Below are 55,902 nucleotides of genomic sequence, written 5' to 3' on the forward strand. Positions count from 1 at the left end.
GACAACTGAGAATAAAAATATTAAAAATATATTATTTAATATAACAATTTTGAAATGTTACTAATATTCAGATTTTAAAAGATGTAAATTACATACTAAGAAAAATAAATTTTAATATACAGGGTACAGGGTGGTCCGAATTGTATTCCAGGTTTAATATGTTTAAAGCTTTGGTTTTTGAGATAATTAAATATATTTAAAAATGGGCAAGCTATAATAAAAAAGTTTATCAACACCCTGTACATTACTTTTCAGAATTAATTATTGTGCTGACTTTTAAGCCAGAAAAATAAACTTTACTAAAAAATTTGATTGCTTCCTTAAAAAAATTGCTGGTCTATTTTAAATATTTATTTAACATAAAAACTTCGTTATTTCAAATACAACCCTCTGTATTTTTTATAATAACTCGAAGCACATTTAAATGCTCTTTAAAACTATATTTTCCTATACCTATAAAGCGATTTTTCAATAAAATGGCAATGAAGATGGCTAGTGTCGTCATGGCAATTTTATAGTGACAGTTAGTCGCTATTTTCAAAATCGACATTAGTTTATGGAGTTTATTTAAATTTATAACAGTTTACTTTTATTTAATCTACCTACAATAGTTTAATAAGTAAGTATTTATTATTTTATCAAGAAACACAAAGAAGTATTCTTTGATGACTTGCGATGACTTGTAGATATATTGGATTTTCTATAAAAGAACCTATTAAGGCAAATTTATTTTCTTCACTTCCAAATACAGATTTCTGCCTAATAGGTTCTGCAAAATAGGAATAGTAGTTTTTCAAATCAACGCTTGTCAAGAAAATTTCTATTTGAACATCTTTGAGCATAAATCCTTCGGCCAACAAGCAATTTTACTCACAAAATAAAATCACTAGTACCATATCCATTCCTTCTGTTAGCAAATACTGTTTATTATTAATATTATCATTTTACCGTTTAATTCTGTAAAAAAATGTGAAATTTTTAACTACTAATTTCAAATGTATTTAATTGTATATTGGATACCTTCTAACACACAGTTTGAGAATAATACTACTTGATATCTTAATATGCATTTTATTATTACAAACTTATATTTCTTAATACACTTAAGCCTTCACATTAAATCCATCGAATTCTCATCTCGTTCTGATTAGCCTCGCATTATTTTGGAAAACGAATTTAAGCAGTAAAAATTAATAATATTATTTTATTTTTGGTTTGTTGTGACACTAGTGATAATATCGGCTCAACTTTCGTTTAGCTGAAATCTGTTATATAAAAAATGACTTTATATATGCGGTCTAGAAGGCGTTAGGAGTACAAAAATATGATGGAAATGTGTCAATGTCATTTTGTGCACTTTGTTTTTCATACATTTTTCAGTTTAGAAGCTTACGGGACCCGGGAGCGAATAGAGGTGCTGGGTGGGGTAAAATTATCTTTCGGGGGAATAACAATTCTTGTAGAATAGATAATATAGGTTCTTGTAAACTATAAGTACCTCGGAATGTTGCACTTATTCTTGTTTTTATTAAAGCTTTACGTAAATAGGGCTGATTTAAAACAAAAAATCATTGGATCATGCAGTTTTCTTTTATATTTTAATAATTAACTGTGATTTTACAAAAATATTAGATTGGTTAGCATTTGGGTTGCTTTGGTTAGCTTTTCTTTGTGGAGGGTGTTAAGCTGTGGTTTTTATATTTTAATAATTAACTGTGATTTTGCAATAATATTATTAGATTGGTTAGGATTTGGGTTGCTTTGGTTAGATTTTCTTTGTGGAGGGTGTTAAGCTGTGCTTTTCATATTTTAATAATTAACTGTGATTTTGTAAAAATATTATTAGATTGGTTAGCATTTTAGACAAAAGTGCTTCATCCAAGGATTTTTTTCTTTTAAACTGTTCTATAAGCATAGGACTTTCTGCCAAAAAAAAATCACTAAATTCGTGGGTACTTATACTTTACAAGACCCGATCATATAATAAGAAACAAATGGAAAATGAAAATCAAGCATTTCCGCAGGAAATTTTTAATTTTCCTGAGTTTGTAAACGCTTCTAAAAGGCAAAAATATATTTATTTTTTATATAACTGATTTCAGCTATTCTAAAGTCTATTAAATTTCCTCAGAAAATGGATACAGTTCACTTCCGCAGGAAAATTTTTATTTTCCTCAATTCGTGAATGCTTCTAAAAGGCAAAAATATATTTATTTGTTATATAACCGATTTCAGCTATTTTAAAGTCTAAAAAATTTCCTTAGAAAATGACAACAGCTTATTTCCGCAGGAAAATTTTTGTGTTTATATGCCCAGAAAAGTATTAAAAACAAAACGCAAAATGTATTTTTCTTATAGCAGATTTCAATTATTCTAGAGCGCGAAATTTGGAAATTACGCATTTCCGTAGGAGAATTTGTGTTTTCCGTGGTTCACAGTAGCTTTTAAAAGACAATTTTTTTTTTCTAATAACTGATTTCAGCTAAACGAAAGTTGACCCATAATATCTAATAATAACCTAACCTAACCAAACGAGCAAAATCAGGATAGCCAACTATTTCAATTATTGTTGATCGCTCCTACTCATGAATATCCGCAAAGAAAAATGTATCACATCGCAACGTTACTTGCAAATTTCAAACTGAAAAAAAACAATGTGAATAATTTATATCCAAGACCTTGTATATTTTATCTTTAGTAGCATTACTTGAAGTTACTATTATTATAGGTGCATTAAGCGTTGCACTTTACACTTAGGTATTTATAACAATTACGAATAATTGTATGGCACACAAATTAATTAGGAATTACACTTGTAATTTAATTTAGATATTAAAAAAACTTCGTCTTAGCAGAACCGAAACTAACCATAAAAAACCAAACCTATACTTGACCGATTAACATTTTATTTCGACGAGTTTTTTAAACTTTTATTGTTTCATCATATTCGTTTTTACTCCTTAACCGCAGATAATCAAAGATGGTTCGCGCGCTAACAAGTGTTGTTTTCTGTGTCATTTTGAGCAGTTTTAATGTATATGCTATTCAGTTACGTAAGTTAAATGAAATAACCATCCTTCTATTTTTAATTTAAAATTTAATTAAAAACAAAAATTAGAGATTTACATACTTTTTTGTGATTTGAAAATAATTATTCCAACAATATATAATTTAACAATTTTAGCAGTTACAGAATAACCCCAGGTGAGTCTTAAATAGGTGCAAATATTTTTAGGGGTAATATATTTCGACTACAGAGACACGCCTATGAGTTTTTTTTCGCCAAAAAAAAATACAAAATTTGGAGTTTTTTGAAAAAAAAATAGATTGTTTTTTAGTTATTACTTTAGAAACATAATTTCTTGAAAATATTGGCTACATAGATTGTGGATTAAATTTACAAAAAAAACAGAAAAAGTTCTCAAAACTTGCGAAAAAAAAATATTTTACGACCATACCAACAGGTATGGTAGGCTATTAAGATCGGCATAAAAAAATTTTTTTTAATGTCTGTCTGTCTGTCTGTCTGTCTGTCTGTCTGTCTGTCTGTCTGTCTGTCTGTCTGTCTGTCTGTCTGTCTGTCTGTCTGTCTGTCTGTCTGTCTGTCTGTCTGTCTGTCTGTCTGTCTGTCTGTCTGTCTGTCTGTCTGTCTGTCTGTCTGTCTGTCTGTCTGTCTGTCTGTCTGTCTGTCTGTCTGTCTGTCTGTCTGTCTGTCTGTCTGTCTGTCTGTCTGTCTGTCTGTCTGTCTGTCTGTCTGTCTGTCTGTCTGTCTGTCTGTCTGTCTGTCTGTCTGTCTGTCTGTCTGTCTGTCTGTCTGTCTGTCTGTCTGTCTGTCTGTCTGTCTGTCTGTCTGTCTGTCTGTCTGTCTGTCTGTCTGTCTGTCTGTCTGTCTGTCTGTTCTGTCTGTCTGTCTGTCTGTCTGTTCTGTCTGTCTGTCTGTCTGTCTGTCTGTCTGTCTGTCTGTCTGTCTGTCTGTCTGTCTGTCTGTCTGTCTGTCTGTCTGTCTGTCTGTCTGTCTGTCTGTCTGTCTGTCTGTCTGTCTGTCTGTCTGTCTGTCTGTCTGTCTGTCTGTCTGTCTGTCTGTCTGTCTGTCTGTCTGTCTGTCTGTCTGTCTGTCTGTCTGTCTGTCTGTCTGTCTGTCTGTCTGTCTGTCTGTCTGTCTGTCTGTCTGTCTGTCTGTCTGTCTGTCTGTCTGTCTGTCTCTGTCTGTCTGTCTGTCTGTCTGTCTGTCTGTCTGTCTGTCTGTCTGTCTGTCTGTCTGTCTGTCTGTCTGTCTGTCTGTCTGTCTGTCTGTCTGTCTGTCTGTCTGTCTGTCTGTCTGTCTGTCTGTCTGTCTGTCTGTCTGTCTGTCTGTCTGTCTGTCTGTCTGTCTGTCTGTCTGTCTGTCTGTCTGTCTGTCTGTCTGTCTGTCTGTCTGTCTGTCTGTCTGTCTGTCTGTCTGTCTGTCTGTCTGTCTGTCTGTCTGTCTGTCTGTCTGTCTGTCTGTCTGTCTGTCTGTAAGTCGTTTAAGACTCGCCCTGTAGATATTACTTGTCTATGCCATACAGTATTGGGTGTTCTGATACACTTAATTTTTTTCATCTAAAAATATTTTTATATTTTTTAATTATCTCTCTCCTAATTACTGAGTGTAATGAACTACTGTATTAGTTGAGACTATTCTTGGTCAAATACTTCAATAGTCAAATATATTAAAAAAATACAAGTAGTATTTTCTATCTTTATTACTAAACAAAAATTCCAAGTAAAAAATACTTAAAGTAGGTACATAATATCTTGTATTTAGGTTATAGTATTTTTATACAGGGTGGGTCTTAAATAAGGGCTAATATTTTCAGAGCTGGTAGATATCCATAAAAGGAACATATTGTTTCTTTTGCACGATTATGAGGTTTTTTTTTCGCAAATTTTTTTTCTTTTGAAAATTTGGAATTTGTGGAATTTTTTTTAGTTTTTAGTTAAAAAACATAATTTCTTGAGAATATGACACATGGGTAGTAGATTAAATTTACAAGAAAGAAAATCCAGAAAATATTCAATAGTTCCCAAAATTTAAGCAAAAATATTTTTTTTTTAAATTTTCAGCAAAATTTTTTTTTTAATATATATTTTTAGTTCATCTAAAAATTTGAATTGTTTCTTTTCTGAATATATAGGGTGAGACAATAAATTTTAGCTAGCCAGGAAATATTTTTTTGCCAAAATTCCTTGATTAAACTAAAGGTTTTAACACGCTCGTGGCACTCTAGATTGAAATTTAAAATGTTTTTTAACTGAATATTTCAAAAGTTAACATATTGCCACAGTTAACATATGCCACTCTACTTAGAATGTTATTTTCTATAAAATAAAGTAAAAAATATCGAGGGTGTCATTTAAAAATCAAATCTTGTAGTAATTTCCGATGGAACAGGAAGTAATTTTTATCTCAAAAAAAAAGTTATATATACGGGTGAGATACTTTTTAAAAACACCCTGTATACAGTATAAGGTTTTATCTTTAAAATACGATTTTTTTATTATTCTGAGGAGATACCAGAATTTAAAGAATCATCAGAAAATTTGTTGGGATAACTTGATAATAATTTCATTTTATGTTGAAATAAATACCTTGGTTTATATTTATACAGGGTGAGTCTTAAATAAGTGCAAATATTTTCAGGGCTGGTAGATCTCGATAAAAGAAACATATTTTCTCTACCATTTTTCAGATAAGTCCAAAATAACCGAGTTATTTAAGTTTGAAAATTAGAAAAAAATCATTTTTTTTTTAAATTTTAAGAGCCACCGGATTTTTTCTGTAATTGCATCCCTTTTAGTGCCTTAACCATAGAGTACGGAACTATAGTAAAAGCAGACATTAAGAAATTATACCGTGGGAAAATTTGCGGTGAACAGGCAGTTCTAAAAAGTTTTCGAAAAATATACAGGGAAATTTAAAAGAAAATGCACGATTTTCAACATCTTCTTTTTGCGAAAAAAACCTCATAGACGTGTTATTGGGGTCGAAATATACCAGCCCTGAAAATATTTATACTTATTTAAGACTCACCCTGTATAAAATTATGTACTTACTATATTTTCAACGATATTAATAATTAAAAGGTTTGTACGTTCAGCATAATTACAAGGATGCGTATTTATCCGTTTTCTACTACTGGCGTCATTAAATAGGACGATTAATAAAAAAATTAAAACCTTGGGTTACATATTTTTGTGGTCTTATTAAGGTTGTAGGTAGTAGTTATCTAGCTCTTGTCTTTTCATACACTTCTTCTCACTTCCACTACTCTACAAAATAAAAAAATATATTAAAATAATCTAAGTAGCGTATATTTAAAGCCAACTTTGCAAATTTGCTTTTCAAATCTGATATATTATATCTTTGAATTTGTTTATTATTATTATGCATGTCCACACTCTTTAAGTTATTTATTAGTCGTATCGTAAGACTTTCGGAATTTATAAAACAAAAATGTAAATTTATACACCTCTACGAATCATACTTATTTAAAAAAGTCGTGTTCTGAGGTTCAATAAGCGGTAGACCGCAGACGTCCGTAACAGAATGTTCTTCTATGAAAGAATACTTATATTAATGTCTCCTGGAATATCGTCAAAAAGGCTTATAATGAAGCAGGCTTTAGATGATAACAGACAAACAATTTTTATAAGATATTCCATTATAATTTGTTTTATTCTTGCCATTTAAAGTCCTTTTGATCATTAACTTCTATTTGTAATTCTAGTTTGATTTGCAAAAATAAAATTCTTGCATTTAAAAAAAAAACAGAAAAAAATGTTATTTATTGTTAGTGTAATACTAGATATATTAATTAATATTGTTGATTATTGGCCATTTCAATCAAGGTCAATTAATCATTGATGATGATGATAATACTGTTGGTTTGTAAATGAAAAAACATCTGTGTGTGTGTTATGTACTAAATAGTCCAAGAAAATGGGCCTTTAAATATGAAGTTTTGGTAAAAACAATTTTTTAAATTCACCCCTAAGATGGGGTGAAATAAATAGATAAAATTATTTATTCGAAATTTTCGGAGAAACGGTAAGAACTAGAAAAAAAAGTTCAAATAAAAGTTGTGGAGCATTCAAATTTACATAATTGACTCTATACTTTTTTGCTCAAATCAAAAATTAACCGAGATAGGGTACTTTTATTGGAACATTTTTTTCAAAGTCTTTACCGTTTCTCTAAAATGTGGAAAAAACACTTTATATTTATTGTTCCTTCTCGGGGTGAATATAAGTTACTTTGAAAGATCTAAAAACGAATTGTGAAAGATTTTTTTTTTAAATTCACCACTAAGATGGGGTGAAATAAATAGATAAAATTATTTATTCGAAATTTTCTAGAAAAAAAAGTTCAAATAAAAGTTGTGGAGCATTCAACTTTACATAAAAATTGGCTCTATACTTTTTTGCTCAAATCAAAAATTAACCGAGATAGGGTGGCTAGAAGCTAGGAGACAACTTTTATTGAAACATTTTTTTCAAAGGCTTTACCGTTTGTTTCTCTAAAATGTAGAGAAAAACACTTTATATTTTTTGTTCCTTCTCGGAGTGAATATAAGTTACTTTGAAAGATCTAAAAACGAATTGTGAAAGATTTTTTTAAATTCACCCCTAAGATGGGGTGAAATAAATAGATAAAATTATTTATTTGAAATTTTCGGAGAAACGATAAGAACTAGAAAAAAAAGTTCAAATAAAAGTTGTGGAGCATTCAACTTTACATAAAAATTGGCTCTATACTTTATTGCTCAAATCAAAAATTAACCGAGATAGGGTAGCTAGAAGGTGGAAGACAACTTTTATTGAAACATTTTTTTCAAAGCTTTACCGTCTTACCTAAAATGTGGAAATAAACACTTTATATTTTTTGTTCCTTCTCGGCGTGAATATAAGTTACTTTAAAAGATCTAAAAACGAATTGTGAAAGATTTTTTTTAAATTCACCCCTAAGATGGGGTGAAATAAATAGTTAAAATTATTTTTTCGAAATTTCGGAGAAACTGTAAGAACTAGAAAAAAAAAGTTCAAGTAAAAGTTGTGGAGCATTCAACTTTACATAAAAATTGGCTCTATACTTTTTTGCTTAAATCAAAAATTAACCGAGATAGGATGGCTAGAAGCTAGAGGATCATAGTAGAAATTTAAAAAAATATATAAGTTGCTGAAAAATTCATATATTTAACATTTTTATTCAATTTGTTTGGAAAGTTATAAATTTCAATTAAGATTTTTTTAAATTCACCCCGAGAAGGGACAAAAAATATAAATAGTGTTTTTTTCTAAATTTCAAAGAAACGGTAAAGACTTTGAAAGAAATGTTTCAATAAAAGTTATCCCCTAGCTTCTAACTACCCTAACTCGGTTAATTTTGATTTGAGCAAAAAAAGTATAATAATAATAGCTCCCGTATAATATAGCGTTTGACGCCTTGGGAGTAGCAAGGTACAGCTTGCCATGCTAGAGCCGTTCGGTATACAAGGAAGGTAATGTGGCTAGCACTACATTTCAGCCGCCTATTATTACCTCAGGATTGTGAATCCCAAGTACTCATTTAAGGCTGAGTCGACCTAGGTACCCAAACGGTATGAAACGGGTGTAGGATGCCGAGTGTAGGATTCGAACACACAACCTTGAGATGGGTAGACAAGAGCCTGTATCTCTACGCCACCGGGCCGGGAACCACAAAAAAAATAGAGACGGCAAAAAAAGAGCAAAAAAAGTATAGAGACAATTTTTATGTAAAGTTAAACGCTCTAGAGCTTTTATTTGACCTTTTTTTTCTAGTCCGTACCGTTTTTCCAAAATTTTCAAAAAATAATCTTATTTATTTATTTCACCCCTTCTCGGGGGTGAATTTAAAAAAATATATTTTACAATTTGTTTTTAGATCTTGCAAAGTAACTCATATCAAAAATTAAAGTTTTTACTAAAACTTCGTATTCGAAAGCCTATTTTCTCTGACTATAAAAGAGGATGTCAGAGAGGATTGTTAACACTAGATGTAATATTAATGTTTGATGATTTGTTTCATACAGCACCAGAAATCCACAAGTGCGACCGTACTGCACCTGATTTCAACGAATGTATGGTTAAAAGTATAGGAGAAGCGACTAGATATTTCAGTAAAGGTAATATCTCTTATATTTATTTTTATTAGATAGTATTAAAATTTATTAGTAATTTCAAAACTTCAATTTAGACCAACATGGGTTCATATCAAATTGGGAAAAATAATTTAAAATATAACTCCAATAAACCAATTTGATGTAGGCTCAAGGGATCAGTTACCTGCATGACGTCGACCCAGATATGTTTTTAAATAACATTAATAACAAATAAATACCGACCCATTAATCAAAAAAATATAACGATGTCAGGTCGACAACAAAGCGCAATTTTTTTGCTTGACACCAACAGCAAACATTATTTTAAAAGCAAGATAAAGGCAAAGGCTTTGGTGAGGGCAGCGAAAAACAAATATTTAGGCTTCTTGCCTTCACCGAGCAATCATAGGACGAAATTTCAAGGGCACCAGGTTTAAAAAAATAATTGCTTTATAGATCTTGTATAAGGTATAATTTTTTATGCTGGTTTCACATTTTTCCACCTTTTTAACAATATTTCAAACTTAAATGATACAAGGGGGATGTTGAAAATTGTTGCTCTATTTCGGAAAACCACCAAGGTTTTCCTGGTACCTAACTGCAACAAGCGACACTGCATGAAAAAATATTCTGATTAACTGTATTGTTTTTGAATTATTTTTTTACATTTTTGTTATCTAATCTATATCTAAACAGAAGTTAAGAATGTTTAACATAATGTGTAGTAATAAACATTACTACATATTATTTTAAACATAAATTGTTGTTTTTATTTCAGGTTCTAAGGATTTCGGTTACCCTGTCCTGTCGCCTTTTAGGATAGAACGTTTAGAAATTAATGGAGAACCTGGAAAATCTGTTACACTTAACCAAAAATACGATAATGTAGTTATGTATGGCATGACCGAATCAACAGTAAAATCATTTAGGTAAATTGTTCATTTAGATTACTAGTTTTTTTACAATTTAGTGATATTTCACCAATATTAGCCTAAATAAAGTTATTGTATATTAAACAGGTAATTAAAGTATTATACCGGGTGCGTCTCAAAAGTGGCTCACCCCTATAACTTTTTTATTTTTAAACGGTTTTATTTAGCTCGACCCGTACGGTATATATTTATTTGTTTGTTTATTTGGGTCAAAATTAGAAATTGAAATTTAAGTATCTTCCTGTTGTCAGATTTATCTGAAATTTGGTACACACCTTTAGTTCCGATGACAATACAATATAGTAATATCAATAACATTGTAAATCTTAGATGGCCGCCGGTACAAAATGGCGGATTTCATATTTTTCCACAACCCCCTCAATATGGGTATCAAATGAAAGGGCTACACTAGTAGAATACTGTGATTATGACAAAATTTAAAATCCAAGATAGACGTCGTTACAAAATGGCGTATTAGGTGAGGGCATGAGTAGTCGTGTCCAGAACAGTTGTGTCCAAGATTGTGTGACGTGAGAAGGACAGATAAAAAAAAATAGGTGATTAGATGTACATAGGTAGTTAGCGGTAGCTTTACCACCCAAGTTAAGGTAATAGGTTAAAACGTGCTGAGGACTGTATGGCATTAGAGTGGCTAAAAATGTAATGTCGCAAGCGTTTTCCCCTCAAGATTGGGCGCCTCTTGTTCTATATTATAGCCTTGCCCCTCTACTGAACCTCTGGGGGGGTCGACCGTTAAAATGTCCATTACTCGTGGGAACAACATGGACGAAATTTCAATGGTATCTTATCAAATGCTGTGTATGATTGACGCACGATTAAGACAACTTAAAAATCATGAAGACGAGTTCTTTGGAGGCATAAACGTTTTATTTTTGGAGATCTGTTACAACTGCCTCCAATCAAACGCTCCGGAGCTCCTGTTTTCAAACAGCCCGATCATCTCCAACCAGCCACACATATATGGCGTTTGTTCACGCTCTGTGAACTGACGGAGAATATGCGTCAGCAAGGGGACCATACTTTTATTGAAATATTAAATGCTTTGAGAATAGGTGAGCTAACCGCTAACCATTTTCGTATTTTGATGCAAAGAGTTATTCAAAACCCAAGTGATGAGTTTGCAACAGAGAAAGCGTTAAGGGTATACCCCACTAATCAGCAAGTAAACAATCACAACGCTGCTGTTTTAAATCTGTTCCGGAATAAGGGATCTCGAATTTACACCATTAAAGCACACGACCAACTAAATGACGCCACACGAAATACAGATAATTTAAACTTAGCAAATATAATACCAACAGATATAAATAAGATTGGAGGCTTACCATCAGTACTTGAAATATTTGTAGGAGCAAAAGTAATGTTGCGGTCCAACATTGACGTTTGATAAATTGACGGATTGGTAAATGGTGCTATAGGCCACATTACAGAAATTGTTTGGCCTCAGTTCCGTCGAACCGAAATGTACGACACAGATGTACCATCAGTTTGGATTGACTTTGGCAGAACGGCATACACGTTATACACCCGAAAGCCATACAGTTTCCAGCAAAATTCAATTATGGTACGGCTGAAAGAAGGATGCTACCCTTAATTTTGTCATGGGCATCCACCGTCCATAAAATGCAGGGCAGCACAGTCGACCATGCAGTAGTGTATTTGGGCTCAAAATTGTTTGAGGAAGGGCAAGCATACGTGGCTCTAACTCGAGTCAAGTCTCTGGAAGGGCTATGTATTGAGGAATTAGATTGTAATAAATTATCAGGTAAAAAACCATGTAATAATGATGCACTAAATGAATTAAATAGAATGAGGAATATTCGGTAGGCATTTCCGTTAAATACTAAAAACTAGAAAATAGAAAATCGGTAAAAAACTTTTAAGTTAAACGGTTTTATCTTATGTGCACTGAAAACTAGAAAATAATAATAATTAGGTATTTTGAACTTCTAGTTCAGAAATATTTTAGTACTAGGCAGAATAGCTTTTAGGCATATTAGACTAAAATAAAAACGTGGGGCCCATTAACTATTGCTGTAATACTTTCTTCTATACTAAGTGTGGATTGCATCGACTTACTATAATCGTAACTGGAGATTTTGACAATCAATAACCAGCCGTGGCGGCTTCACCAGCGAACGCCGAGCTCATGACCTACCAAAGTATAAAGATATGCTTTGCCATAGGTAGGATTTCAGAGGGTCCCCACGTTTTTATTTTAGTCTAATATGGGAGATTTTCCACCTAAAGTGACCAAAAACAATTGAATACGAAAAGCTATTCTGCCTAGTACTAAAATATTTCAGAACTAGAAGTTCAAAATACCTAATTGTTATTATTATTTTCTAGCTTTCAGTGCACATAAGATAAAACCGTTTAACTTAAAAGTTTTTTTACCGATTTTTTATTTCAGATAAAAAAACGAGATTTGGTATGTTGTTATCATATATCAAGAGGCTTCCTGTTGTGACCTAAAGTGACCAAAAACAATTGAATACGTCAGCCAATCCCAATTTATGTCATATACTAACACACCGAATCTCGTTTTTTTATCTGAAAAAATAAAAAAGTTATAGGGGTGAGTCACTTTTGAGACGCACCCGGTATTTAATGACGTTGAAAAAAAAACAGAAAAAAATAAAGGAATAAAATAAAAAACATAATTTCTTGATAATTTGGCAACACAGATAGTAGATTAAAATTACAAGAAACAAAATCAATAAAAGATCCAGTGGTTCTCAAAATTAAAGCAAAACAGTTTTTTTTAAATTTTCAAACTAAAATAACTGGGATATTTTGGACATATTTAAAAAACGGTAAAGAGAAAATATGTTTCTTTTGTTGAGATCTACCAACCCTTGAAGGGCTGCTGCGCCACTGAGTCTAATAAATTATAAAAATTGTATTATGTTCTGTTTTACAACAAATGTTTTTCAGTTTAAAAGATGATGGTGGTGTATGTCTTTGGGAACTTGTGATTCATACCCCATATACTCGAATGGAAGCGGATTATCAAATGACAGGTCAAATTTTAGTATTTCCTATTAACGGCCATGGAAGATGTAATGTAACACTGAGTAAGTCAATTAAATAGGCAGATAAGAAAAATGTAATTTAGCAGAATAATTAAAAATTTTATAATTAAAAATTGAAAATCATTATACCGGGTTATATCGTAACCACCGTAATAACAAGGCCGGACAGCTTATTCGTGACGTCATCAACTGGAGGCCTAAACTTTGATTGCATTTGATACACTTTACACGTATATAATGGATATAAACTTTAATTGCACCAAATTTTTAATAAATAATAATTAAACATAAAATTTTAAAAACATCAGATTGATATCCCATCTCACATTATCCATCGTCATTGTATTTATTTATGCTGTAAGTGTGTCTAAGTTTCTTTTATTTCCTTTTCCAACTCTATCATTATTTTTTAACAACAGTAGTTTTTCAGACGTGTATTTCTAATAGAATTTATGACAATTTTTACAATAACTTAGCATTATAAATAGTACATTGCGGAAATTTTAATAAGGGTGTTATTACTTTTAATGTAATCCAAAGATATTTTTGATAAAAATATTTTTTTATTGTGAATTTTGAGCAACTCCTCATGGTTTTGCAAGACTTTGTTAAAAATTATATATTCAAATAAAACTATATTAGTTATTTCATCTTTTGGAAACCCAAGACTGCCTGTAGTAAGGTTTTTTATAAGTGAATTTTGTTCAATATCAGTGTTGTCTGAAAATTTTAAATTATTTTTAGGGACATTAATGACTGAATCTTAAGTTTCTTCTCGCCTTCATATAAATGTCGAACACAAAGACTGTACTGACTCCCGGCTATCTGTCTATATTTTCCAAACCTACTTTCAAAAGGATCAGTTTGCAAGTTCTCTAGTAAAACATACCTCATATTTTACTCATTAAAACAATATTTTATTATTTCAAGCCTAACCTGTTACTCAACTGAAGTTAATAACTTTAATATTGAACACGGATAAAAGTTAGAAATTTTTTATTATTTTCATCGCATTTTAAAGAATTTAGTAGATAACAAGCATGACTAATAATTTGATCAGTATTACTATCAGGGTTCGGAAAACTACATGTTACTCTTAAAAACTATATAACTACATTACATGTAGTTAATCGATGTAGAGGGTGTAGTGTATGTAACTTTCAAATATGAAAGGTTCGAGGTGAGGTAAAAGATAAGTAAAAGCTTTAGAAAATACATATAAATATATTTGAGAAAACAGAAGAAATATAGCTTTAAATATAATATTCACATCTTATTATTTAGACATTATAAGGCATTATACCTTTTAAATTGTATAATTGCACACACTTATAATCACTTTATAGTTTAAACACCTCTTTTTACAGATTTATAACTTTTTTCACCCTTCTATTATCGATTATAATTACCACGACCGCACACCTACTGATAAATCCGCTACGCGCTTCGACAGGCGCCGCACAGTGGTCTAAATGTAAAAATTACGGGGACATTAGGTGACAAGTTTGTCTTCACTGAAGATTGATAGTATGTATAATTTTATAAATAGAATAAAGTCCCATCTTACTTGTATATCAGAGTTTTGTATTTGGTGGATCGGAATCCGATAAAATTGAGGACAAAGTAAACAAAAACATAAATGTTCATTTATATAGAATTTGATCTCGAATATCTTAAGTTCGTTTTGGTAGTTGTGTTGAGATTAGAATATCGTGGTTTGGTTTGGTTTTTTAATTCAGACATGTCTGCTCATTTGTCAGGTAAGTTTAGTTACTTATTTCGAAACACGAATTTTGATATAATTAGTTGTCAAAGAAGTATTTACAATTTTATTAAAGTTTAAAGAATGGAAGGCTCAGAAAAAAAACGACCCTTTTCTTCACCGTCAAACTCAATTTATTTTGAAGCTAGTATATCTACCTATCGTGTAACAATATACTGAGCTGCAGATAGGTGCAGTCTCGTGAAATTTTTATTTTTTTTCCTATTATGTACAGTTTCGGGCGTGAGTCGAAAACACTTATTTGAGCTTTTGAATGAAAATGGCTGGATGGGAAGTGCCACTTTTTTAGTTGTGAGAAAAAAGATGGCCGACTTTGTCAAACAACGCATCCCTACTGCTGACGATGATGACCTAACCATCAAAATATCATGGTTTTCAAATCAAATTGCTTTACGTTGGAAAAGGTGCTACCGGAATAAGAAAGACTTTTTAAAGAATACATGTAATTTGGCTTAACGAATATGTTTATAAATCTAAGTGCCAAAGCACCTTTCAGCCAGGGCCTATTTTACCATAAGGCCCATAAGGCCCGGGCCTTGGGCCCGGTGGTCTGGGAGGGCCGTTAAGGGTTGTACAATATTCATAATTTCTTGAATTTTTGAATTCTGTTGGAAAAGAGGGCCCGAATTTTTGCTTGGGCCTTAGGGCCCGACCAGATGAAAAATAGGCCCTGCTTTCAGCAACATGCAAAAACGCCTTCGCGAAAGAACTCAAAAGAATTTAGTGCTGTTAGCACTAGAACTAAGAGAAGACGTACACAAGAATTGTTTTCTCAGTGTAGTCCTGTTGAACTTGCGTTTGCTACTCAGACTGGATATACAAAAAAAGGAAAGAGAAATGTTGCTTTTGCCATCAAAAAAGCTACCATTTTTAGTCCAGAAGAGTTGGCAAAAATAAAAAATTTTAGAAATGTTAAACAACGAGATGCGACCATTTTCTCCAGAGGAAGCCTTAATAAAGATAACATTTTGTAGACCAGTAAATATACATTCAGTTAAAATACCCAAGTAACACAATATCATTATCAACATTGTTTTTAAGTTGTAATATTCACTTGTAAATTCAACAAATAAAATGACAAATACCATCTTGTAATATCCTGGCGCAATAAAACAAAATAATATTTTAGGTACTGTAAATAATGGTATAGAGCTTCAAAAATAAAAATGGCTGTAACTTTTGATACACATGGTATAAACCATTCACCCCTATGTCAAAATGCTGGAAAAAGTACCAGGAATTGAAATCTTAAAAAATATATAGGGTGTTTTCTTTAAAAAAACTGAAGTTTGGTCTTTAGCACTTTTCTGACACACCCCGTATAATTAAAAATATTTTAACAAGAAGCAATTCATTATTACTTATAACTTTTGTATTAGCATTATTTTAAAATTCTAAATAGCAAACGAGATACTAGACTTTATCGCATTAATTGAACACCCTGTATATAAAATAGGAAGGTAAAAATGTAAAAAATCTTTTTGATGAGTGTAATTTTACATAAAAACATTATACATAACAATTATTTCCTTTATTGCAAAAACAAAATTGGGTGTCCCCGTAATTTTTCCATTTAGTTTAGTAATATCGATAAAATACATAATATATACTATAAAAAATATCTATTATTTTATTGTTTTTTTTTCTCATATTATACACTATTGTGAACTTAAAATATTCCTTTATTAAATTTGATTGATAAAAAGTGAGAGATAAACATTTATTGACTGGTATGATTTTTTCCGTATTCTATTAAAACTATTTTTATATACTATATAATATTTTAAAAAAAAAAGAAAACAGCATCTCGTTGGAAAAGACATTTTAAAACTTCGAAATATATCTGGCGAGTGAAAAAAGATCCACAATTTGAACTTTTATCGGGTAATTATAAACGCTGCTAAATAAAGTTGGGCCTCCAGTTGGTGACGTCACGAGATTTTTACGTCACAGCTATCTGGCCTTGTTATTACGGTGGTTACGGTTATATACATCGTCCAGTGCCTTCTATTAAAAGATCAGCCTACGGGCGAGATTTATGACGTCACGCTAGTTAGATATAACAGATTAATAAATATGTTGTAGAATACATGGAAAACATAATTATTCCTCAGATTTTTGGTTTGTATTTTAAAAATGATATAGTTTAAATGAAATATACATAATATACAGTTAATAACTACAACATATATACCTATTTATAGTAATAAATACTTTGGCAAATAAACTATGAACCATACAAATGCAGCAAATGTTTTACAATGTACAAATAATGTATAGGTACATAAGATAATGAGTAAAATGTAAATATATTTTAAATTTTGGGGTTTGAAAATCGATCTAATTTAACAAAAAACATTTAATATCTACTAATAGTGATGTATTATTATTTGCATTCACAAAATTTATATGTATATTTGGCAAGTATCAATGTTCGAAAAATTATATTTACAAATAATACAATATTATCTAAAAAGGCGTCAGCGATGGCTATGAAATGAAGATCGCTGGCATTTTATATGTTAAATTATTCTAAATTTTTGATTTTCTTAGGGATTTTAGGGTTCGGGAAAACGTTGATTAAGTTTTCATTTGCTTTCATTATTTTTAGTTTGGTTTAAACGTTTTCGCCAACTATAGTTTTTACAGTGTTGTGTCATATGAGAAAAATATAAGTCGAATATAATCCAAAAATTACATAACAATATAATTCACACCTTATAATGTTTACTGCAAATAATAAACTAATATAAACTTATCAAAAGATGACCACATATTTTTTAAAATTATTATTCTTAACACTAAAATTATCTACATTGACTATGGAGTACGCAGTAAACATTATGTGCGTGGTGTGAATATTTTATATGTAATTTTTTGGATTATATTCGACACTATTTTTTTCATATGACACAGCACTGATGAAGGCTATAATGTTAGCCGAAACGTTTTTCTTAAACCAAATAAAAATAATGAAAAACGAAATGAAAACTTAATCAGCGTTTTTCCCGAACCTAAATTCCAAGAAAATCAAAAAATTTAGAATATTTAGAAACAAGGTTCAAGAATATCAAATTTTCCAAGATTGTAAAATTCTAGTTAATTATTTTATATGTACAGTTATTTAGGGAATGTCATCGATGTTCATTTCCAAGCCAACTAGACGCCGATTTTTTTCGGTGATACGGTATAATTCTTACGTAAAATGTAAATAACATTAGACCAATTAAAACAAAGAAATATGAATTTCTTTGTATTTTTAGTAACACCTTTATTCTTAAAACTTAATTTTGTATTATGCAAATATACCAATTTTATTGTTATTTTATTCATATTCTATTCAGCCATCACTTAAATATTTGATATTAATTTGGTATTATAAATAATCAACACCTTTCATTAAAAATTACTGAACAAATATATGTTATGCTTGACATACATTATATATTATCAAACAAAAACACATTCTTCTTTTAAACTGTATCTGTCTTGTCTTTACAAAAATCTTTTTTAAAATGAACTCAAAGTAATAATCTTTTTCATGATCTTTAATACACATATTCTTTATTTTTCCCTAGATCATAATACCTACTTACGTGTTTGAATCTATCGAAGCTGAACCAACAACACTTGGAGTGGAGATTCCACAATATGAATAAAATAACATAATTGTCCAGTTTTCATTAATACCATCATGGGAGAATATTATTTTTAAATTTATTAAAGATATTTTCAATAAAATTCTCTTGATTTATAACTCGTACCCACTTTTCTTGCTCTTCCGGACACTTTAGGCTGCCTAGTATAATAACTATCCTTAGTAACTATCCTTTCCACCAGGAACACAACAAAGATGAGGCATAGCACCAAAAACACACTCCACTTAAGCTTTATTGATGAATTGTTAGAGTCTTAAAAAACACACACAAAAATCACGATAAGTAAAAAATGTATGGGCACTTTTAGGTTAAATCACTTACACAACGTGTAATTTTTAAAATTTCTATTTTTTTATGCGAAACCGAGAGTGACCATATATCTGGTAGTAGTTTATGTCACTTCAACACCAAAATAATTAGTTTTTTGCACTACAATAATAAATAATACCAAAAATCAAAGAGTTAAAACCAAAAATCAACCGACAAAATATGAAACGGAATCTAACCCAATATCTAAGTATGTACAGCTGATGAAGTAAACAAAAGTCCGCCCGTAGGCTGATCTTTTAATAGAAGGCACTGCATCGTCGTCGAAAACAGGAAATTCCATGCAAATTTTGAACTGGCCATTGGCTCCTATTAATTTTACAGCTAATCGTAATAAGTTTCTTGTCATAATGTTATTCTATTCAGAGTGTCATTTTTTTATTGATGGCAATGGTGTCATTTAAAAATCAAAAGTTCTTGTAATTTCCAGTGTCAACAGGAAGTTGCCGAAAACAATTGTATACGTCAATCAATCCTAATTTATATCATATACATACCAAATCTCCTTTTTTTATCTGAAAAAATAAAAAAGTTATAGGTGTGAGCCTCTTTGGGGAAGCACCCGGTGTAAAAAAAATATATTTTTTTTCTTTTAGAAAACTTATTTTAATTCTAAAAAAATATTTTACAGATTTTCTATGTAAACTTTTCTTCACTATACGTATTAGTTTTTATTTAATATTTTTTAGTGCTTTTATTCAACCCATTTACTTAAAATTCACTCTCTGCGGTTATCCCTACTTTTAGATATATTTTGCCGTCATGAAAATTTGTATATATTGTAGTATAAACATTATATATTATTATAATTATTATTTTATTTTTATTTGCCTATAGTTAATAAAAATAATGCAATTAAACTGATTTTAATTATTAAGAGTGTATATTTTTATGTCATATTTAATATTGTTTAGATTTTTTGTACATTTTACAATTCTTTGTATTTAAATTTAAACATTATTTTATTTTTTCTTTTTAGCTGGCATAGTTAATAAACACACAGCCGATTGCGAACATTACACCAAGAAAGGCAAATCCCATATGAAATTAAAAAATTATAAAATGGACATGTCTACCGAGGGTGCCTATTTTGATTTTGAAAATATATTTCCCGGAAACGAACAAATATCGAAAGAAGTGGGAAAAACAATTAACGAAAATTCCCAGGAGGTATTCAACGATGTCAAGCAAGGTTTTGAGAAAATCTTGGCCGAGCTTCATCAAAATGCAGCTAACAGTGTCTTTTCGAAAATTCCAGAAAATGAATTGTTTGTAAAATAAGAGAAATAATACAGTTATATCTATATAAAAGACTACAATACTCTGAAAAGATGAATAGATGATAGTTATAGTACATTATTTTTTGATTGTGATTAAGAACACTAGTTAAGAGTATTCATTAAGATTATTTTTTCTTTCAAAAATGTAACTTTTCCTCAAATAGTAAATAGTTAGGAACAGTAAATAGTTATTGGGGGTTTATATCATTTATACATGTGTAATAATATACATTTGTCAAATATTGATATATCTGTAAATAAATATGGTAAAATATTAGAAAATATAATGAAAAAAAAATTACTGTAGAAATAAAGATAATTGAAATACAAAATGATTTTTTTTATAATTAACATATGGAATTAAAATTATTTATTTTATAATTAACATATGGAGTTATTGTATTGTTACGTTTTTCGTCGGTTCCGTGTGGATAGAAAGTCACAATTTATTTAAACACTATTTATTTAACACTAATTAACAAAAACAATAACGATAAAAGACTTATATGTAGAACTATTTACAAACGATTTATAACTAAGAATTTATTTTGAACTTTAGCGCGTCAACTGTACTGTTTATTTACAACTGCCCCCTGTAGGCCACAGCCGCCGGCTTTTATACCGACAGGTAAAGAACTCTAGAATAGTCCATAGATCGTTAGGTGCGTAGAGAAGGGTTTCGAATGTTCTCGTATGTACTAGTCCATTCCAGTGGGACTCGATTCTTCTCGAACGAATGAATCATTACGGTGTCTATTCTTTAATGCGATGTTAAGGTCACAAGAATAGATATCAACCAGAAGCCTAACTTAGAGTTTGCGCGGGAAACATCGCCTAACCTAAAAATAGCGGTAGAACCTGTCAACGCACTGGCGTTCGCAGTTCACTTATGTTTTGCGTTTTGCTGAGAGCAGTAGCTGTTCGTCATTCGTAAATATTGAATATTGTGGTTTGTGTTGTTTTATAACTGAACGGAGCGAATAGTCTGGAATAGTTATTAAATATTTGTTGTGCTAGGTACATTATTTATAATAACTTCAAAGAGTACTGGTTCAGTTTGTGCCTCAAGAATGTGCAAAAGCCGGAGTTATGTTTCGCCAGGACGCAAAATGTTTTACGATACGTTTGTGGATATTTAATAAAAAAATGTTTCAGTATACATTCATGTGATATATGTATCAAATATGCAAAGGCACACAGTGAGTTAGATGATACATCGTTGTTTTGCCATTTACGTGCCTATGAAAATAATAAAGAGTGAAATAATAATTTAGATATTTTTGGCAATCTTCAGATGTCACATGACAATTTTGTATCTTTTGTTTCTTCATTAGAACTTGTTTTTAGTAAATATTACGAAGAATATGGGACAAGACATTTTATTAAAGAAATATATATAATATGCAAACAAATTAATTTCAAACATCCATCTACTATTTTTCCCCTAAAATATGTAACTAAATTATATCTGCTTATGAAATTGTATTATACATTAAAAAAGATAAACCTTAATTTTAAAACAGCCAATAAAAACAAACTAATTATATGGAGGCATGAATAAATACCTACATAAGTATTCTGATGTTAGCTTGTTTATTTATTTCGTTTGAAACTTAAATGAACACCTACCCTATCTTTACAGGATGTTTTAAAACGGGCCAATTGAAGGTAAGTATCTCAAGCGTCCTTATAAAGAACCCAAAGTTTTAAATTTCAACCAAATCTCTTCTTATATTAAAAAATCCGCCATATTGGATCCGCTAATTTGATTTTTTTTCTTCAAAAATATTATAAAAGTGTCACCGGAACTCAATACGTGTGCAACATTTCGGAAAAATTGGGATAATAGAAGTGATCAATAAAGCTGCTGCCAGATTTGCAACAAACAAAGGTATGGTAAAGTTAAATAAAATCGTTTAAAAATATAAACTATTTTTATACCGCGATATCTCTAATGGTTTACTAATGCAGTGTTTTTTATCGCTGGCAATAAGTTTTACATTAAAAATATTACTCCATAAAATATGTTGGGACATTTGTACTAAACCAATATTACAGCATCTTAAACAAATTAGCCTTTACTTTTAACTTTAACAAACTCACCTATTAAAGTTTTAAGCAGTAGTTTTATTAACTGCCGAATGATATTAATTAATTCTATACTTTTCAATTTACAACAAAAAAATAAATACAACTCTGTATACATTCAACGGAAATTTATTAAATACGTCTCTGTGTTCTACCGCTATTAAATGGCGGCCCAATTCGTGAAACGTTACGGATTTCAGCTCCAGTTAGGTTTCTGGTTGATATCTATTCTGTGGTTAAGGTCATCTGAGGGCAGGACATATAGTTAGGTTAGGTCGAGTCCACACGGGTCCGCAACACTGCCCCCTTCTTAGGTACATGCTCGTCCCGAGATGTACACGGTGAATGAAGGTATTTGCAAAGCTGGCCCCTGGTACATTGCGAAGTCTGGTAGAAATAGCAGTCTACAGTTTTCTCTCCCGATCTCAGCTTTGGGTTGTAGCAGCAAACGAGGATCTCGATTCCCGTAAATCTGAACAAGACTTCAATCATGTTCCGGATTGTACGCCAACTCAAACCATCGAGTCCACACGCCAGCTTCGGAATGGCTAATCGTGCAATGTTGTTGTTTAGCAGGGCTTCTCTCAGTTCAATCAGGGTCTTCCATAGATTGAGATAAGTCGGCTTACTCGGGGACCATTCCTTGGTGACCAGGTAGAAGATGTGCCTTGCTTGACCATGTGCATTGTCGGTTAGCCTCAAGACGCTTCCAACCTCTGGATCCTGTCGGCGTAGTTCTCCGACACGCCCAAACTTCTCATTGAACGTCGCAGCGATTCCTCTGGACATCCGCAAATCTCGAGCCACACAATGAGCGAGCGAATAATCAGGAGGCACGGAAAAGAGGTCTCGTTGATCTTCTTTGGTTACACCATAGCGAGCCTTCTCACTGCTGTTGTATCGGGCCATGAAATCGTCAAAGGACATCTCCGAATCAGGGGGATCAAAGCTGCAGGTTCTCACGGTCCCAGCACGATCTTCTATTTCGCCTTGGTAGGGGCTCAAACGGTTGAAATGGACTACCCTCGGTTTTCCTTTTGGCAATTTTCTGATACGGTATACGACGTCATTAATTCTATCCATGACTTCGTATGGCCCTTCCCACGAGGATTGTAGCTTCGGAGATAACCCACGACGTCTCTGCGGGTTATATAGCCACACCAACTTCCCTGGTTGGTATCCTCCATGCTCAGCTTGAATGTCGTAGTGTTCCTTCATTCGGTCACTAGCACTTTGAATATTTAGGCGGACTCTCTGATGAATGTCGTCCATCCTTTGACGTAGTGTGTGGACATAATCTTCTCCGGCGACTTCTTCTCCCGGTCGGCAACCAAATTTCAGATCACAGGGTAGGCGCACTTCCCGTCCCATAACGATGCTGGCTGGAGTTTGCCCTGTGGATTCTTGGACGGATGAGCGGTAGGCCAACAAGAACAGGTGAAGGAATTTGTCCCAGTCTCTTTGGTGGTCAGAGACTACTTTGGCCAGATAACGGTTGATAGTTCTGTTCGTGCGTTCAACCATCCCATCGGATTGTGGATGTAGAGCAGTCGTCCTGGTCTTGCGGATGTTAAGGACTTCACAGACGCCTTGGAACAAATCAGAATTCTTAAACTGCAACAGCCATTTCAAAGCAGCATGGTCTGTTCTTAACAAGAACTTTCTTCCATAGAGATACTTGTAGAAGTGTTCCACTGGCTTTAACTACTGCTAGTAATTCTCGTCTGGTTACACAGTAGTTCCTTTCCGGTTTTGACAAGGCCTTACTAAAATAACCAATGACTTTTTCTTGACCATCCTGGATCTGAGACAGAACAGCGCCTAACGCAACATTGCTAGCGTCGGTATCCAATATAAAGTTTCCGTTGCCAAGAGGATAGCTAAGTATGGGCGCACTAGTCAGGGCCTTCAATCTTCGGAATGCCTCGTCAGAATCTGAGTCCCAAGAGAAACGCCTTTCGTCTTCGGTAAGTCTGGTCAATGGTTTTGCGATGGTGGCGTAACCTTGTACATAGCGGCGATAGTATGTGCATAGTCCCAAAAAGCTTCGTAGTTCATGTTTGTCTTTGGGTATCGGCCACTCTTCCACTGTCTTGGTCTTCTGTGGATCTACCGCAACTCCCTGGGAGGAGACTACATGGCCCAAGTAGTGTGTACCTTTTCTTGACACAGATGACATTTCTTGGGGCTAAGTTTCAAACCAGAGCTCCCTAGTCGCTTGAAAACTTCTTCCAAATTCTTCAGATGATCGTCAAAGGATTTCCCAACCACTATGATGTCATCCAGGTACACGAAACAGGTAGTCCAGGATAGTCCCTTTAACACAGACTCCATTAGTCTCTTAAAGGTAGCTGGCGCGTTGCACAATCCAAAAGGCATGACAGTAAATTGCCACAGTCCGGAGCCCACCGAGAACGCTGTTTCCTCTCTGTCTTGGCGCCATGTCGACTTGCCAATATCTTCAGATCCAAAGTAGAGAATATCGTCGACCCCGCCAGCGTGTCTAGAGTATCGTCTATCCTCGGCAGGGGATAGCTATCCTTCTTTGTAACATTATTGAGCTGCCGATAATCAACACAGAACGTGGTGGTACCGTCTTTCTTCTTTACTAGTACTACCGGCGATGTCCACGGGCTGTTAGATGGTTCGATGACACCCTCTTCTTTCATTTCTCGAAGGATTTTGTCAGCTTCTTCACGTTTGGCGAGCGGAAGTCTTCTCGGATTTTGTTTGATTGGTCGTGCATCTCCGGTATCAATTTTGTGTTGTACTAAATTGGTACGACCTCTCTGTCCTGCTTCTCCTTTATCAAACACATCTTGATACTTGATTATCAGGTTTCTCAATTTTCTTCTATTTTCGGGAGATAATCCTTTAACGTTTACTAACTCCTTCACCATTTTGTCCGGAATTTTTGAAGTCGAAACTTTGGAGGCTTCCACGCTTCGAACGACTGAGGAGACCGAACAACAGTACCCTAAGAGGGTTCCCTTCTTCAAGGATACAGAATAATAATTCGTGTTCATTACTCTCACCGGTACAGTTTTCTTCGCTCGTAGCAGGGCTTTTCCAACAGCGATCCCTCGTCCTATTTCGCTGTCATGGTTCCTTGGCTCCAACAGAATAATACTCCCATTATTCATTTTACCTTCTAGGCAACCATCCAAAAATATCTCACAGCGCTCAGGGATCGAAACATCTTCTGCTACCACCACGCGAAGCGTCTCCTCACATTTTCGATGCAGAACCACTTCTTCTTCATTTATTTTCAAAATTCCTTGTTTGAGGTTTAGCTCAAAACCTCTAGTGGTCATGATGTCCATTCCGAGAATAAGTTCATCTTCGATGTCTGCTACTAACACTCGATGATTAAAACAGGTGCTTCCGATAACAAAATTAAGATCTACCTCTCCATGGATGAGAGCGGAGCTTCCTGTAGCTGTACGTAGTCGCCATTGTGTTGTTTTAATCCTTTTTAATGTTTTAAGGATATCCGGCCTGATGATTGTTTTGGTCGCACCCGTATCCAAAAGCATGGTCCGTAACTCTCCATCCACGAAACCATCCACAAAAATGCTGTTGAACTTGTGTTGTAGCGAGGGCGACTTGAGCAGTTGGGGCATGTTGGGTTCAGGTCGACGTGTGCCCCTTCATTTCGACCCTTAGTAGTTTTCCGACCTCGACGAAGCCGGTTCTTCGTTCTTCTCCTTACAACGGCTTCGCACGTGTCCTACCTGTCCATAATTCCAGCAACGAATCGGTCCCTTCTTGCCCATGTACTGGTCCAGTACCTTCCGAACAATCCCTTCCACGGATTCGTCGATGGCCCGTACTTTTCCTAAAGACCGAGAACTTTGTTTCGCGGCCTCAAATTCTAGGGCACGTGCTAAAGCATCCACCAAGTGCGTTGGGGGGGCTAGGAGAAGTGCTTGTCTTGTCTCGTTGTCACGTAAGCCGTCGGAGAATGCCTGTACTGCCAACCGCTCCATAACATTCTCTGGCGTAACAGGTAGCGTAACGTCTAACGCAACGGTCAACGGTCAGCGTAACGTCTAACGCAAGGCGAATGAGGCGGGCTACGTCGGCTTCAAACTCCTGCAGAGACTCATTTGACTTTTGAATGCGATTTTTTAGCTGGGAATGATAGATATGTTCCAAATGAGCTTGGCCGTACCTCATTTCTAAATGTCGTACCAATTGCTGATAATCTCCCTGTTCCGATGGTGACAATGTCTGCAGGATATCAGTCGCATCTCCTCGCAGTGCGACAGTCAAAGCGCTAGCCTTTTCAGCGATTGTCCATCCGTTCGCTCTCGCAGCGGCCTCAAACTGGCAAAAATAATTGGCCCAAGCGGTTTTTCCGTCAAACTGCGGAGGTTTCATAACTGATTTTGAGGCATACCTATTTTCGACTAGTTTCGGTCCCTCCGATGTTTCTTGACATTTTGGTGAATTCGACTTCGCTATTTCTTCTTTTAAAATTTCGATTTTTTTATTTACATCGTCCTCAATTTGTGTTATTTTGTCTTGTAGCTCCGTAGAATTCCCTAATCTTTTCGTCTAATTCCCTGGAATTTTCTGTTATCTTTTCTTCTAAATTAAGTATTTTATTATTAAAGCTGGCCTGTATATCTTTAGAATTTTCTGTGATCTTATCTTCTAAAATATTAATTAAATTCTGGGAATTTTTCATCATTTTATCTTCTAAATTATTCAAATTGCCGTTTAAATTGTCTTGCAATTCCCGGGAATTTTCTGTAATTTTGTCATTCAAACTGTCTTCTAATTTTTGAGAGTTTTCCGTCATTTTATCTTCTAATTTTTGTAGGCACGAGTCAAGGTCACTCACCTTCGAACTCAAAGCAAAATGTGTCCGGATCCTCGCCTTCCTCCCTCAAAACGTCTCTCAGTCTGGTTTGCAAAATGCTTTTCTTTCCATCTGTCTCGCACTCTCTCTTCTTCAATATGGATTTCAGTTCGGACACTTTCAAGTCTTTCAACAATTTCTTCGGAGCCATTGTTAGTCTTTTTTATTTTTCTAGTCTATCACACACGCCACACCTGACACCAATTGTTACGTTTTCGTCGGTTCCGTTGGATAGAAAGTCACAATTTATTTAAACACTATTTATTTAACACTAATTAACAAAAACAATAACGATAAAAGACTTATAGAACTATTTACAAACGATTTATAACTAACAATTTATTTTGAACTTTAGCGCGTCAACTGTACTGTTTATTTATAACTGCCCTCTCTAGGCCACAGCCGCCGGCTTTTATACCTACAGCAAAAGAAATCTAGAATAGTCCATAGATCGTTAGGTGCATAGAGAAGGTTTTGAATGTTCTCGTATGTACTAGTCCATTCCAGTGGGACTCGATTCTTCTCGAACGAATGAAAAATTACGGTGTCTATTCTTTAATGCGATGTTAAGGTCATCTGAGGGCGGGACATATAGTTAGGTTAGGTCGAGTCCACACGGGTCCGCAACAGTATGACAAAAAATATATATTTTTTTTTGTTTCGTTTCTTTGACCTGTATACTATATATTTTTTGTTTTTACTCTTGGCTTTAGGTCGTTGGGGTTGCAAAGATGTTTCTAGATTTTGTTCATTATTTTATTTTATGACGACGTTTCGACAGTATATGTCTTTTTCAAGCCTCTTGAACGTAGATTCCTACAGAGTTAAAAATTGTTAAAACTGGACAAAACACAATAACACATATTAACTATTATTTTAATTGTTTTTGGACATCACACTTTAGTATAGAGCACGTATGTATTTCCTAGCAGACCGTTCTGTATAAAACACAGTAGACATCGGGTATTGAAATGATAAATGTGTTTTATACAGAACGGTCTGCTAGGAAATACATACGTGCTCTATACTAAAGTGTGATGTCCAAAAACAATTAAAATAATAGTTAATATGTGTTATTGTGTTTGTCCAGTTTTAACAATTTTTAACTATTAAAAGTATTTGCACTTATTTAAGGCTCACCCTGTATAATATGTATTGTAAAGGAAAATAAAACAATAAACATTCAAATATTTATTTATATTATGTACAAAGAAATACTATAATAAATATTTCTTCAAAAAAGTCCTATGCAGGGTATTTCGCAACTGTAAGAAAATATACAAAATAAAATAGTTATTTTTTGTAAACACTGCTGCGTGTTAATCCAAGGGAGCTTGTCAGCAGTGATTTACTCATAAACAAATCTGCCTAGCACAGAAAAAAATGCTTAACGTTTTGAGACGCATGTATATGTTTTTCCAGGCGTCGAAAGCAAAGGAAAACAGTGAACAAAATAAAAAAAATATTTTTTTTGTTCTTAAATTAAGGAATATAAGCAAATTAACCTATAAGATATGCACACCTTATCATACACGTATCGTTTCCGGCACGTAGCCTTTCCGTTATAGAAACCGAATTGTGTACTCACATACAGGGTGGCGCCTCTCATACGACGCGGAGGCTCCAAGGAGAACGACAGTTTGTATTGAAATGAAATTTTGTGGGCATATGTAGCTTAATTCAGAGCACTTTTTTAAAAATATAGAGAGTTCTACAGGGTGTGCCCAAAAAAGTTATATATTAAAGGTGTGTTTTTTGTAATGGAACTCCCTATATATTAATTGATTTTCGGATTCTGGGAGAAAAATAAAGGTGAGTTTTATACGAGAAGTATATGACTAAAAGGTAAGGTTTTTGACATATTTAACATTTTCTAAAATTAAAGAACAATTTTTAAATTACAATAAAAGCTACCTAAATTGGAATTTACCCGGTATAGCCTAATATGTAGTTAAATTAACTATTGTATTTCAAATCAAATTAATGCAGTTAACAGGAAAGGAAGCATTTGATTGAATAATAATAATAGCTCCCGTATATAGCGTTTAACGCCTTGGGAGTAGCAAGGTACAGCTTGCTATACTAGAGCCGTTCGGTATACAAGGAAGGTAATGTGGCTAGCACTACGCTTCAACCGCCTATTATTACCTCAGGATTGTGAATCCCAAGTACTCATTTAAGGCTGAGTCGACCTAGGTACCCAAACTATTTTTATTTTAATAAAAATAGTCCGCTGATGAAATGCCGGGTGTGGGAGTCGAACCCACACCTTGAGATTGGTAGACGAGAGCCTTTGATTTCATTTAGCTAATTATAGGTTTATATCTAGTTTTAATTCTGTAATAATTAAAATGTTTTATACGTGTATCTTTTTATTACCGTTCAGTATTTTACTCTACATTCTTATTTTTTTTTAAATTAACAAAGGGTATTTCACAGCCATCTAGATTTTTTCAAATAATAAAGAATCTACTAACGCAAAATCATAAAAATTAAAATATCTAGGAAAACCTTTCTCTGAGGGGTAGGCAACCTTAATAATATTTTGAAGATATATAAATTTCCCATTCAACGCCGGAATAATATACTGGGTGTTTCATTTAAAATAAAGGAGTAACTTGCTTTTAAAACTGACTAATGTTCCATATTAATTTGACTCACCCTGTATAACTTTTCGGGTCAAATTTCAATTTGGGTTAACATACAATGGTTACTGTAATTAAATATCAGGCTATACAAGGCGAACTAAAATTTAGGTAGCTGTTATCGAAATTTAAAATTTACTCTTCATTTTCACAAAATGTGAAATATGTCAAAATCCATACATTTTAGGTATACGCTTCTTTAATAAAACTTACTTTTATTTATACAATTTTTTAAATTTAATTCAAAATATAAGAAACAACTTATTAATACTTGTATTTCCTTATTACCACTGGCAAGGTTAAGTAAAATCAATGCTACTAAATAAAACATCTATGCCAAAACTATTATAAATAAAAGTTGTTATATAACATATATAACAAATTATAATAAGCAAAATACTATATTGTGCTTTATCACTATCACATCTAAGCTTCAAAATCAAATGAGTTTATCTCATTCTAGGAACACCTCGTCTTCTGCAACTCTCGTCAGAATTCTACTGGCCAGGTCCTTAAATATCAGACCGAAGCTTTTTTCGTATCCCGGCTTTACGTCGCCGAATACTTCATCCCAGGCATCGTTCAGTACCTTAAAAACAAAAGAAAATATAATAGGAAATAATATTTACGCTCTTAAGCCAAGCCCGCACTATAGACGGGTGGAGGGAAGCTTGTAGGGTAGAGGGTGAAGGTTAATGGGTAGAGGGTAAATATACCTTGTACGCAGTAGTGGACGGAAAATTATTAGAACAATAACCAATCTAATCAAGTTCAGTTGCAAATTGTAGCTCCCGTGAGTGTCTTTAGTATCATGTCCCTTTCAACATTTGCCAGAAGACTTCTGCTCTGTGACAATTCTTATGTGAACTTTGTAAATATGGAAAATAAGAAGATGTGAGTGCATGAGTATAACTTACATAGAGACAATGATGGAGAATTTTTGCGAGTTTACAAGAAAATGCGAAATAACCCTGACACTTTTTTTAATTATGCACGTATGAGTGTAAAATCGTTTGATTTTCTACTTAATAAAGTTCAAGACAAATTAGAAAGGACGTCTACAAACTTCAGAGAAGCAATTTCTGCAGATCAATATTTTTGAATTTTTTCTTAACCCATCTGCTGGGTCCCATATAGCTTTTCGTTTAAAAAACAGCAGCAATTAATTTTTCTTCCATTTTTAGACCAAAACTACTTTACGACTGGCTGAAAATATCGAACACGCCTGATCCTCAAGTGGCTCGCTTGGCGAGTTGTTTTGTGGCTTAAGTTGGTGGAGGATTGCACTGCGGCTGGTTTGGTTAAAATCGCATGTTACGGAAACATACCTCGCGGGTTACTTGGAGGGTCGCTTGGCGCCCCGATACCCACTACCCTCCAGGCAACTTGCTTGCACTGCGGCCTCAGCTTTACACTTCAAAAAAAATACCATTAAAATTATTAAATAGTAGAAATGAGTAAAACTGCGATTCTTCAATCACAGATGAAACTGCGATTGCGATTTTCAAATCACTGAAACTGTAACCTGCGGTAGCGATTCTAATATTTAAATATTAGTATCTGTTACTAGTGGAGTGCCCAGAGACTTTTACCTTGGAATTCAATTACTGTGAATGTATTAATGTGAAACCTTCTGTATTGTGTTTTATAGATAAAATACTAAAATGTTTACCCATTTTTTTTGGTTGCTTTTAATTTTTTATTTTAGTAATTTTAGTAAATTCTTAATTTTTCCTTCTTAATATTTTGATTTTTTTAACTCTTTTTCTAAGTAAATTTATTGAAATAAATAAATTTAATTCATAAGCTATACCTATTCTGCTTATATTCTAATCATTGAAATTTTGATTGAAATCGAATTATACAGGGTGGCGCGTCATATACTACGCGGTTTTTGGAAGGAGAACAAAAGTTTGTATTGAAGTGAAATTTTGTGAGCTTATGTACCTAAGTCAATTTAAAGCATTTTCTAAAATGATATAGAGTTCTACAGGGTGTCCCCAAAAAAAGTTAAACATCAAAGTTATGTTTTTTGTAATAGAACACCATATGTATTAATTGATTTTTGGATTCTAGTAAGAAAATAAAGGTTTGTTTCATTAGAAAAGTATATGACTAAAATGTATAGTTTTTGAAATACATTCACCGGCACGAAAAATAGGCACCTTAAAACTTTGATGTATTTTAAAGGTTAATATATTTTATTTTAATGGGCCGATTTTGATGATTTTTTAAGCAATGTGTTGCCAAGTTATTTGACTTTTTAGTATATTTTTTTAGATTAAAAATGAAACTCCCCATCTCTTAATTATACGAGGGAAAACAAAATGTTGATATTTTTGTAAAATTTTGAAACACCCTGTGAAATATGTTAAAACAGCAAGAAAATTAAAAATCATCTTATCATCTAGATACATCCTTTCTCGATGGTTTGTTTTTTGGTTCATCTCATTAGCTTTATTTTTGTTGGAAATATTCGGTTTTAAAGAAGGCACTAACATTTTTTCGTAATTTTTACATTAAGACCATGCCTTTGCTTTTGGGCCTAGTCAACACATCTGGGTCTGGCAGGCCTTCTTGACATAAGATTTGCTTCATTTAATCTTCTTCTTGTAGTCCGTTAGTTAATATGTACGGTCCTTAAGTGCAATTCATTATTAATTCGAAAAGCTGGCAAACGGCGGTTTCTTAGCGATAAACTTACAATAAGTCGATCGTCTCGATTAGAAGTTCTCATACGAAGGTTCCTGGACGTCTAGATTGACGTCCTCATGGACGTGGTTATAATCCAAAGACCATTTAATATACTCTATGGTGTTAAGGTATTTTTGGAACCGGAATTTTATAGCAAATTCACTGAACTCGAATAAATAAATGATATATTTGACTCACCCTGTATATCTATAAAAATATTTTTGAAATGTTCCCAAATCACTACCATTAAACATATATTTTGTAAAAGGTTTGAAGTAAAAATCTCAAATAGAAATCCTGATATAGAGCTTTTCCGGAATACGGAGCCATCTTGTATGTATGCATTTGTATAATGTGTGTTTATTTAGAAAATAAATGTGTATTTAGGAAATAAATACAAGAAAAACTAAATATCTACCTATTGGTGCAGAACTATCTCGCGTACATCTAGAAAATGAAGAGATAGAATGCAAAGATAGCCTGCAATGACTACACCTATCTAGGAGTGATATTTGATACAACAGCTAAAGATGACAAAGAAATTAAAAAACGAATATCACAAGCTAGAAGAACAATTGGCTGTCTGAATGGAGTATTTTGGAGTAATGAAATAGGGAAGAAACGGAAGATCAATATATACGAGACCCTGGTAAAGAGCAGTCTACTTTATGGTGCAGAGACTTGGCGAATAACTGAAGAAAACTGGAAGCGGTAGAAATGGATGCCTATAGAAGAACCTTAGGAATTTCCCGAAGAGATAGAGTCCGAAACGAAGAAATCCAACAGAGGATAGGAATAGAGGGATCTTTGGCAACCGACATCGAACGCCAACAACTTATGTGGTACGGACATGTCCAGAGGATGGATGACACACGACTTCCAAAACAAATTATGCAATGGATACCCCAACATCGAAGAAAACGTGGAAGACCTAAGAAGACTTGGAAGGAGGGTGTCACAAGAGCAATGAGTGCCAGAAATCTAAGCGAGGGACAATGGAACGATCGGAAGACGTGGAAGTTAGGCATCGGACAACGTCGCAAGACGTTCTAAACCGATTTTTTTGGTGTTTCTTTCTAATATCCCCTCCCCCAAGATTGTTTATTTAACTAAACATAAAAACTCCAAAAAATATTTCAAAAAATATAAAAATTATAAAACAACTCATAGACTTTTTTCTGGGGTCGAAATATATTACCTCTAAAAATATTTGCACTTATTAAGACTCGCCCTATATTTATAAATTAAATATTATAATGTTTTCGAAAAAAAATGGAGTGTGCATCAATTTAATTTTTTGAACTTAGCGTTTAGTACTTTAGTATTTTAATATCTCTTTCTAGAGTCGTTTAAAAGGCAAATAAAATAATAATAATATATATATATATATATATATATATATATATATATATATATATATATATATATATATATATATATATATATAGTGTTTATTTAAATACTAAAGTGAAAGAAACGAATTTAAATGGGTAAACTTTGTAATATATCTTATTAACAATACAATGCAAAAAGTTTTATAAAAATTCGTTAACAGTAAATGAATTCCGAGGTTTGTATCCCATAAGGGCTTAAAGCACTCCACTATACGGCTAAAATGGATACTTTAAAAACTAGCCAGCTATTTTGAAAAAAGCGCTTTTATTTTGTTGGTTAGGTGTTTTGTTTGTGGTATTGGTTTTGCTGTTTGTTTGCGAAATAGCTGGCTAGTTTGATAACTAGCCAAGTATCCATTTTAGCCGTAACATATCTACTAGGTATACAATTGTCTGCTTATGTTTGTATAACCTAAAAGTTAAGGAGTTGTGTTTATTTTTACATTGTTTATTGTCGTTCACAACAATGAATAATTACAGTTATTTTGTTTTTAACATCTGCAACACTTATTATAGGTATTAAAACCTTATATGTAATATATTATGGTCCAACTACTGCAACTATACCGGGTGTTTCAAAAAACATGTGCTATATCTCGTGGGGAGATTCCTCACGTAAAAATAAGTTTTATTTTTCATATCAACGTAGGTCCGATTCTGCTTTGTTTCGTAGCTACAGGGTGTTAAAGTCTTAATAATCTTTCGATTTATTATAATTTTCTTCGAAGTACTTTTAGTGAATCGCATTAAATTTTGAAGGTAAAAGTTACTATAAATGCTACATATTATTTATTGCTAAAAAAGTGTCGATAAATTCATCAGGGTCGTATATGGGTTATCAATGGAATGTTTAAAAAAAAGTGTGGGCCACTGACTTTTTTCTTTTGATATCAAAATTATGTAAGCCGTTTAATGCCAATTAAAAGTTATCTCTTGATATTTTGTCGAATTCGGCCTCCTTGATGAGATAAATGCAATTTTATTAATCACAATACAATAATTACAATAAAAATAAAATAAATAATTTATATATTTTACTTAATTTATTATTAAATATTATTACTATTGGTCCAACCTATAGCAATTTCAAATAAAAGTAATGGTATTTAAAATAATTACAAATTTTTTTAAGAAGTTTTAACATCCTGGAACTCTAAAACTATGCATTTCCATATCCATGATTATAGGAACTTTTTTATATTTTTTGATAAACAATCAGTGAGTACCTACTTATATAAAACTTTCGCAAGTTAATTATATTAAAATTTTTAAAGGTTGCTATTAGACTTGGATCAAGGCAAATTAATAAAATTGCGTTTGATGATCTCATCAAGGAAGCCGAAATCGACAAAATATCAAGAGACAACTTTTAATCGGCACTAAACTGCTTACACTATTTCGCTAAAAAGAACAAAAAAATCAGTGGCGTACATGTTTTTGTAGAAAAATATTCCAGTGATAACCCATACGCACGTCCCTGGTGAATATATTATAACACTTTTTTAGCTTTAAAACATGTCGCATTTATAGTAACATTTACCCTCAAAAATTCATTCGAAACGCTAAATTACTTTGAAAAAAATTATAATAAATCGAAAAAATATTAAGACTAACATCCTGTAGCTACGAAACAAAGCAAAAAATATATTTGTACTTACTTTATTAATATTATCACCTAGTTCCTTTTGACCATCAAACAAATTATCAAACTTGAAAATGACTCTATCAGGCTCCATGGATACTTTAAAATCGACAGGTTTCAAAAATGTTTTGCCTTTTTTCTGTATTTTCTCCCATGTCAGCGTATGAAGAATCTTCATGTTCACTATAGAATGAAATAAAACTAGTAAAGCATTGCATTGCTTATAATAATAATAAAAATACAAAAAAAATGTATGTATGTATTTCTTACATAGGGTAACATTACATGGTCCTTGTCCATAGATTGGCAAAAGCAGCACTCGCCCTTTCATATCATAATCTCCTTGGAGTCTCAGTTCTGGATTAGTAGATTGAGCTACAAGCTGGTTCTTCTCGAAATCAACACTAAAACAAGGTATTTGCGTTAATATGTGACAGCAGTTTTGATATACCTACAATTTGTCCCCGGATTGTCTTTACAAGAGAGTTTTTTTATTATTATCATATTAAGAAAAATGCATTCTTTATAATAATGTTTGTTTGCTCTAAATTATTGAATTTCATTTATACTTTTCCAAATTTTCATACTGTTGTAGAGAAAATTAAGAAAATATGAAAATATGGTTCAATTCGATTGAAGTAAAAATCAAAACGCGTTTCTATGGTAATATCATTTCGTTTTCATTCTTTCGTAGATGGTTATTATTAAAATGTTAAATGCACATAACATATTTATTAAATTCAATATTACAAAAGGGGTAACATCAAAAAATATCAAATCAACCATTTATCAAAAAATGAAAACCAAATTATCTTAACATAATTATATTACCATAAAATTTTTATAGAGAATGCATTTTTCTCAAACTGTCAAAAACAAAAGAGTTTTTCCTCTTGTAAAGACGATCCGAGAATAAGTGCAAGTATTTTAACAGGTAGTATAGTTCAACCCCAGAAACACGCCTATGAGGTTTATTCGCGAAAAAGAAATTGAAAATTGGAAATTGTTTTGGAATTTTTTTTAGTTTTTAGTTAAAAAACATAATTTCTTGATAATATGGCAACATAGGTATTAGATTAAATTTACAAGAAAAAAAATCCAGAAAAGATTCAGTGGTTCTCAAAATTTTGGCAAAAAATCATTTTTTTTTTGAAAAATTTCAAAGTAAAATAACTCCGTTGTTTTGGACTTATTTGAAAAACGATAAAGAGAAAATATCTTTCTTTTATCGAAATCTACCACCCCTTAAAATTTTGCACTTATTTCTGGGACACTCTGTATATTGCATGCAAGAAAAATATTATTTCCCCTAAAAATAATATGTAATACGCTTTCCTATAAAACACGTATGTATTTATTGTAAATATTAAATAACATTAACAGTAATAGTGTACAGGGTGGGTCAAATTCGTAGTCAAATAGTGTACAGGGTGGGTCAAACGCTTTTAAATGGAAACACCCTTTTTTATAGGAGATAGACGAAAACTAATATCGGTGTCTGGGGCTCAATTTTTATCAAAAACATGATGGTGAAAACCGCACATCAATATCATTTACTTAGCCCGTAGTCTTCATTATTTTACACTTACACAAAAAACGTCTTTTTTCATTTGACTGATGGTATAATGTAACCATCACCGTACTTATATCTACTAATTTTTATTAGTGATTTTGATTTATAACAGGAGACATCAACAGGCAATTAAAACAAGAACCTTATACACTCGCCAGCACGAAAAACAGTCCCTTTCTAAATTAAAAATGAAAAAAAAATGACGAGTAATAGTTTGATTTTTCAAAGACAGTGGCATTACATAAATCATAAACACTATTTTATAGGTCTATTGACTAGAACCAAAATTGTATGGCGTTAATGTAAAAAATTTGAAAAAATGTTTGTGTCTTCTTCAAAAGCGAATATCTCAAAAAAATAAAGCTAATAAGATGAATCAAAAAACAAACTATCGAGAAAAGATATACCAAGATGACAAAATTATGTTTTAATTCCTTGCTTATCCTTATCGTACTCCACAGGGTGTTTCAAACTTTCACCCAAATATCAAAATTTTGTTTTCTCTCGCATAATTGACAAATGACAACTTTAATTTTTAATTTAGAAAGAGATATTAAAATGCCAAATAATTTAGCTACAAATCGCTTAAAAATGCATCAATATCGGTCCACTGGAACACAATATATGTATAAAACTTTAAAATACATAAAAATTTTAAAGTGCCCGTTTTTCGTGTATTTTTTGTATGTCATATTTTAAAATTTAATTGTCGAATTGAGATTAAGAGATAAATAAACCTAATAAGCTAATAAGCAGTAGAGTATACTACAATACTAAATAGATTAAAAATATAGACTGAGATAAGTGCCAATATTTTCACAGGGCTGAGCTGGTAGATCTCGATAGAAATAAAACATATTTTCTCTTTACCCATGTAAATAATAGTCCTATTTATGTCTTTACCGTTTTTCGAGTTATTGTACTTGGAAAATTAAAAAAATGATTTTGTGTTTCTCAAAATTAAATTTTGAGAAACACTTTTTTGGTGTTTCTTTCTAATATCCCCTCCCCCAAGAATGTTTTTTTAACTAAACATAAAAACTCCAAAAAATATTTCAAAAAATATAAAAATTACATAACAACTCATAGACTTTTTTCTGGGGTCGAAATATATTACCTCTAAAAATATTTGCACTTATTAAGACTTGCCCTATATTTATAAATTAAATATTATAATGTTTTCGAAAAAAAATGGAGTTTGCATCAATTTAATTTTTTAGACTTAGTGTTTAGTACTTTAGTATTTTAATATCTCTTTTTAGAGTCGTTTAAAAGGCAAATAAAATAATAATATATATATATATATATATATATATATATATATATATATATATATATATATATATATATATATATATATATATATATATATATATATATATATACATATATACAATGCATTTTCCTAGCATCTTATATTAGCAAATAGTTGCAATCAGTACTTTATGCTGACACACACATGGTGAATATTAAAAAGCACTTAAATAAAATCAATATTTAATTACCGGCTTTGTTTCAATGATGCCTATGTTTCCTTTACTAATTACACTGCCATTATTAACTTTTTAATATAACAATATGGACATGTAATTTTACCATAAATATTTAAAATAAGTAAATCTATTATTAATTTTTATTATTTTATTTTAAATGTCTTTTTTCCATAGCAACTGTTAAAATTGCCTTATATCTATCAAAAATAGTAGATAAAATAGTACTTTAACCGCAAGGGTAGATTAAAAATGATACTTTAACAGCTAGGATAGGTTAAAAATGTTATTTCTTCTCGCACGTTTTTTAATTGCTTCAATTTTTGAAAATTTTTGTATTCCTTTTCATAAGTTATTCGGGATTTAAATGGAAGTAGTTTGTATATGGCGTTTGTCGCCTCAGCCTGAATATCTGTTGGTAATTTACTTAATTCGTTTTGAGCCATTTCTGGCTCCAATTCAATCGACACCAAAGAGAATTAAAAAATATTGACTCAAAACTGACAACTAACAAGAGACAGTTTTATTTATTGGTACACCCGGTATTATATTCAGTTCCTACTATACCCTATATAATTATGTTTCTACTTGTCCAATTTAGATATTTTTCACATTTTAATCAATATTAGCTTTTGTATCACGTTCAAGACCAATTTCTACGCGAACAATAATTTTTCAATAAAATAAGGCTACGCTGGCCCACTGTGCGACGATAAAATTGCATTATCGTCTCCCGAAATTAATTCACTAGCCATTTTATGGCTCGTGAATTAATCTTTTCGGTCGACGATAAAATACCATTTTATCGTCTTGTATAAAAAATAACTAAGTTAATTGTTTTAAGTGATTTCCGTTGAAAGCACAAATTTCTCAACATTATACTCGTACCATTATTAGAAGTCGTTTCCACATCATCTTTCTTATTGTTATAATTTTATATACTTATGCTTTAACCGTAGAAAATTATAGTTTTTGACACATTAATTTGATTAGAACACGCATCTTAAGCGTATATTTGGTAAAGTAGTTAAAATAATTATCATAAGAAAAAACTGCTCATTTGACCTTGTCCTATATTTTATCCAATACAAAAATATTTTGGGTAGAATACTAATTTATATATCACCATCATGACCATTTTCAGCTTATTTGGTCATTTCTAATTGTGGTGTAGTCTCCCTCACATATTTAGATACTCTCTTTGTAGTTCATTGTTGCTCATTGTAATCTATTGTCTATGCGGGCCCAAGTTATCCCTGCTAATTTCCTAATATCATGGTCCCATCTCAGGTTTGGTCTCCTAGATCTCTTTATTCCTCGTGGGTACCATGCTATAATTTTTGTGGTCCATCTGTTGTCCGTCCTTCTTGCAAGGTGTCCTGCCCATTTCCACTTGAGGGATTTGATTCTGTGGATGACATCTATTACCTGGTTCCTTTTGTGGTATCCACTCTATTCTTTTACGGTCTTTTTTTGGGTATTCCTAGAATATTTCGTTCCATTGAGCGTTGAGCCAACCTGCAGTTTCCTTATAATGTCCATTTTAAGTGTCCACGTTTCGCATGCATAGGTCATGACTGGTAGTACAAATTGGTCGAGTGTTTTCTTCTTTAGATAAAGTGGCATTCTAGATTTGAATATGATTGAGTTTCTTCCATATTTCTTCCATTACTTCTTAATCACCATCAAATCTTGGTGCGATTCGAACCTCCTGAGTCTCAACATTTCTTAAACTAAAGCTTTGTCGTATAAAAACTCGCTGCAGCCTTTTGTACTTAACAACACCACCACTGACCTCGTAAAATCTGTAAAATTCTTAGGGCTTGTTGTAGACAATTCTCTGAAATGGGACATACATATTGACACTTTGTCGAAAAAATTAAGCACTGCCTGTTTTGTATTAAGATCTGATTCTAAGGAGCTTAACTTGTCGGTGGCTAGAATTGTTTATTATGCACTTTTTGAGTCGCACCTCAGATATGCCCTTCCATTCTGGGGTACGTGTTGTGCGTCTCAATTTGACCGCATTTTCAAGCTCCAGAATAGAGCTGTTCGATATTCACTGGGACTAAACAGCAGAACTCATTGCCAGGACTTTTTTAAAAAATTAAAAATATTAACTCTTCCTTCCTTATTTATATTTGAATCCGTTTGCCTAATACGTAAGCATGTATCAGCTTCTCAAGAAAGGCCATCTCAAACTTATCCACTCAGCAACGCGGAGCAAGATCTGTATCTCCCTACCCCACAATCAGAGTTAGTTAAAAGTTCAATATTATACAACTCAAAAAAAATGCACAATCACACCTACCATTTGAAATCAAATCCATAACATCATTTTCTTCATTTCGCAAAGCATTGAAATCTTATTTACTGGACAAGGCTTTCTACGCCGCGCGCCGTAAATGACTTATATTTTGATAATCGAATTTGATCTTGTAAACACTGGTCTAATGTTTGCCATTACTACATAATATTTACCAATGACATCGAGGTTGATATTTAGTATAAACTTACTAAATATTTTTGAATCTTACACATTGTAAACATTTATAAATGTTTATTTTAAACAATAAGACAATGTTATTTGTATAATGTTTTGTATTCTCTTTTGTTTGTTTGTTTGTTTACTTTACCTTTTACCTTAACATTTATTTATTTATTTATTCTATAAATCTAAAGGGCTTATGGCTTGATTGGTTATATTTCTTCAACATACCTTTTCCATCTGGTTCTTTGTCTACCCCTCCTTCTCTTTCCACCTATTTTACGTCTCATTATCGTTTTAGAACTTTTGTTTCAGCAATTCTGTCAATATGTCCTAGCGCGCCGTCTCAGTCTTTGTGCTCTTGCTACTCCCGTTATACTCGGTGCCACGAAACTTATTAAGTACTATTACAATAATTAAGTACTATTATTACACAGTAGCTAATATAGGGATTATATGAATAAAAATAAATGGCAAATTTGTATATCTGGCGTGAAGGGTTAAGGCGGAGTGACGGGGTCAAAGTTCAAAGTGTACTTGGATCAAGTATAATTGTTTAAGTACACAGGTATAAATTATTCGAAACATAAGTACACAGATATAAATTATTCGAAAAAGAAAATAAAAATCAATCACCAAATGTAATATTTTAAACACTTGATGAAATTATAATGAACATAATTTTAGTTACAATTTTAGCATAAAACAACTAGTAAAAGGCAATATCTACTTACTTTACTTTTTGAACATCGACATTAGTTAATCCGAACAATTTTACATTCTTGAAATGTTGTGCCACATTTACTGGTCCTTTACCTTGTCCAATATACAATTCAGGAATGTCTAGTGGGTCCAAAGCATTCATTCCAAGTTCGGGAGTAGCTGTAAATTAGATAATTGTATTTAGAGTTATTAAATTTAAATTATTTTAATATTATATTATTATTATTTAATTTAATTATTTATTACTAAACTTGAAAAAAATCAATAATATATTAAATATCAATTATACCCAGAGCTGCAAGCTCACAGAAAACTTAAGTCTTTTTTGATTTAAATAAGTTATTTTTTGAAAGCTGACTTAAGACTTAAAGTTTAAGTCTTTTTCAAAATGATTTGTGATTTAAACCTTTATTCCGAAATAAACAACGTTAAACATGATATTCTCCTAAACAGACTGCTCGAGATAGGAATAGACGCCAAAGACATTAGAATCATATAGGAACTATATTGGAACTAAACCGCGGAGATAAGAGTTAACAAAAATTTATCCACAGACACCTTCAATGTGTGTAAAGGAGTCCGCCAGGGCTGTATACTGTCACCAATACTTTTTAATATATACGTCGAAAAGATATTTCAAATGGCCCTGGAAGAAGAAAGTGGAGGAATTAAGATTAGCGGAGTTCCAATTAACAATATAAGATATGGAGATCATACGGCAATCCTAGCACCAACTTTAGAGGATCTCCAGCAAATAATAAATAAGATAGAGGACATGAGAAATCGTTTCGGTCTTAAAATCAACGCTACCAAGACCAAACTTATGGTAATAGGACGCCAGCCTATAATCAACACCGCATTGACGGTGGATGGAAATATTATAGAGCGAGTACCACGATTTAAATATCTAGGTGCTATGATCAATGAACGATGGGAGTGCGATGAGGAAGTTAAACTTATAAAAATAAACATTTTTTGAACTTAAAAACTTCCTATTAGCACGCAGTCTCCCGCTAGCACTTAGACTACGGGTAGTAAAATGCTACATATGGCCCATTTTACTATACGGCGCAGAAACATGGTCTCTCAAGGCTAGAACCCTGAACCGCATCGAGGCTTTCGAGATGTGGACTCTCCGGAGACTCTTACGTGTACCATGGACCGCACATGCCACCAACGAAGAAGTTTTAAGAACTGCAAGTTATGAACGAGTAATGCTTAATATAGTTAAAGAAAGAAAAGTTTCATACCTTGGCCATATCCTTAGAGGAGAAAAATATTACATTCCTAAGCTGATTCTGCAAGGAAAAATAGAGGGACGGCGAGGTCCAAGAAGAAAACAACATTCCTGGCTAAGAAACATACGGAATTGATGTAACATCAGCGACGCAGCCACCATAATTCGAAGAGCCGAAAACGGCACTCTACACATTGTATGAAGAGTACAGACAATCGCCAACGTGCGGCTAAGCACAAGGCACAGAAAGAAGAAGAAGAATTCCGAAATTGATAAAGATTTAAGTCTTTTTAGAAAAGACTTAAGTCATTAAAAAGATTTGAGTTTTTTTATAAAAAGCTTAAGTCAGATTTTTATACAGGGTTTTTATACAGGTCACAACCTCATTCGCCTCGGTTGATTATACGAAAACGGAAAGATGTAGAAACAAAATATTTTATGGGTATATATTGGGAGGCAATGTGTACAATTTAAAATTATTTTGAAATATACAGGGTGTCTCAGAACTAAGATTCATACCAAAGTTATATTTTTTCTTATAGAACACCCGGTATTTTATTTCATTTTTGGATTCTTGGGCCCAAAAAAAGGCATTTATTATAAGGGTTAAATATTTTAAAATCATTGGTTTTTGAGTTATTTAAAGATATTTAAATATGCATGCTACAAGAGAATTGATTATCATCACCCTGTACATTACTTTTCAGAATTAATTCTTGTGCTGAGTTTAAAGGTAAAGAAATAAACTTTACTGAAAAATGTTATTGTTTTCTTAAATTTATACAGGGATACCAAAAAGTAGTGATCTATTTTACGATTTATTTTACATAAAAACTTTGTTATTTCAAATGCAACACCCTGTATTTCTTAAACAAATCAGAGCAGATTCAAATGCTCTTTCAAACTATATAGGGTTTCCTATACCTATCTATCTCAGATTTTGTAATAAAAAGCGATTTTTAAATTAAATGGCAATCAAGATGGCTGTTATCGCCATGGCAATTTTCTAGTGACAGTTACTAACTATTTTCAAAATCGACATTAGTGTATGGACATTATTATTTAAACAGTTTACTAAAATTTACCTACAATAGCTTAATAAGTAAGTATTCTTTATTTTATGAAGAAAAATAAAGCCATATGTGCTGGTGGAAAGAATAGATATGTTACTAGTGATTTTGTTTTGTGAGGAAAATTATTTCTTAGCCTCAAGAGCTAATGCTCAAAGATATCCAAATAGGAATCTTCCTGATAAGCGTTCCTTTGAAAAACTACTTGTTCTATTTCCTATTTCGCAGAATTGGTAGTGTAGTTTATAAAAAACCTATTAGGCAGAAACCTGTCGTTGGAAGTGAAGAAATTGAATTTGCCATAATTGGCTCTTTTATAAAAAAAATTCATATATCTACAAGTTATCGTAAAACAAAACAAAGAACTAAGTACTTCTTCGTTTTCCTTGATAGAATAATAAATACATATTAATAAATATTATTTATTAAACTATTGTAGGTCAATTAAATAAAAGTAAACTGGTATAGATTTAAATAAAGTCTATAAACTAATGTCGATTTTGAAAATAGTTACTGTCACTAGAAAATTGCCATGGCGATACCAGCCGTCTTGATTGCCATTTTATTTAAAAATCGGTTTTTATTCGAAATCTGAGATAGATAGGTATAGGAAACCCTAATATAGTTTGAAAGAGCATTTTAATCTGCTTCGATTTATTTAAAAAATACAGGGTGTTGCATTTGAAATAACAAAGTTTTTATGTAAAATAAATATTTAAAACAGACCAGCAATTATTGATACCCCTGTATACATTAAACGAAGCAATCAAATTTTTCAGTAAAGGTTATTACTTTGCCTTTAAACTCAGCACAAGAATTAATTCTGAAAAAGTAATGTACAGGGTATTGATAATCAATTCTCTTGTAGCTTGCATATTTAAATATCTTTAAATATCTCAAAAACCAATAATTTTAAATATATTTAACCCTTATAATAAATATCTTTTTTTGGACCCAAGAATCCAAAAATGAAATAAAATTCCGGGTGTTCCATAAGAAGAAATATAACTTTGGTATGGATCCTAGTTCTGAGACACCCTGTATATTTCAAAATAATTTTAAATTGTGCATATTGACTCCCCACATATACCCATGAAATATTTTGTTTCTACATCTTTCCGTTTTCGTATAATCAAACGAGGCGAATGAGGTGCGCCACCCTGTATATGTATTTTTATGACAAATTTTGAACAGCAGCATTTCTTTCTAAACTGTTAAGTTGCTGCCAAGCAGCAGAATAAAAAAAAAACAATGCTCAATACCACTAGCAAATAAAATGTTAGTTTTTCGGAACCGGTCTTGATTATTTGTCATGCGTAGTGAGTCTGTTGTCTTTCAAGTGATTCCCCGACTCCGTTATGTAGCCTGAAAGACGAACGAAAGAAATTTATCTCGAATATATTGAAGAGTACCTTAAACCCTCCAACCCTTAGCTGATGCCATCGATATATCACATGGAGATCAAAACACATCACCACTTTTTAATAGACATGTATTCGATGATATTCTGAATCTGGTTGTCTTTACTTGAGGGTAATTATATTATTTAAGTCATTTTACTGACTTAACTTGCAAATTATCATGATTTAAGTCAAAATATAGGCTTAAGTCATAAAAACGTCTTAAATAACGTTATATTGATTGAAATAAAACGATTTACTCGTAAGTCAAAGACTAATGACTTAAATTATTTGAACTTTATGTTGAATTTGACTTAAATCATTTTGATTTTAGAAATGATTTAAAGCTTAGGCCTTTTTAAAACTGACTTGTTGCAACTCTGATTATACCAAGTTGAAAATATATCTGCAAAATTTAACATTCTTATTTTCTGAAATATATTTCTGCTTTGAATTCAAGGAACTAGGACAAATTACTAACTAAATACGAGGGCATGCTATAAAAGTAAATGTAAAAAAATTGACTTTGTTGAAATGTCATATACATATTTCTAGCAGTACCACTTTTTCATTCTATATGAGATGGATGAAAAATAATATAAACTTTACTATTTGAAAAAGTAATATTTTAATGATATTACTGTTACGAAATAATAAAAATTTCCATCTATAAGATTAAATAAAATCCAATCCAGTCCTTTAGCCAATAATGTTCTCGAACTAACTCATATCATTCACGTAAAAACAGTAAATCCTTGACATTTTTTAGACCGAGAGTTTCAAAAGATCGCCCCAAAAAATGGTTTATACTTATTACGGTGTAGAATTTCACCTGGTTCAAAATCATTAACTGATGCTGCAAGCAAATGGAAAATTTTAAATTAATTTTATACGTTATAGTAAAATTGTAACATTTTCAATTTTTTTAAAATTATTTGTTATTTTTTTAAACGTTTTTAATAAATTTGTTCCATCTTTATTAAATTAATTTTATTACAATATAAATAAATGTTGATACTTACGATATCGGAGTTTGCGAATGGCATCTTCGACATTTTTTCTTAGGCATGTTGAAAAGTCCTTGTCCGATTTGTGGCACCTTCCCCAAGATGAAGCTAGAAGCAAATATTACAATATACCTACTGACAATAACAAAGTTAATTTATACTAATATAATATAAAATCCTTAAGTGACTGACTCACTGATTAATCACGATCCTGCTCAAACTACTCAACGTAAGAAGCTCAATTTTGGCATACAGGTTGATTCTAGGGTGTAGAGGTTCGATAAGAAGGGATTTTTCGGAATTCCAGTTCCAAGGGGGTGAAACCACTCCTCAAATATTACAATATTTTTTATTTAAAAAACGGTCAAGTTTCCGAAAAAACGCTTAAACACGTATATTTTATTTTGTTTTTTACATATTTTAAGATTTTTTTAAAAATGTATACAGGGTGTTTCGAAAAATCTGGTCATTGATTAATCACGATCCTGCTTAAAGCGCATGACGTAAAAAGCTGATTTTTGAAAACGGATTGACTTTAGGGTGTAGAGGTTTGATAAGAAAGGATTTTTCAAAACTCGAATTCTAAGGGGGTGAAATCACCCCTCAAATATTAGAATATTTTTTTTATTTAAAAACCGGTGAGTTTTTCGAAAAAACTCTTAAACACGTATATTTTATTTTGTTGCTTTACATATTTTAAGATTTTGTAAAAATTTATACAGGGTGTTTCATAAAATATGACCATTGAGTAATCACGATTCTGCTTAAACTGCTTGACGTTTAAAGCTGATATTTGGCAAACGGATTGTCTGTGGGGTGTAGAGGTTCGATAAGAAGGGGTTTTTCGAATCTCAAATTCCAAGAGGGTGAAAACGCCCCTCAAATATTACAATATTTCTTATTTAAAAAACGGTTAGTCTTTCGGGAAAACGCTTGGACTCGCATAATTTATTTTGTTTTTTTTTACATATTTTGAAATTATTTAAAAAATTATACAGGGTGTTCCAAAAAGTTGGGTAATTGATTAACCACGATTCTGCTTAAACTGCTTGACGTAAAAAGCTTATTTTTGGCAAACGGATTTTTCGAAAGTCAAATTCCAACGAGATGAAACTACCCCTCAAATCTTACCAAGTTATATAATAATATCGCCATATTGTTTTTTCTCATGCTGACATAAATGTGAAACAATTTTATCCAGTTTGTATGTTAATGGAAATTCTTGCTTTGCTTTATCATCATCAATACAAATGATTAATTCGACGCGAACAAAGTCGCCGGTACACGCTAGTAAGGAATATAAAGATATAAATAGCCAAAAGATATAACATACAGGGTGGTCCGAATTGTAGTGGGGAAACTTCGGCATTATTTTCTGCGAATAAAAATAAGTAAAAAAGTTCATATAAATTAAATTAAGTGTTGTCGGAGTATTTTTGGACATGAAAAATTCAATTTCGTTATTGTGTTGTTAGTATGAGGCCTACTTGTAGAGAGCGCTGCCTACTTCTTCTTTTGCTGATTTGAAGAGTAATATCTTTTGGTCCATACCTTTATTACACTACTGAGTGAAAAAATATATATTTCCGCCGTATTTTACTTAAAAAAATCTAGTCAACATATTGTACAAAATACTACTAGTCGTTTCTAGTCAACATAGTGTACAAAATTATAAATTTTTCATGAGCTTATGGCATTCACATCTTCGTTTACATATAGCCATACAAGGTAAGCGAGTATAACTGCTTAAATTTTAAGAACCACTAGATTTTCTGTGTTTTTTTACTTCTAAATTAAATCTTTTGAAGAATTTAATTTTTTAAAGTATAGGATAGATGCTTCAATATTATCAAGATATATTTTTTAATAATTCTTTATTTTTGTTTTTACAAAAAACTTCCTTGACGTGTTCTTGGGGTCGAAACTTTAAAAATATGTTCACTTATCCTACACTTATCGTGTATGAGCACAGTCAAAATAAATTGTAAATAATTGTCTATTTGGCTTGGAACTGACGATCCATTGAGATTCACTACATGTATATAATATTGCATCTAAAGTAAAGGTAAGGTTCTAATTTCCAAGTTATATCTGACGCTATTTTTTCGATGGTGTAATATTTATTTAACTATATGTAATAGAGCATATTCTTATTTTGGAGGTAATTTTTGGAAATTTTATTTATAACTCTTTTTTAATTTTAAATACCTACATTTTGATAAATAATATTTTTTATTTTTTTTATATCTTAAATAATATGTAAAGTAAACCAATATTAGTATATAAATATGATGTCAAGTTGGTAGATACTGAAACGGTATTAAGTGTTCAATCCTGTATATAATGATAAATACAATTTTCTTTTACCATAATTATTAACTCTTTGTCACCTCTCTCTTATGTTTACTTATGTAAATAATGCTGCAATCGACAAAGTAATTAATATTTATATAGTAATTTTCCAACAATTTTTCATATTTTCTGACAAGATGACAAGTATACCTACCACAAATATTGACACTTTACTATACTTGAAAAATCTTCATAGTCTATATAGGTAAAAAACATAATAACAATGTTTCCATAACCTTTGACTATTACTAGTAGTTTTTTATGACCTTTGAAAAATAAAGATACGCAACATTATATACATATACATATTTTCATTGCTGAGTCTAATCTTTAGAGAAAGAAATTATGATCGAAAAAAAAATTGATATGTTAAAAAATCCAGTACCTTTATAATTTTCAATGTACTAAGAAGTTCATAAGGTTTTAATAGGAATTTGCAAGGAGTTTTTTATTATATCGTAAGATTATCCTATCTTATTTTCTTTAGACAACTCTTGTTAACATGGTTAATGGAGTACTTACACCGATTTTGATGAAATTTTATATGTATATTATTGTATATTCAGTAGGTCTGAGAATAAGGGCAAAATTATTTTTTGTTATGTGGCATTAATTTTTTGAATAATTTTTTTTATTTTTTTTTATGATGTGGCATTAAAAAATACATACAACCCTAAATTTCCACCATTCTACCATCAACCCCCATTTTTAATAGGGTTTTTTTAATAGTTTTAGTTACCATACTTCTCCGAAACGGAGTGACCGATTTTGATAAAATTTTATTTGTATATTCAGTAGGTCTGAGAATAGATTGTTATCTATTTTTATATCCCTAAGTGATAAGGGTGGTGAGTCATTTTTTTTACTTTTTTATGATGTGACATTAAAAAATACAGACAACCCTAAATTTTCACCCCTCTACCATCAACCCCTATATTTTACTAGCTATATTAGTAATTCAATAATTTTAATTTAACAACAGTTTTTAAAAAATATTAAAATACCTCAAACTAAAAATGTGAATATGATTGGGTATATACCGGGTATAATGGTATTTACCCAAATTCATTATACCATTTATTGAACCTTTGGGCATATACTGGGTGCAAAAACATGGATATTTACCCAAATTTCTATATACCGGGTACTTGCCCACCACTGGCCAGCAACGCGTAGCCTGGTCAGTTAGTTTTTCGAAAAGATTTCCTAAATTTTTAAATTTTCATTTTAAAAATATATTATCTTAATAATATGGCAATTGTATATGTAGTAGACTAAATTTAAAGAAACAAAAAAAAAACAGAAAAAAGTCTAGTGCTTCTAAAAATTAAAGAAAAAATTTATTATATCAAAAACTTTGAAGTGACATAATAACTCGGCTATATTTTGTACTTCAAAACAGCAAACGAACGGAAGTTTGAAAAGATTTACACGTATTTAATAATCACCCCAATAAAGGGTGAGTTTCCTACGATGTTCTCTATGGGTATCTCGGAAACTACTGGAGATAGAGAGTCGGTTAAATGGGGAAAGAATTGCAGTTTTGTGGGGTCATATAAACATGCGCCTTTCAGATTTTTGAAAAAGTTCATGGCTTACTAGATATTTTGAAAAAACCAACTTTCGGCTATTTTAATAATTGTCCTTAATTCCATTATAATCTATTTCAGACAAAAAGTTTTCAGATAAAAGTTGTAGATAATCACATCCTTAATGAGACTGTGTCCTCCGTTTTTTTCTAAAGCTTGTCATTTTTGACATATGACACAAACATATGTTTTTTTTAAATGGAAACCATAGTTGGCCATGACTTCATAAAAAGCGCCATTTTTTAAGCTTTTTAGCGATATAAGCTATAATATGTTTCTTTCGAAAAATTACTGAGTTATAACCAATTCTTATAATTTTTAAACAATTTCACTTAGTTAGCCATGGAAACAAGTTCAATCGTCGTTGCTCTCAGAAATGTGAAACTGTCACATCCAAACTTTATAAATTAAAATAAACAAAAATTGTAAATATGAATTTTTCAAATGAAGAAAAGCGTGTAGGATTATTGGTTCAACTTTTCTTGGCCATACATTTTCGAGGATACGTTGACCGGTGAACGTTACTTACGTCTTTTAGAAAAATTAAATTTAGATACTTGCGCTTCAATAGAATGGTTCCAACATGACTTTTATTGTGACACTCCCCCTAATAATGAAAGAAATGTTAAAAATTATTTATATCATAATTATGCAAACTCAGGGACAGGAAGAGGTGGACCAATTGCATGGGGCTCCTCGATCACCTGACCTATCCATTCTAGATTTTTTTAGGCGGTATGGTTAACAATAAGGGTTACAAAAGAACTTATGAATTAAGAGAGGCACACGAAGGCGGTACGGGAGAAGTTTATTAAAGTCGACCGGCCGTAGTCAACCGTCCTGTGGAAATTCATAAGTTGTTTCTTCATTTGAAAAATTCATATTTACAATTTTTGTTTATTTTAATTTATAAAGTTTGGATGTGACAGTTTCGCATTTCTGAGAGCAACGACGATTGAACTTGTTTCCATGGCTAACTAAGTGAAATTGTTTAAAAATTATAAGAATTGGCTATAATTCACTAATTTTTCGAAAGAAACACATAGCTTATATCGCTAAACAGCTTAAAAATGGCTTTTTTATGAAGTCATGGCCAACTATGGTTTCCATTTAAAAAAACATATGTTTGTATCATATGTCAAAAATGACAAGCTTTAGAAAAAAACGGAGGACACAATCTCATTAAGGATGTGATTATCTACAACTTGTATCTGAAAACTTTTTGTCTAAAATAGATTATAATGAAATTAGGGACAATTTTTAAAATAGCCGAAATTTGTTTTTTTTCAAAATATCTAGTAAGCCATGAACTTTTTCAAAAATCTGAAAGGCGCATGTTTATGACCCCACAAAACTGAAATTCTTTCCCCATTTAACTGACTCTCTATCTCCAGTAGTTTCCGAGATACCCATAGAGAACATCGTAGGAAACTCACCCTGTATAGATTAACAAGTAAGTAAATTTTTTAGTAACGTACTTACCTATTTGGTTTTATTTTTATATTCTCGTTAGTTTTGAAGTAGTGAAATGCCAAAAATGTATCTGCTCATAATGATATTTAAAACACGGATACTAATTGTCTAAATTCTTGTCATTATTTTATATAAACAATTTCAAACTTTTAACAAAATTAAGTCGTTAATAACATTTACATTGCACAGTATTTTTAGACGAATTAAATATACTTTGAAATGCATTAAAAATGACTAATTTAAGAAAAGGGGGCATCTTACAGTAAATTATCTAAAAAAACGTCACAACCACGACATGATGAAGAAACCTACCTAGCTTCGAAATAAAACTACACACATTCTACTTACGCAATTAAGCATATTCGTTTTAAGAGAAACAATTGTGTCATAATAATATGTTGACAATGACACATAATCTTATGTTTATCTTCGCTATTTTATGATTATTACTAATTTTCAAATAGAAGACAAGTGGATATAAAATATAAATAAATAACTTTACTAATAAAAATTAATTTGATTTTGTAAGTATTTTAAAGAATATGATTTGAAATTTTAAATCACATATTTTAATATCAATGATAATATAATAATTTATCATTATGTATTTCATAAAAATATTTTTGTGGCTATACAATTTTAAACTGTGTTTATTTGGATTTGCGTATTCTATTTTGGATTGCGGCATCTAGTAAAAATAATACCACATGATCGAAAAAAAACTGGGGCTGCGGAATGACAGTCGGTGATAATTTTGGCGCGGTAAAGCCCTAGACGTCGTTTACTTGGTCAGTACTCTGCTTTACTTTTTAATGGCGCTTACCAGTTGGTTTTAAAAAGGTTGTAATTTATTTTTTGTATTGAGTATAAATGATTAAATGATGTTTTTAAAATTCGAGAAAAATATTTATTTCGGAAATGCTTTTTTTATGCTTTTTTTAAAATTATTATCGATTGCTATCCCCAGCCGGTCTTTGACGTCGTTTTTTTTCGATCATGGTACATATTTAAATGTATATGCAAAAACATTAAAAAGTTTTTTTTATGATCAAGTGTGCTATAGTCTATACAACGAAAGGATACATGAGAGTGACAGTTGTGTCTGTCATATTATAGCATACTTATATTATAAATTATTGTATTCGCTGTCGTTTTTGGTAGTCGTCTATTGAAATCTTCCGTGACTCATTGGTTGAACTTTGATGTAAATAAATCAACAATTTTTGTAGAAAATTACATATAAGAGGTTTAAGCAATGGCAGATCCAGGGGGGGGGCTTCGGGGGATCAAGCCCCCCGGATGGGGGATCAAGCCCACGGAGGGTGCCATTTAAAAATGAAAAGTTGGAGTCATTTCCGGTGAAACAGGAAGTGACCAAAAACAATTGAATACACCAATCGATCCTAATTTATGTCATATACTAACATACCAAATCTCGTTTTTTTTATCTAAAAAAATAAAAAAGTTATAGGGGTGAGCCACTTTTGAGACGCACCCGGTATATATTTTGAGTTTTTTGACTAGCTCCCCGACTTTCCCGAATCCTGGATCCGCCCCTAGGTTTAAGTGTCTATAATTTAAAAAGTCAAAGCTTAATTGATCATAGAACTTTTTGATCATAGTACATTATTATTTGATCAACCTGCTTTTTTCCTCTGGCACTTCAATTGTCAAACTAATTTTCGAGTTCTAATTTAACTAATCCATTTTACACTTCTTACAATGTTAAAAAAACAAAACATATTTATCATTTTAATTATTTCATAAAAAGTAAAAATAACTAACAATCAAAAAATTGTTATCAAAAAAAAATAAAAAATAGAAATTTAAGCACAGAAAATGAATCTGTTTTAAAGCACATAATATTAAAATTATTGTCCAGAAAAAATACATTTTCATATAGGGATAATTTCTCCTCAGTTGTAATAATTAATTTAGTTTACAAAATCCAGAATAATTTAGTAAATTATAAAAGTAAGTAAGCTTTTAATTTAAAAATAAAATATTTGAATTTGCAATTTCAGCTAATTACAACATCACATATACAATGTACCGGGTGCGTCTCAAAAGTGGCTCACCCCTAAAACTTTTTTATTTTTTGAGATAAAAAATCGAGATTTGGTAGGTATATTAATATATGACATAAATTAGGATTAATTGACGTATTCATTATGTTTTCTGTCACTTGCTGTTTCACCGCAAATGACTACAACTTTTGATTTTTAAATGGTACCCTCGGTGTTTTGTTGCTTTATTCGATAGAAAATGACACTCTGAATAGATTGACATATCATATGTCAACTTTTAACATTTTCAAATATGGTTTATTTGAAATTGCAACATGCGATTCATAACGACAATTTGACTCGAAATACCAAATGTGTGATAGTGTGATACCAAATTATTCGTAAAAAAATGCTTTTTCCAAATATGATAATGAGTAATGAGCCACCCTCGTTCCATTTGAAAAAATTGAGATATTATTAAACGATTTGGGCATCTATTACAAAGCCAGGATAAGACACTAAAAACATTAGACGGTGAAATTTATTTTTCCAAGGCCTCCTTGATTAAAAACTAGTGTTTTTAACACAGCCATGGCACTCTAGATGGAGATTTAAAAATCAATTTTGTCAAAAAAATGTCAAAAGTTGACGTATGATATGTCATTCTATTCAGAATGAAATTTTCTATCGAATAAAGTAAAAAAATACCGACGGTGCCATTTAAAAATCAAAAGTTGTAGTCGTTTCCGGTGAAACAGGAACTAACCAAAAACAATTGAATACGTCAATCAATCCTAATTCATGTCATATATTAACATACCAAATCTCGTTTTTTTATCTGATAAAATAAAAAAGTTATAGGGGTGAGCCACTTTTGAGACGCACACTAGAGAAAAAATTATTCAAAATGCGTGATCTAATTATGCTTATGTATAATAAATTTGTCCTAATGTATATTTTGTCGTAAAATGAAGCAATCTCTTAAAACTTACGTAATTTAGCACATTCACTTAAAATGCAACAACTGGCCAAGACACCAACGAAGACGGTCAACCGCATTCTATTCATCATAATAGGAATTATTGACAAGCGCCGAGTAACTCTGTATCTAAAAAGTTTCGATATTTTTCAAACGTTTGCGGGAATTCGCCTTCTTTTAAATACACTTTAAATTCTCCCCTCCCTCAAAGCAAAAGCAACCACATAAAAGTACCAAAATCTCATGGAGAAAAATACAACCAGGTATTGGTCAAGTTCAGTGTCAAGGACAATATATACAAAAAGTAAACAAAATTTGTGTTCAGATTAATTATATTGTTTACCCGTCACTTATTTTCTTTGATTTTAATATACACTAATCAACAAGAATAATAGACACCTTAAAATTTTCATGTACAGGGGGGCTCGAATTCGACGCTCATCATTGGGATTTCGGAGACCGTAAGAGATACAGGATCGATTAAATGGAGGCAAAGTTGCGCAATTTTATGCTCAAAAAAATGCCGTATTGCATTTTGAAAAATTCCGAATACTTCCGAATATATTCGAAAAAAAAACGGAATTTTCAATTTTGTTTTCTATTGTTTCCTGGCTTTATTTGTTAAGACAACTTAAAATAAAAAAACACATTTTCATGGCCACTTTTTCTGCTCTATAACTCTGTGTGATTAAATATTGACTCTAACCTTTCGGCATCTGGCGACCATCATCAACTTAATTTTTTTAAATATAGACCTGATTTTTTTTTCAATTTAATTAAATCCTTTCATCATTCTTAAAACACTATTATATAGTCACTTTAATATTTGCCGACGTTTCGTACAGAAAATTCCATCACCAGAATATTTTATGCAAAAAAAAAATAAAAAATAAAAATGCAATACGGCATTTTATTGAGCATCAAATTGCGCAACTTTTTCTCCATTTAACCGATCCTGTATCTCTTAGGGTTTCCGAAACCCCAATGATGAGCGTCGAATTCGAGCCA

At 31.7% G+C, this 55,902-nt stretch overlaps 2 protein-coding genes across 2 annotated transcripts; one reads left to right on the forward strand and one right to left on the reverse strand.

The window, feature by feature from the left end:
* Positions 1-2,767: 2,767 nt before the first annotated feature.
* LOC115876073 (protein takeout-like) lies at positions 2,768-20,508 on the forward strand. Its single transcript, XM_030891760.1, has 5 exons — positions 2,768-3,053; positions 9,072-9,164; positions 9,919-10,069; positions 13,031-13,170; positions 19,877-20,508. Exons 1-5 carry the CDS (start codon positions 2,981-2,983, stop codon positions 20,176-20,178), a joined length of 759 nt encoding a protein of 252 aa, XP_030747620.1. The 5' UTR covers positions 2,768-2,980; the 3' UTR covers positions 20,179-20,508.
* Positions 20,509-30,034: 9,526 nt separating this feature from the next.
* Positions 30,035-55,051, reverse strand: LOC115876074 (protein takeout-like). The gene is made up of 6 exons (XM_030891761.1): positions 54,908-55,051; positions 46,511-46,603; positions 41,793-41,940; positions 35,778-35,911; positions 35,524-35,690; positions 30,035-30,366 (listed from the first exon to the last, which is right to left on the reverse strand). The coding sequence occupies exons 1-6, from the start codon at positions 54,984-54,986 to the stop codon at positions 30,232-30,234; spliced, it is 756 nt and encodes a 251-aa protein (XP_030747621.1). The 5' UTR covers positions 54,987-55,051; the 3' UTR covers positions 30,035-30,231.
* Between the last annotated feature and the right edge of the window lie 851 nt (positions 55,052-55,902).

The sequence above is a fragment of the Sitophilus oryzae genome, unplaced genomic scaffold (genome assembly GCF_002938485.1).
Source record: "Sitophilus oryzae breed Bouriz unplaced genomic scaffold, Soryzae_2.0 scaffold_1396_pilon_pilon, whole genome shotgun sequence".
Taxonomy (NCBI): Eukaryota; Metazoa; Arthropoda; class Insecta; order Coleoptera; family Curculionidae; genus Sitophilus; species Sitophilus oryzae.

Coding starts and splice junctions, on each gene's coding strand:
- LOC115876073 (XM_030891760.1), top strand. CDS start 2,981: ATGGTTCGCGCGCTAACAAGTGTTGTTTTCTGTGTCATTTTGAGCAGT. Junction 9,165..9,918: donor GACTAGATATTTCAGTAAAG/GTAATATCTCTT, acceptor TTTTTATTTCAG/GTTCTAAGGATTTCGGTTAC. Junction 10,070..13,030: donor TCAACAGTAAAATCATTTAG/GTAAATTGTTCA, acceptor AATGTTTTTCAG/TTTAAAAGATGATGGTGGTG.
- LOC115876074 (XM_030891761.1), bottom strand. CDS start 54,986: ATGATGAATAGAATGCGGTTGACCGTCTTCGTTGGTGTCTTGGCCAGT. Junction 35,912..41,792: donor GTCGATGTTCAAAAAGTAAA/GTAAGTAGATAT, acceptor ACCTTGTTTTAG/TGTTGATTTCGAGAAGAACC. Junction 35,691..35,777: donor ACCATGTAATGTTACCCTAT/GTAAGAAATACA, acceptor TTCATTCTATAG/TGAACATGAAGATTCTTCAT.